Here is a 72,089-nt window from a genome sequence, read left to right on the forward strand (position 1 = left end):
AATAAAGAAAAATTTTGTGTGTTTCTAGGTAAAGCAAATTAAAATAAATTGTAGTTTGGAAGGATTTTTAAAGAATGAATATTAAAACGAAATACTTTTGGTTTCTGTAAGAAATAAAACTCAGTTATCTGAAAAATTCAACTAATAGATCATTTTCATCTGGGTAGTTAAAAATTTATCATTTTTAACTATGTCACTCTTCTTTACAAATTGCCACCCTACTGTTTTCTAAATTCACTGTTAGTTATGCCATGTTTTTTAGACATTACAGCCAAGGTGTATATTTATTTTGTATTTGCTAATATTATTTAACATAATGAGCTCTTCACAGAAATAGTAATAAATAGCCGATTAAATCTCATTGGACTTTGACATTTTCTTTTCTACATGAAGAGATTTTTGCAGGTTAAAACTTGGCTTTTCTTTTGTTCTTCCATGTGCTTCTTTGGTGACTCATTTTGCTCTCTATTCTTAAGTAATTTCTTTAACCTCCTGATCTTTCTTTTAAGCTCCTCCTTTAGGGTCTCCTAGAGGACAATTTCTGGGGATCCAGAAACCTTATAGGTCAGGTACAGGATTCCTTTATGTCTAATGTAATCTAGGAAGGACAGAGGCTGCAATGCAGTTGCCAGGAAATTCCATATTGATGATTGTCTCTATACCTAAACAAGCCCCATGACTAACTTTAGTTATCTCCAATATTATCACCAACAGTACCATAATGGTGGCCTCTATTGGGTGGTTTAAGATGCTTTTAATCTACTAAGGCAAAGGATGTTAACTACAGGAATGGATGAATCCAGGACAAGAACACTTACTTCATGGGATGAGGGAAGTCCTCTATTTGGCTCATCTCTATTAGAATATCTGCCTTCTTCCAGTATGGCTGTGAGAAAACTGGCTCATTACTTTTCCTGCTAGAGAACTGCTCCATCCTGAGCTAGCTTGACGTGGGTGGAGTAGAAGAGCCTCTACTTTGCTTGCTGCTCCTTGAATTAAATTTCCTATGATGAGACAGAGATATGACCTTGGCAATGGCAGAAAAGCACATGGACAGCTGGAACACAGATTCTAGGCTACAGCTTGACATGCAGCTCCATGTAGTCCAGTTCAACCCCCCAGCTAAGCAAGGGTTCCATGTTGGTATTGGAGGCCAAATAAATAGCAATAATAAACCATTCCTTTAACTGGTGGTCTTACTTTTGCACTTCACTTGAATTTAGTTTTTTCAGAAAAGAATTGAGGACTTCAGGGTCCATTTCTCAATCTTACAACATCTCAGGGTAAGGGAAGACTTTTATAGGTTATATAGTACCTAATATTTTTTTTACCAATGTAGCAGTCAAAACGAATTCCAAGAAGCACTTGAGTTTGATAATAGAAGATACTCAGTAGTTATCTGAACCAGAGAAAATTGACCAACACCTGATTTCTGTGATTGAACTTATAGAATCCTATTATTTGTAGTTACACCTAGGAACATCTTAGAAAGTTTAATAGTATGAGTTATGAGGATCAAATTCAATAGCAATATAATTGCAGCACAGGCAATAATGGGTCAATATTTAAAGATTTTTTAAATCTTTTGTTTGTTTGTTTACATTTGTCCACAGCCTGCTCCATAGTACAGTTGCTTACCTGGAGCCACCAGGGTCCTATAGGCTATGGCTTGAGGAAGGACTCTCACCTAAAGTGTGGTAGACACTAAAATCAGAGAAGTAAGCAAAGCCAAGTGCTGAATTGGTGGTGCTAGTATACCACCAGCTAATGAGATTATTCTGAATGGGCCACCAAAATTAAAGTTCTAATGGGTTTGAGGCCAGAATATAAGAATAAGGTTTGTGAGGGTAAGAGCAATGGGTTCAATTCCAGAAGACTGGGCATTTATTTGAAACAGAAATTGTTAGCAGCTGGGTTTGAATGCCTGCCGAAGCCTGATACACAAGGCAAGTGGGCCCTCTATGTTTATAGGGCCATGGAAAGATGGGGCACCATGATTCTTTAATATCTAGATCAGTTCTTCCAATTACACGGACGTGTGTGTGTGTGTGTGTGTGTGTGTGTGTGTGTGTGTGTGTGTGTGTGTGGGAGAGAGAGAGAGAATGGTGTTTTGGTGCACAAGACAAAAAGTCAAGTTCTCCCTGAGGGCAGGCGGAATACACTTGATATTTGTACTCATTCTTTTAGTTTACTTAAGCCGTTTTTAGTAAATTCATTTTTATTGTATTTAACAATGTTCTGCCGTTTCCAAAAATGCTTACTCCCAAGACCACTGGAAAAACATTCCTAAAAAAAAATTAGGGAAAAGTCTCAAATCTTTGGATATTCACCTGTAACAGGCATTTTATTATACTGAAATTATTCTATCCAAAACAGACTATTTATTTTTAATGTATAGATTTATTCACTTTTCCCCTTCTAGCAAGAGAATAAGATCATAGATTAGTATGAGTAATAAAAATGGCTGTTCGCATATTGTCTTCTTAACTGAAAAAAAAGTATATGCCACACTTCTTTGTCCCTGCTGTGTGAGTGGCATAGGATGGTATGGGGCCTGCTCGAAGCCACCACTGACAGCTGGTTATCATTCAGTTGCTAGTGCTGGTGCCTAGTTATTTTCAGTTTGGCTTGACACTGGCAGTGGTTAACATCTGCTGAGTGATGACTCGATTTGCAGGCCCACATCTTGAGAGTTGAAATGCCCCTGAATTCATTTTAAGGGAAGGGATCTAGGCCTGTGTGGGAGATTCTTCAAAGCCGACCTGAATGCTTGCAAAAGGCTGCAAGCAGTAATGGTTTTCTAGTTTTAGCACAGCCTGAACATCCTATGGGATGGTTGCTGCTCATCCAGGACTCAAGGGACTTGGCTGCTCCTTGCCTAAGTAGCAACAGGAGGGCTATTATTTACAATTTGGGGAAACAAGATAACTGCTTTCAATGGTCTATAGTTTTTGCCAAGCGAGGCTGTCTTTGGTGAGAATTATATTTACATAAGTTGCATGCATTTGGAGGTGTGATGCACAGACATTTGCTGTGCACTTAGCTCTTGCTTCTACAAGGAACCAGCTAGACATTAGAAGTTAACTTTTAGAATTTGTTATATCTACTGCCAGGTCACAACGTGGTGTTTGAAAGTCCAGGAAGTAAAAGGCACAAATGGTAGTGAAAGCAAGAAAAACTTCATCTACTCTGGTTGAGGAAATGGCTGAGCTCAAGTAATTACAACTTCTTTTTTGATCATATTTATTTTTTCCCCATTTATAGTTCCTAGAAGTTAGGAAATACTTGTATTCCACTGTCCCCCCCCCCTTTTTTTCAACACATAGAAGCAATTTATTTTGGAATCTCAGTGGTCTTTGTATCATTTTAATGTGTATTTGAGTAAATTATAGTGTAGGAAGAACAAATGAAATGTAGTATTTACATTTTGCTAATTTTCTTCTCTTGTTAGAAAGCTGCTATTTTGCAGAGAGAAATATGTAAAAAATGTACATATCTTAACTATAAAAATCAATTGTCATAAATTGTATATATAGCAAATCACATGGGAAGTCCTTATTTCCTAATTTAAAAAAGCTGCCTCAAAGAAATGTTTCAGCACACAGAGGCACATGGGCCACTTGGCAGACGGCCTAATTGAAACCAAGGGCCCGGGAGAAGAGCTGAACTCTGCATCTGCCATCCAGAACTGGCTGTGCTACACTTTGAACCAGTGCTGATGGCTTTGTACACAAAGATCAAAATGAGTTTGTTTTATTCAGCTGGGTTGTGGAGGTGCACGTATTTTGGCTTCTGGATGCAATAAAGCATTGAGCTCTCAGATAAACAAACTATAAATCTAATCAAGTCTGGGCACAATGATAAGTAGATTGCTTATATGGGGTGGGGAAGGAGAGAGAGACAGAGACTCTCCCAAGATAAAGTGGCCCATCCCCATTTTATGTAGTGGAGTACTGGTCATGAATCTTGGTATATTGCCAGTTTTAACAACTGTTTCTTCTCCTTCTCCTCCTCCTTATCCTATTCCTTCTTCCTTTTCCTCTTTCCCTTTCCCTTTTCCTCCTTACCCTCCTCTCCTTTCTTCTCTTCAGGTTGTAGAGTGACTACAGATATATTCTCTATTAAAGAACTATCTTGAGAGCTACATATGGCTCCTTGAATGGAAATAGGTGAATTACAGTCATGCATCCCTAGGTATCCACAGAGGATTGGTCCCAGGACTCCTGCTGATGCCAAAATCTACAGATGCTCAAGTCCCTTACACTGGTATAAAATGGCACAGTATTTGCATATAACCTATGTACATCTCCTATATACTCTAAAACATCTCTAGATTACTTGTAATACCTAATACAATGTAAGTGCTATGTAAACAGTTGTTAGACTTACTGTTTTTTATTTGTATTTTTTTTCCCAAATATTTTTGATCTGCCAGTTGGCTGAATCTGCAGATGCAGAATCCATGGATATGGAGTCCTGACTGTACTGTAAAATGTTTCTTCTTGAGTTTCAGTTTGAAGACTTTGAAATATTTTTCTCTCTGTTTCTTAAACAGGTAATGCATTACAGGCAGGTAATATGTAGTGGTGTGCTGCTTACATGCTGTGAATATTTGGAGCCGTCAATATCACCATCACGTAACCTTTACTTGTCCCCATTTATATACAGGAAGTAGAACAAAAGAACGATGAATGCTCCATTTTAAACATGTTTAGATGCGACCACTCCTAAGCATAGTTGAGTGTTTCAGCTGTGACAAAGAAGTGGAAAGGTGTCATTGATTTATTCATGCGCTTTGGGTGATTTGGCCTACTGCACAACTTCAAATATTGTTGGAATCAGTCCATCTCCTTACTTTACTAAGTAGCTGCCAGATAAACCTTCAGATATGATCAAATATGTGTCCATTAGGAATGACTGGATTCCACAACTAGATTTTACCTGAAATATGAATGATGAAATTTTTATTTAAGGTAAATACATAAGTTGACAGGTTTAGAAACTCCCCTAGAAATAAATAACAGTGATTTCAAAATTTCCTCCAGAAATAGAGGGATCCTAGCTGTGCTATAAATAATTAATTTCTAAAAAACAGACACCCATACTCTGAATCTCCAATTAGATATTTACAGCATGGTTAATTGCTTTCTAAAAATTTCTTCTTATTGAGATATAATCCACTTACCATAACATTCATGCTTTTAAAGTGTACAATTCATGTAGTTTATCATATGTAAACAAAGCTGTGCAACCATCACCTCTGTCTAATTCCAGAACATTTTCATCATCCCCAAAAGAGATGCCATATCCATTAGTGTGGAATTTATTGATGGAAATATCAGGGAACTAGTACCTTCTTTCTAACTTCTAATTTGAATAAAAGTTTATTTGTAGTTCTAAAAAATTAACTTAGATTTTTTTTATCTCCAATTTCCATGCTATTAAGATTCTTTTCTGTAGATAACCGAAATATTTCAAGTATGTATTGTGATGTAGAATAGTTTAAAGAGTTCAACATTAAACTGGATAGCTTATTGTGTAAACTACCTAAGTCCATTAGAGTCTCAAAATTTTGGTCTTACTGTGTATGAGCCAAGTAGGCTACTCCTGGGTACCATATTGTCCTGAATATTATGCCAGGAGTCATGTTTCTTATTCAAAATGTATATGGAAAATTTAATAATAATACTTACAGTAATATCAATAATGATTAGAAAGAATAAGAAGATGAAAAGGATAAAGATAAAGAAAAACTTTTATATGATATACTGATCACACTACTATGTTAGACATTGTTCAATATGCTTTTCATTTATTGACTTGTTTATTCTCAGTACAACTCATGTACGTAATTAGCATAATATATTACCAAGCATAACTTGGTTCCAAGCAGCAGAAACCAACCTTCCTTATCTCTAGAAAAAACAGTTAGTTTACTGAAGTTTATGTAGAGGCTTCAGACTCAGTGGGATGCCAGAGGACCAGGTTTATCAACTAGAAGAAACCAAAGAAGCTACAGAGGACCAGGCAGCAGAAACTAGCAGTAGTCATGCCTCAGGACTAATCTGGATGCCACATCACTGCTGCTACTGCTGCTGTGCTGAGTGTCACCTCCTGCTTTCCTGATACCACTGCATTAACTGATTAAGATTCAGCAACTAAGAAATGGACCTCTGATAAGATGTCAGCTTTGTGGCTGAGCAAGAGAGGTACAAGTCTTTTTGTGATGGTTAATTTTCTGTATAAATTTGGCTGGGCCACAGTGCCCAGATATTTGGTCAAACATTATTCTGAGTATTTCTGTAAAGGTGTGTTTTAGATGAGATTAACATTGAAATCAGTGGACTTTGAGTAAAGAAGACTACTCTCCATGATGTGAGTGGGTCTCATCCCATCAGCTGAAGGCCTTGATAGAACAAAGACTGACTTCCCCTGAACACAAAGGATTTCTACCCACAGACTGCCTTTGGACTTGAAACACAACCCTTCCCTGAATCTCTAGCCTGCTGGCCTATCCCAACAGATGTTAAATTCACCAAGCCTCCACAATCATGTGAGCCAATTACTTAAAATAAATTTCTCTTTCTTTATATATACACATTCTGTTGGTCCTGAGTCTCTGAAGAACCCTGAATTATATAGCTTCTTCTGTAAGAGATGGCCAATATCTCCAAAGATTTCTGCAAAATAATTGATTTCTCAAATAAATTTGGATTGCTAATAGTCAGGGAGTGGCTCAATGATGAACAGTCAAAAAGCAAGAGATGTCCATTACACATAAAAGTATATGAAGATAGTGTCTAAGTTCTGAGGTAGAAGGACTAAGAGATATGAAATTAATTTGGAAATAAGAGACAGAAGAATGTTTTCCAAAGGAAGAGAGAGACGTGAATTGAAATAGTGAAAGAAAGAAGATATTTTAAGTCAGCTTAGTAAAAATGGGCCCCTGATCTCTTGTTGAGGCAGCAATACAGTAGCATTTGGAAGAAGTGATGTTCCAGAAGCTCGAATAGCCTGGAAACCTCTGCTTTCTCCCTCTTACAAAACAACTGCCATGTAAGAACTGCAACTACCCTGAAACTACAATGCTAGCAGAAATTCAAACCACAAGGAGAGGCCCTGGAGAGAGAGAGGAAGAGAGAGAGAGAATGCATACAGGAGCACCTAGGTGCAAAACATGTGAGTAAAGAAGCCCCCCGGGAAGTATATTCTCTAGCTACCCCTAGTAATCCGAGTTGATGTTGAGAAGGTCAAAGATGAATCACCAAGCTGAGCCCTTCCTGGACACCTTAGCTCCAAATCATAAGTCAAATAGTGTGGTTGCTTTATGCTATTAAGTAGTTTTAGAGTAGTTAATGCAGTGGTAAACCTGGGCTCATATACCATCCATTTCGTGCATTAATGGTCAAGGGAGAAATATCCTAGATGTTAGCAAAGGGAACAGATGATCAGAGAGTTAAGAATTACTAGGAAACATATCGCCATTGATATTGAAGCATGTGCTGGGGAACAATATATGTAGCAGAGAGAATAGAAGCTCAATGAAGTTGATTAGTTTTGTTAAGGTCTGTATTGATCTCATACAGAGCAATTTTATTAGAGTGAATAGTAGAACTAAAATGGAGCAAGAATGAGGTTTGGTTTTGGTAAGGTTTAATATTATGGTAGTTTAGACTAACTATTAACAAGTACAAGCAAGTTATTTTTTAAAGTAAGAAAACCCACAAAAAAAACCTAACGCATGTTTTACCAGCATAAATTTATTTTGTGAGTGGTGAAATTTGTAAGTAAAATATGCATATACATCTATTTTATAAGTGATAAAATATGTGTGTAAACTTATTTTATAAGTTTAAACTTATAGAACTTATAAAGAAAACACAAAAACAATGAGGCTGCTCTAATGAAAATAAAAATTTTAAATTTGAACTCACAAATAATGGTTACCATCTTATATCAAGCCTCGGTGACCATTAATTTGAATCATTAGTTTTGGTTGCAGAATATTAAGACACTTTGGTGCTCCCTTTACTCATCCAATGCTGCAGAAGTGGACAAACATAACTCTGAACACTTAAAAAGACCAGTTTAAAGTTATAGATTTCCTAGTGAATACCACATTTATAAGAATTTCAAAGTATGCATAGAGATGGCAGAAAAAGCTTTATTCCAATATCTGCATAAAAACAAGTTAACCTAGAAGTCAAGATTAGATTAGATCACAGGTTCTCCAGTGTTAAAAATATATTGTATTATGCATTTTTGTAGATTTAAAATACTTAAAAATATGCTTAGAAATTATATTCTATTGAACATTTGTGTGACTGAAAGCTTCTCTTTAGAACACTGCTGGTTTAGATTAAACAAAGGGAAATCTTCAAGGCATTTAGCTTATAGCAAAACTATTTTGGGTATAAAGCAATTTCATCTGAGTATAAAAGTTATATTCTGCATGCTCTAATCTGTGATTATTTTATCTTTAATTCCTTGTGGTTTCATTAAATTTCAAATAAAAGTGTTCTTTAATTTTTAGAAATAAACTTCCTGTGAAAATCAGGTAATTTTTTTTTGTATTATCTGCTTTCTAGAACTTTTTGCCCTCTTTTGGAAAAAGACCTTGATGGCCAGCTGTATGGCTCACTAAATTCTGCTCAATACCATGCAAGGACAATAGGATAGTCTTTCAGTTTGCTTATATTATTAGCTATTATGTCAGTATTAAAGATATCAGAAAGCATTTTAGCCTCATAGATGAAGCAGAGAGCAACTAAATAAGTACTGTGACACCTGTTAGTCTCAATCAAGACTTTGGGTATCATCAGCAAAGAAGCATGTTGGGACATGAGTAGAGGCTCAGTCGTCTCTACTTCAAGGTTGGAATTGCCCTAACCCAGCAAATAGCTGTGTAATATGGACACCTCTGTTTTGGATACAAGAGGAAGAGAACTGTTCCGATGCTACAGTTCATGAAATGTAACACCATTGTCTGGTTCTGTTATTAAGTGCAGTTGTTCACACCTAACCACATATTTATCATCTTGCATTGTTATCTCAAGGTATTTATTCCCTAATGGGTCCCTAATAGCTTTATGCAGTAGGCTTTGTCTCCCCTATTTAGCTGTAAGCTCTTTGAAGACAATGGGCAATGTCTCAAAATTTTAGTTGCCATTGTGAAGAGTAGTTTCTGTCACACACTAAGAACGCAATAGAGGTTCATTAATTAATGTAGCATGTCAGTGGCTATGCTAGGTGCTATGTACACAATAGTCAATATGGCACAGGTTCTGCCTCTTTAATGAACTGGAAAAGTAAAAAGGCATGTGTATTTACACACACTCACTCACACACTCACTCGTATATATTGCTACTGTGATTCACTTTTTAAAAAAATTTCTGGATAAAAATGGTAAGCATTAGGACTTAGTTGAATCTCAAACTTGGAGTATAATTTATTTTATTATAGATAAACCATTTTTTTTGTTAATTTGCCAAAGAACATTCAATACTAATAATGTTATAAAAATATGGGGGATTTCTTTTTCTTAACGAAGATTTTTATTTATTTTTATTATTATGTTTTAATCATGGAGTAATAACTTAGCAGGGAATAATAACCCAGCAAGAAATAATTTAGCAGGTAATAACTTACTGTAAAACTTCTTTATATTTTAGTTCTTAATTATATACTTAGTATATTGAAGTCTGTTAAAATTTTGTGTTTTGTAAGAAAACCAGTTAGGAGATGATTCACATTGGGGATTTCCCTTCATTACCCTTTATAAATGGAAAATAACTGAGGGATCCCACTGAGGGATGCTGTTCCAAGTTGAAACTTACCTTAAAATCTGCATAGTTTTGAATCTCTTAGGCTCTTATCCTTTCCTCAAAGCTCTACATCAGGAGTATCCCTTCTTAGCCCAAGCTCTGGCCTAGGATTTCTTATTAGTCAGTATGGAACAAAGCTCATTAGGAAAAGCTGGATGGAAAACAAAGGAAGAGAGAATTAAAACCTGAGAAGTATGGTCAAATAAAGGGGAAGTTTCATGGTAAACCCAACATTTCATCTTTCCTTTTATTTCCCAGAACCTCTCAGCTTTAGGAATGAAACGGAAGTTCTTTGCTATAGGCTAAATTATGTTCCCGCCAACCTGCCAATTCATATGTTGAAATTCTAACCCCCAGTGTGACTATATTTGGAGAAAGGGGCCATAAAGAACTAGTTAATGTTAAATTAGTTCATAAGATTGAGACCACAATCCGATAGGCTTAGTGTCCCTACAAGAAGAGGCATTGGAGTGCTTGGTTTCTCTGTGCGCACACAAAGACGAGGTCATATGAACACACAGTGACGTGGTGGCAGCCTGCAAGCCATGAGAAGAAGCCTCAGGATGAAACCTACCTTACTGGCACCTTGATCTTGGACATCTGGCCTCCAGAATTGTGAGAAATAAATTTCTGTTGTTTAGGCTACCCACTCCACAGTATTTTGTTGTGGCAGCCCCAGTAGACTAATACAGTCTTTCAAGGTTTAAACGTCTAATAAATAGTAAATCTCCATCAGGATGACACCAAATTGTAGAATTCTTGATGATAATCTCAAAATATCTGAAATGTAGACTCTTTGGAAAGAGAGACCATTTAATCTCTCATAGTGATAAATTTGAGTATGAGTATGCTATATGGTCAAACATGTAGATAGATGCCTTGCTATTGGCAAATGCTACTTCTCAGGAGAACTTAAGACTGCCCTAGCTGTTTTCTGATTACTCGGGGGGTGCTATAAACCTCAGAGGGCTGTGGGTGGATTACTGTGAATTCCAATTGCTGGCATCTGAATTACTGTAGCTATTGGTTCTTTGATCTAAAACCCTGAAATGAATTCAGAATCTGAAGATAATGCTACAGTTAGGATAAAGAAAAGAAGGAAAGGGGCTAATTATTGAACCCATTTTCACTACTGAATATTAACTTACTGGAGAATATTAAACTTTATGGGTAATTTTTCATAATAGTGAAATATGTATGAATTAGCTGTGATTTAGGTATGTAGGGAGTTGTGTGGACTTTCCAGAAATTTAAATTTCTCTGTGAAAAAGAGACAGCTTTTTATAAAACTGATAAAAATAATAATTAGTTTTATAAGAGAGATTGAATAAGGAAATAACAATGTGAGAAATTCCTTTTAAACAAGAATCAGAAATAACTGGAGAATGTCAATTTAGCAAAATATTTCATATTCTCAAAGTCATAAATAACAGTAAATCCAATTCTTAGCTTGGGTTACATCGTGCTATGATATTTTAGTGAAAAGTGATTCAACATTTTGGCATCTATATTTTTTGTGATCATTACTGATTGCTTTTTTTCTTCTGGATTGTTTACAATTTCATATTTACTATCATTGTATCTATAAGAAAGAAATATTGTAGATTAAACTTAACCCTTCCACAATTCAAACTTGCAAGCTGCCTTGGGTTGAATGTCCCCCCAAAAACTTAATCCCCACTGTAACTGTTGAGGGTGGAAAGTCCTATTATGGTAATTGAAAGGTGGGGCCTTGAAGGGGTGATTAGATTGTAGGACCGTGCCATGTTGAATGGATTAAAAATGGTGGCTATGAGTATGGTTTGTAGGGCTTTAAAAAGAGAGTGAATGAGGAAGTTAGTTTCTGCTCTCTCTGCTTCCTCATTTTTTGCAATGTGAGACCACTGGGTCACTATTGCTACCGCCAAGACCCTCATCAGATGTATTCCCTGCACTGGGGACTTCCCAGCCTCTGAAACAGTAAGCAATAAATTTATTTTTTTAAATAAATACCCAGTTCTTTGTATTTTGTTATAAGCAACAGAAATGGACTAATACACCAGCAAAGAGCAGGAATGATAAAAATATTCCTTCCTCTGTAAGGAATGCCAAGATTAAGTTTACAAACAGGCAAGCAATCCATTGGTTTGGCATTGTCTTTCCTTGCTCAAAAGATCTTTTTCATGCTTAGAAATGCTGGTTGTGTTTTTAAAATGACCATTTAATGCCTCACACAAGTCGATATAGTCTCCCATGGGTCAGAATCTTTGTATGAAAACTGAAAAGAAGTTGGTGATTATGCCATCAATATTAGTAATATCTATTTAGTCTTGAGAAAAGATGACTTATATTTTCAAAATTTGATAACCATGTGGAAATACAAAAAAATTTGGTTACTTTCATACCATCTCTGAAATGTCTATATTTTAAGAAAAATTTCCATCTAAATCAAAGATCAACAAAACTTGGAGGCATGGTCTCAGAAAAGACAATTTGGTAAAGAAAAATGTACATTTCCAGAATGTTTTAATCATTCTTCCTTATGTCCTTTATTCTTTTTGTTTTATGTTGAGCAGAAGCAGTTGAGTTTCTCCTTGAGACACTATGGCACAGATAGTGGCCATCAATTTCATTTACCCTTTGCCTCTGCCCTATTGCTGTAGCAGCTCACACTTAAGTATGCCACTGACACTTGATACAAAAAAAAAAATCTCAGAATTCTGCATGGTAGTTCGCAAGGATTAATTCAAATACTCAACACTCAATACACTCAGTCGAGCTCCCAGAAAGCTTGGTATTTGCTATTCTGAGTGTCTAAGAGGGCATGTCCATCCTGTTCTCTATTATAATAAGTTTTAGTCTTTGTTGCCAAGGAATTGGTCCTGATCTCAGTTCGACAGAAAAATAATAAAAATCTCTTCCTAACATAGAAATAATCTTGTCACTGCCCACTCTTAATAAACCTCAAATACATAATGGATAAATTGAGTAGACCACTGGGGACAGGAGGGTGAGCCACCCCAACCCCAACTCAAGGAGCATGCTTAAGTAGCAGTTAATACTCCTTGAACTCCCTTCTCTTTGTGTAGCTTCTGTTTGTTCAGTGGGATATTCAAATTGAGGTGATTCTTTTCCTTAGGAGTTAAAGGGAGAAAGGAGTAACGTAGTGGATTGAGTTATGTCCTCTCCAAACTCACTGAAGCTTGAATTGTGTCCCCCAAGTTGTATGTATTAGAAACTTGGCTCCCACTGTGACTGTTAAGAGGGTGGGAAATCCTATTATGGTAATTAAAAGGTGGAGCCTTGAAGAGGTGATTGGATTGTAGGACCGTGCAGTAGTGAATGGATTAATAATGGTGGTCAGGGGTGTGGTTCTGAGGGCTTTAAAAGAACAGAGTGGAGAGTCTCTCCTCTCTTTGCTTCCACCAACTTACAGTGTGAGACCCCTGGGTCACTGTAGCCACAACCAGATGGACTTTGGACTTCACAGGTTCAGAAACTATAAGCAATAAATTGCATTTTTTTAAAATAAATCACCCAGTTTCAAGTATGTCATTATAAGCAACAGAAACAGACTAATACAGGTAGGGAGATGAAACACCTGGTTTGGGGGAAGAGATTTTTCAGGGAAAAAAAAAAAAAAAAGCCTGAGGAGGATTTTATGCAATTTTGCCAAATATTCTTCTGTATCATACCATAAATTCTTCAGTAAAATCTCCCTTTCATGCTAATGCATTATGAGTGAGGTATGTTTCTGGGGTGGGCAGAAGTGTTGGCACTGACTCATGTTGAAGTGAGGATGGAGGCTGCTCCATGGGAAGTCACCATAGCTGGACAGAGATAAGGCCCATAGTGGGGCATGGTCACATCTCTCTTTTTGCTCTTCGTATAAAGACTGCTGCCCTTCCTGAAAATGTGTTGCTTTTGAGATATTAACAACTTTTGGGGAAGAATCATATTGAAAACCTGACCTCTCCAAACCCTTATTTTCCTCATCTGTGAAATGGGGATAGTAAAAGCACCTGTCTCATAAGATCATAGTGTATATTAAATGAGATCAGGCAAATAACCTCCTTAGCACAGTACATTACACAGAGTAAACAATATTAGTGTCTGTTAGTTTTTATCCTTATTATCATCATTTAATTAAAGATGAATTTTGCCTCAATAAAAGAATAGAGTCTGCGAATCTGCATGACTTATTGTCGTTTAATAAAGCAATTGGACCAAGTCAATCCAGGGACACTGGTTATTATAAAACCCCATAAAAGATCAGAATGTTCCTGCAAAGGGAAAACAAAATAGGCTAGAGCATTTTGTATCTTTATACACATATATGAATGGCATTGAACATTATAGGAAACAAAAGACAAAGATTAATACAAAAGTAAATTTTCAGGCACCTTGAAAAGAAAGGGGTTTTATATTTCTTAAGACTATATCCTTACAGATTACTCCAATCCAAGTCACTGAAACACTGAAAGAGTAACTTATAGTTGAGTTGAAAGAGCTCTACATCATTATTCTATAAAATCATTTTAATTTGTCCAGTTTTATATTCAAATTTCAGATTTTTTGAGCTCTTTTGTGGTACTGGTACAGCTAATGCCTTTAACATTTTTAATTTTACTTAATTTGTATAGCCTCTTTGTGGGAGTAGGTAATTATTAGCTCCATTTTGCAGGTTAGAAAACTAATCAAAAGAAAACCAATATCCTTTTGTTATTATATGTTTTAAATCTTTTCTTCACTATTAGGTCCACATGTAAACAGGATTTTGAACCTCCATAAATCTTTCTCACTTTACATCAGAACAAAATTTAAAAAATACTTCTTAAACTATAGAACTTAATTTAGATATCATATTTCTCACCCCTTTTCACTTGGATTTTGCTGAAGTAAAACAATAGATGTTGAATATTGAAGGGGATACTAGACTATATGTAAAATTTCATGGTAGATAACAAAAGCAAATTACTTGATTTTTGAACTTATCACATATTAAGAATATAAATTTATCCAGGATAGGTATTAAATAAGGAGAATAACTTTTCAGGAAAGATGTTTGAGAACTGTTGGAATGCTATGAGCCTACCTTCTCCCTCTCCCCCTGCACATGTGAATGAGGGGTGCAACTTTTTAACTCTGTCTTGTAAGAGCAACTTCAAGGGGACCAACTAAAGAGCATGATACAGGGATGCCCTGCAGTAACAGGCTGTGAGTTGTATCACTGGAGACAATAGCGGGGGATGAGGGGGGTTTTAACAAGCAGCCAAAGATTAAGGGAGTTGTAGTCATCAAGGAAGTTGTAGTCAGAGAATCAACCAGGAGTCTCCAGAAAGTTCCCAGTGAAAGAGTCAGTGTGAAAGAAAGAATAGAGCCACAGTGTGAGAGTGCCAGTCAAATACTGCCCTCAAGGGATTAGAGGAAAAGCTGCTATCTGATGGGGAGAAAGAGAGATGTAGCCAACTGTCTTTGTCTGGGATCCCTGAAAAAGAAAGCCCCATTGAAAGCTTGTGGACTATCTTAAGATGGCAAGATCAAGGAAAAGGGGTAGTGAGGCAGGGAAAGCACATAGCAGGCAGTGCATTGCTGAGCACGCCACAGCTTCACAAGGACATGCAGCTGGTTGCTTGTTTCCAGAGCACATCTTTCAGACAGGCCTGTGGAACAACTGTGCCTTGGAATCTTCCCTCAGTGGAAGTAATGGAGAGGAATTCACCTGCTGCTTCCCCCCCCCCCATCTCTTGTGTCTCTTTGCTCCAAGTTTAACTCAAAAGACACTGAGTTCCCTACGCTTGACCCTTCTAGATTGTGTGCCCAGCCCCTCTCCCTCACCAGGCAACCACTAGGAAAGCCAGACTCTATGTGTTGCAGTGCATGGCTTTCTCATGAATGTGGAAGTGGCAGGAGAACCAGAATCTCCATAGGAGGTCCAGTTAGATAGGATTAAAAGCAGAGCTGCTATGATTCCATGATGCCCAACATGGGAGGCTAAAAGGACATACGGTGTCGGGAACTGAGGCAACAGTGATGGTGGCTGGGGCTTGCCCTTGGGTGTGTGGCTGAGGTTTGGAAGGCAGATGGGGCAAGATGAGGTGCCTCCTGAAAATGCCCCTCCTCGCCAGGGGAAGAGGAACCAATTTTTGTCTTCACTGAACATTGAAAACTTGATTATTATATTGTTCTGTACAATTTTAATTACTGAAATGAAACTGGAGTTGTGATTTCAAGGGTCCACAAGAATTTTTATTAACTAAAAGAAGACTCATGGAATCTGCCCTAGTTTTTAATCCAAATGCAAGGAAGGACTATTCCTATTGAAAAGATTTAAAGAGGTAGTAAAATTACTTTCATGAATGTATCTTAAGATTTCTGCATATTCAATTCATTGATGATGCTCCATGCTCTTAAAATAGTCTTTAGTTCATTATCTCCACTGCCTCACTACTCATTAATTCTCCAATATACTAAGTCTTTATTCTTTAGCCCAAATCACTTTTCTTGAGTTTGTCTGGCCAATATTACCACTATTGTTGCAATTGTTCAAACTGAGACTATTGTTAAGTCCCAATATCAATTGCCTTGCCTACAGCATTTGTCTATGCACAATGTTATTTATTCTTTAATACCCTCCGGTTTCAAATTCCGAGATATCACACCTCCTGGTTCACTTTCCACTTCTTGGATCAGTTCTTTGAATCTTCTCCTTCTCTACCCACTCTCTATTTTTAAAAAGTTGATGGCCCTGGTGGTTCCCTCCTTAGCCCACGCTTTCTTGGCCCAGTGTCATTCCCCAGTATGATTTATCTCTTCTCTGCCAACTCTCAGCTATCCTGAACTCCAATCCCAGAGAACTCCTTACCTGTGAGACATCTCTGTTTCCAACTTATCATGTCCAAAATCCCAGTTCTTTATCTGTAACTTTCAAACTGGCTGCATCTTGTGGCTTTTACTACTTTGATTTATAATATCACTGTTAACCACCACTCCATCCTCTGTTAAGTCAATAACCTGGGAGTAATCCCAGATTCCTCAAGAACCTTGATTCCTACATCAAAGCAGTCACCAAGCCCTGGAGATAAAACCTGTGAAAGAGCCTAGGACTCTCTGTTCTATGTCATCCTCGCTGTTACTGACTTAGGTTAGGTCTTCATTGGATCTGACCTGGACTATTACCTTAGCTTCCTTCAGCATGTTCCTGAAACCATTTCTACTATTTTAAATTTCTGACTCCCATTATCACAAGAGCTGTTTTTAAATTAAAAAAAAAAAGAAAAGATTCTTCCAACCGTCTTTGGTCTATAAAATAGAGGTCGGATTCCTTAACAGCACAATCAAAGCCCTCGTGATTTGCCCACTGTTTATCTACCTCTTTTGGAATGAGAGCGTTATATGATGAACACAGAACATGTGATTTACCAGCAGCCAGTCTTGGGGTCTCACCCTGGCTTTGCTACTGTCTGACTGTGAGCCAAGTATTAACTCCTCTGAACCTTGGGTTCTTCGTGGGTAAAATGTGGGTCAGCATATACAACCATGATGAAAACTAAATGAAGCCATGTATATGATGCATCCAGCATATACACCTCTCTCAATACATTTTACCTTACATTTACATTTCCTTTCTTCATTTTATCCCCTTTACCCTATGCTAATGCATGCTGACTTACATGAATTACTATGAATCTCTTTTTAAATTCCACGTATCTATGCCTTGTTATGTATTCCCTCTAAAAGTAACTCGCTCTTTCCTACTAGAAAACTCTCTCTCTCATTCGTAAAGATGAAGCTGAAGGTCAGGTCTTCTGTAAAGCACCTCCTAATGCCCAGGACAAAGGTAACCAACCTTTTCTTTTTTTAAACCTCTTTCCATGTCTTGTGCATCTGCCAAGTCAGCTCTAATGCCATTGTGCCATAATAAAGAGGCACTTGCCATGAAGAGCACACAGTCAGTCACATGATGCTGTCATTAAAACCTGGCATGATGTTAATACAAGTAAAGAAAAATGCATTAAAGGACCTCTGAGATGGTCTTCCCATCTATAAAATCTGGCACGGGCCAGAGTCTTACTGCAGGATTTTCTCTATCATTAAAAATGCATACAGAAAATGTGTGTGGGATTTACTGAAAATTATTGTGTTGTACAATAAGACCTGTGAGGAAAGACCAAATGTAAGGATATGACTCAGTCTAAAGAGAAGGTAGAAATCACTGAACAGTAACTCCCAGTCATGGCACATCGTGACCTAGAGGAGACAACCAGTTATTATCTAGCATCACTGAACCCCAGATGATCGAGAATAGTTTAAATTGCTGCAGGAAATGTAGATAGTAAAAGACAAATTTCCTGAGAGTGAAATATTAAACAATGAAGCATTTCTTCAAATGGCTGTAGCATTTCTTTGACAACATCTTTCAGTGTTTGTTTAAAAGTTCTTCCTCTTGGGCCGGCCCGGTGGCACACTGGAGAGTGCGCCACTTGGGAGCGTGGCCACGCTCCCGCCGAGGGTTCGGATCCCATGTGGAGACCAGTTCCTGCTCACTGGCTGAGCGCGGTGCAGGCGCAACACCGAGGGTTGTGATCCCGTTACCGGTCAGTAAAAAAGACAAAAAGGAAAAAAAAAAAAAGTTCTTCCTCTTGAATACCAGGGAATAGAACAGTTGCCCTTCATGGCCCCCTCCACTCATATGAGCCCATAAATGCCATTAAATAATGAAGTGCTTACTCTCATGCAATTGTAAGCATAAGACATTTTTCTTAAAGCTATTAGTCCCTTTTTATTATAGGCAGTGCTTGCACCGGAGGAGACTTAGTTTCACAGATGGATAGCATAAACCCATATAATTATACTACATATCTGCAAATAATTAATTTTATTTGTGCATGTAATTTGTGTGTCATTGCCCAAACATCCTCTTTCAAAAATATAACTCAAAATGTGTTGAATGGGTCATCAATCTTTTCAGTCTTCATAGTGACATAGTGACATATTTCAAGAATAAGTTACAACAGACATGAAAGTAGGCAGTTGGCCTGTCTTCTGTGGGGCCTGAGAGTAGTTACTAGGTGACTGAGGAGTGATTGTAAACGCTGAAGGGATTGTTGGGTTCCGGACAGAGAACTGCCATATCACGAATAAACTGCATGCAGGAAGCTGGCAGCCAGCTAAATGGAGACTGAACTGGCCTTTACTACTGCTCCTTTCTTCCAATGAACTGGAGATATGTACCTCCTACTGTGTTTTCCCTTGCCTTTCCTTCCCAATGATGACTGTGACTCAGTATAAAGAATGATCATCTTTCCACTTCCATACATTCTGATCTGACTCCCTAACCCTTCTCCCTTGATCTAAGTTAGCTTTTGCCCCATAGCAATGGATTAGTCTAAATCTGCCTACAGCAGCATGTTATTCGCTCTAACATTCTTGGGCTAGGACCAAAATGATGTAACACTACACAGAAAGTCCAGGACTACTTTTTGCGGCTATATAGCAGCTGCTTGATGACTATAGAACATTGTAAGACTGAGCTCAGTGGTTCTTAATTGGGGGCAGTGTCACTCAGGGTGGGTGTTTGTATTTGTGTGGGGGACCTTTTGGCACCATTGCTATTTTGTGGGTGGTTGCCAGGTATGCAATCATCCTGCAATGGTTGGGACAGTCCAGCACTACAAAGATATGTTTCATCTCACATGCTTAGTGTCTCTGCTGAGAACCAGGTTTAGATTTAGAATTGTCCCAGTGTTGGCCTGAACAGCCAGGCAGCAACCAAAAGTCACCTTGACTCTTTGCCAAGGAGATTTTATGTGGAAGAAATGCTAGTTCTATATTATTTGCTTGAGGTACAAGACTTCTCATAAAAGGTGACAATTTATTTGATCAAGGAACTTGAAATTCTAACAAAGGATGTAGAACCAAAGTCTATTTAGGGCTTTGAGAATTTCTACTATTCCAGTTAAATGGGGGGGGTGGAAGAAATGCTAGTTCTATATTATTTGCTTGAGGTACAAGACTTCTCATAAAAGGTGACAATTTATTTGATCAAGGAACTTGAAATTCTAACAAAGGATGTAGAACCAAAGTCTATTTAGGGCTTTGAGAATTTCTACTATTCCAGTTAAAGGGGGGGGGGGGGTATATTTGAGAGGTAACAACCATCTAGTGAAAATCTCCTGCATCATAGACTCAGAAAGCCCTCTCTTTCAAAACGTCCTCAGCACTTAGCTATGCAACCTTGGCCAAAGTACTTGTTCCATTTCCCTATCTGTAGAAAGAACATTATAGTACAACATGAATTGTTGAGAAAATCAGTTTAATGCTAATGTTATACAGCAATGCCTTGGTGCTTGAAAAATGGTAGTTAATAATGATTAAAAAATAGTAATTATCATTAGTAATAGTGTAATTATTCAGAGTAAGAAAAAAACAATGAGCTCTATCATCTTGAGTTCAGTTGTTATTCCATTCAGTGTGGCATAAAATATTCTCATGTAAAGTTAATATAATGTGTAAGTCTTAATGGGATGGTAAATAAGATAAATACTCTTTGGTAATAAATGTACAGATCTTTTGTGAAAAATGAAATGTGATAAAAATGAAATTATTTTGTTTTCTGATACTATTTCTTCTACTAGTTAGTTGTATGGCCCCTTTCCATCCCAGGTTAGGTTGCCTTTAACTTTAAAAGCTGAAGACCCCTTCAAGAGCTAAAGATCCAATTATTTCATATTACAATACTATCCATTAAGACCCCCTACTGTGAGTTTTGTTGCTGCGAGCTTTCATTTAAAGACCTATTGTGTAATTAGCAGCATCTTGGTATAATTCCATTTTGGAGGGTGAGAACATTGAAACCATAGACCCCTGCTCTATTCATCCATCATGTACATCTGTGTACAAGAAAGAGCTATACTATGTTGAAGTACAAATATCCTCAGGAAAAAATAAAAATAAAGTGCTCAACAAGATGACTTTTTGAATTCACATGACAAATAATTGTCCTATGTCATTTCTTCCTATCAATTCCAGATGCACGTAAAGATTTACCAGACGTTCCAGTAGTTGCTTTGTTGCTCATGTCTCTAGTGTCTCTACAAGAAAATCTATTGTTCTCTTAAAACAATACTTTGTTGCCCAATCTCCCCTGCACAGATGAAATTTTCAGGTGCAGTGGTTGGTGTGTTGGCATGGGGCTATAGTGGGGAGTTATATTAGCCCCCTTAAATGGTATTATAGTTTTAAGTTCTCTAGTGAAAACTCAGCAGGTGCAGAATTAGTTTTCAGTTGTATCTAAAGTGATTAGCTAAAAACTTCCTTAAATGAAGAAGGAGAATGCCTCAGAAAGAGCAACATTCAATCTTCTCCAAGAGCCTTTTCTCACTGGGTCCTGAACTTGAGAGTTTGGCCCCTTTTATCACTGCCTCTTCCATAGCTTTTGTTCTTGGTTCATCAGAATAGAGCATATGCTCTTCATAAACTGGGAGCCCAGTTGGTTTAATAAAGAATGAAGTGCTAAAAAATTTCAAAGTCTTTGGAGAATATTAGCTGATTAAATAAAATATTCAAAAGGATAAAATACAATAGAAAATATAGCATAAAGAAATATAATATTTATAATATAAATTATCAGTATTTGATAAAAGTAATTATGCATAATGTTAATTTTTCATTATTATAAGTATTAATTTATAATAATCTGTTATATTTTAAGTATATATTTATAATTTCATTATTAATTAATTTTGTGTAATTAATCATTTTCATAATTTTGTGTAAAGGGGAAAAGCTATCATTCAATGAATTCAGGCGATCAGAAAGTAAACTTTGTTTTCTACATGATCTTTATTCTTCTCGGGGCAGAAACATCTACTGAGTCAATATCTCCTCCACTCCTGTGCACAGACTTGTGTTTGCATTCTGAAACAGTGGGGCAGGTAGAGCCCCTAGGCATGGGGGAAGAGGGGTCCACAATCTGGCCCTCACTGTTGTCTGTTCATGCAAGAATCAATCCCTTCTCTCATCAGTGCTTGCAGACATCTCTGAGCTATCCTCATTTCTGTCTGCCAGGACTCTTCAGGTCTTGTACAACTAAGATCTGAGCGGGGTTTATTAAAGTGCTGGAATTCTTAGCCAGTTTAAGGTAAGTGACTTTGTGATCATAGCGGTATAGCCACCACTTTTGACATCATAAGTTACTAAAGAAATTGTGACTGTGAGCAAGAATGAAAGGGCCAGACGGTATTAGGTGCCAAAGCACAAGATCCCACCTAGGAAAACTCAGAACCATTTGGGAAAATCTTTCTGAAGGCTAGATTGGGCAGAAATAGAGCCAGAACATATTGATGGTTATGTTGTTATTAACTTGTACTACCCAAAGGCTGGTGTAGTCTGGGAAGTATGAATCACACTTGTCTTTCTAAAAATGTATACGATAATAAAAATGATACATACACAATGGATAAAAGGAGGTTTTCATCAAACTTCCAAATGTCAACTCAATTCCCTGTTTTTTAAACCCTGAAAGCAATTTTCTCCAATCCTTGTGTTTTCAATCTCCATGGACAGCTCTTCAGAAACTCATAAAATGCTTCAAAAGAGGAGAGCATTTGGAATAGGAGCAGGGAAATTATCACCTGATAGGTGGGAAGCGTTGTAAGAAACAACAGTTTGCCTTTCTTCATTCCCTTCCTGGCTATCTTTCCTGTCACATGAGGAAGAAATGAAACACCAGATAGAATCGGGTTATCATCATCCACACCAGTCACTGTCACTGGGTAGGTATGGGTTCAGCGGTCCGTCCTCCACATGGACAGTATCTGACCCCTGACCACTGCATCTGCATTCTGAGTTGTTTGCACGCATGCCACATTGCAGGAGATGTTTCCTGGGCACTGTAGGGTCTGCTTCTTTAAAGCAGGAGTTTTCAATCTTCATTGTTCTTGTTGCAGAACCCTTTCTTTAAAAGTCCAAGATGTAAAACACATGAAAACAGAGCTGCTCAGTTGGAAACAGGCTCATCACACTGTTCTTTAGTTTCTTAGAGGACTTTGAAGGCCTCTGCTCTATGGTAATTCTAACTTCTTTATTGAAACAAAATTGAGAAATACCGTGGTTTTGCCCTGGAAGGAGCATCTCCGAGTGGAGAGGCGTAGCTGATCAAGTTACTCTTTCTCTGCTTCCTTCAGTTTCACATTTGTCCTAGGTCTTGTGTGCTTTAGACCCACACTCCTCTCCATGATGTGCTTCTACTAAGTCATTGGCCCTGGTTTCCTCATCACAGAGATGGTAGGTTGTGAGTTCCTACTACAGTTTCCCAAACTGCAAACTCAAGGGGGATGGAGACTATGCCTGTTTTGCTCAGGGTCGCATTCCCACAGCATAATGCTGTGCCTGGCACACACTGGTCATTCAGTAAATGTATATATATGAACTGAGTGAATGAGAAGATCAATAAACAACCAAGTGAGGGAAACACAAAGAGTTCAAGAAATGTGAAAAGAGTGTACTCGCTGAAGTGTGTCATTTTCTAAGCTGTGCTCGCAGTCTTGCCACTTGGCTCATGAGCTTGTTTCGTCTCATTCCCCATTTTGAGTCAGCCTCATTGGGTAAGGGCCCTTCCCAACTTTCCCTGGGCTCTTATGTCTTATCTCTTGTTCTGTTTTTACTTAGTACCATCTTAAAACTGTCCTACTGAAGGTATTTTGTATTCCCTTCTCTATGATGCACCTTGGCATACCCGATGATTAAGGGAGGCTGATACTTTCCCTCGGCTAATAGAGAACTATTCTTCAGTTTCTGAGTATTTTTTCTTGTTTATTTTGTCTAAGAATTACCAAAAATGACCTCATCTATCACATTAGCCCTTCCTTCTACATACACAGTGAATGAGCTTTACTCTTTCAGCCCTTAATATGCAACCATATTCAAATACAATTTATATAATAAGAGTTACTTATAGAATAATAGGATCATAGTGATCCCCTGATATGATTTAATTAAAGATTTCAAGATAGGGAGATTATCCTGGATCGTCAGAGTGGACCCTAAATATTACATGTGTCTTTATAAGAGAGAGGCAGAGGGAGATTTGACAGAGAAAAACACACACACAGACAAGATGATGTAAAGATAGAGACAGATTGGGGAGATAAGCCACAAGCCAAGGAATGCAAGCAGCCACCACAAATGGAGAGGCAAGGGACCGATTCTTCCCTAGAGCCTGGGAAGGAGTATGGTCCTGCTGACCCCTTGATTTTGTCCAGTGATACGAATGTTGAACCTTTGGCCCTCAGAACTGTGAGAGAATAAATGTCTATTGTTTAAAGTCACCATGTTTGTGGTTATGTGTTACAGCAGCCACAAATACAGAGGAAAATTCACCCTTTCAAGATTTAGTTGTATACGTATTGAGGCTTCTCACCGACAAGTGTTGCAAGGTTTAGGAACATTTATTTTGTGTGTGTGTACATATATGTACACATATATGTGTATCTACATACACATGTAGATATGTAGGCAGAGTATCAATAATGTCAGTTATTTTCTTGTAGTTGAAATATGTAGGGTTTTTCTAAACCTTAGAAGATGAAAGAGTAGATTTTCAGAGGCCAGACCACCATAAAAAGAAATTCTAATCTGTAACATTGAGAGAAGAAAGGAAGACAGTGAATCTGAGGTCACTTTGAGGGCAAGCAATGTTATCAGACATTGGGATTATCAACTGGACATATGAGACAGACTTCTCAGTGGATCAGCAGAGTAGGGGATTTAGCTGTTAAATAACACATGATGTTTGTAAGTTACTGTTAGAGTCTGTGTTACCTTGCTGTGCAAGGTCTCTAACTTTCATATGCAATGAACCCTGAGTGCTCTCCTGCAGGTAAATACCTGCTGAATACCTACAAGGATCAAGACCCAGTGCAGGAAGCACTTGCTGAATAAAGAATAGTAATGAACAGACCCTGAAGGTTGACACCCCTGGTTGGACGTCCCCTCTGTTGGTGAACCTTGAGACAGCAGCCCTTAAAGACCTCAGCTGGACTTTGACCAAGCTTTATCCTCTGATGGAAGCATAAGCAATTTCTACTGCTTGCTAAATGTGCCTAGTTAGTTTGTGGGCAGGAGCAAATAACCCCTCCTCACCAAATGCACCCCGTTACTTGCCCACAGACCTTTGTGGCTTCTTTATCTTGAGCTATTCTAATAGTGTGTTTATATATACAAGTGGTCTTCAAAAAGTTCTTGGAAGGATTTGTATTATCTTTTATTTTTCCATGAAGTTTTTGAAGTAGCATTATACATCTACATTCTATGAGTCTTTTCATGACTGGGAACCTTCTTTTCTGGAAGCCAGGCTGGAATAAAGCATCTAGCCTTGGCCTTAAAGCACAATAAAGACACTATGTTTTCTTTAGAATTGTGTTGTTCTAGTCAAGTCTTCTGCATAAATTATGGATGTCAAAGCTCCTCTAAAAGTTCTGAGTAGTGGGAAGTACAGAATAGCTATGTTGACATTTTAAAGTCATCTATGCATGAGCTTTAAATTCTTATTATGTCATGTAAAAAGGAGATTGTTCACACATAAGCACTTGTGATTTTTAACTACTCCATGGTTCTGGAATTCTGAAAAAATGTGTACAAGTATTTGAGACCAAAACTCATTGTTCTGATAAACTTGTCATAAAGACTTTATACTCATAACTTCTAGGACCCCTCTGCTTTGTGGTAAGGTAGGACTCTCTAACTTGCTGTGTAACTTGCTAATTTTCTCATTTGGTTGATTATAAGCTTTTCATACATCCCAGAAAAAGGGTTGTGTTGTCATCACTGTGGTGCTGATGAAGGGGCTTAGTCTTACCATGATCCTGTTGGATGTTTGATTTCCTCTAGCTTTTGGAATTCATAAAATTGCAACTTCCAGCAATGTTTTAGTATTTCTCAAAAAAAAAAAAAAAAAAAAGAGAAAGAAAAATAAAAACAAGCAAAGACATAAAACTCCTGTTTGTTTGATTCTGTTCTGTATTACAGGCCTTCAAAGTTCGGCATCCCTGAAACTCCAGAACTCTCCTCTCTGGAAGATTAATGGCTAATTGGATCCTAGTATGTAAGGAAACACTGGTAAAATAGCAGTGCATACCAAATTTTTTTTTTATGATTATAAAAGCAGTCAAACATAGATGTACTTCTGAAACAACAATGAAAAATTATGAAGTAAATTAAAAAGCAGTCTTCCATTTGTAAGTAATTTTGTTATGTGTTTTGAAGAGATTGTTTAGTTAAAGCTATATTTCTGGAAGAGGGTCAGAGACAGCGTAAGTACACTAGTAAAACACACTAAAGCTTTTTCACTTCCTTATTCATTTATTCATTCAAGAAAAATTGTATTAGTGACTACTTTGTGTTTGGCAATATGACACATTTTTACAGAAGAATGCAATGAGACGGTATGTCTGTGTTCACCTCTGCTTTTAAGCAACTTGTAGGATTTAAAATGCGGAGTAAGATATTAGTAAAGTATCGCAAAGATAATAATTATTAACATTTATTGGGTTCTGTGTCAGGTACAAGATATGAACACAAATTAACGCATCTATTCCTTATAATAATCATATGCAGGAGGTAGTGGTTTTCCAGTTTTATAGGTAAGAAATTTGAAGTCCAAGGCTCTATAGTGAGTTAATTGTGTAGTTGGAATTAAAATTGAAGTGCTTTGTCTCCAGGCCTACTCTATGCTGTCTCACTATGCTATAATACCTCTTGTTACAATGTACAATTAAGTACAAGTAAAAAGCATTAAATTAATTAAATCTTCATTTCAAGAAAGGGATACATGCAGTTAGTCATCAAAAGTTTTTTGGAAGATGTCAGCCTATAGCTGGAAGAAGGTTAAGTTTGAATATGAAAGAAAATGAGGGGGATGTTTATAGGTTAAATGTAGAGAGGTGACAAAGAATGAGGATGTTCAAATAGAAGTAGACCACATTGGCCAGAGCAGAAGTTATACATGGGTATTTTCAAGGAAAAAAATGGAATTAAAAGACAATATGAATTTTTCCATAAACTTTTTAAAGACCCCTTGTACATGAAGAAGTAATGGGAAATCAAATCTTCTCTTCCAGCATTTTATTATAAATCTCTCAAAAACTCATGAAAATTGCAAGAATTGTACAGTGAACATTCACATACCACTACCTAAATTCTACCTTTAACATTTTAGGATATTTGTTTTATTACAGATCTGTCCATCTATATATCCCTCTTTCTGTAAGTCAATCCATCTTATTTATTAATTCATTTCAGCGTAAGCTGCAGATATCAGTATCCGTCACCCTTAAACACTTAATTATATATGTCGGTAAGTGGGTTTAATATCTGTTTAGTTATTTTTTTGACAGGAAAAGTTATATGCTCGTATAATGAACACACAAATCTTAAGTGTACCATTCAATGAGTTTGACAACTGCATATACATTTATGAAACAAACCTTTATCAAAATACAGAACATTACCATCACTCCCAAAATCTCTCCTTTCCCTTGTCAGTTAGTTTTTGTACCTGCTGTCTCAGAGACAACCGATGTTCTGATACTTTTCAACCATAGATTAATTTGCCTTTTCCAGGGCTTCCTGTAAAGAGAATCCTCTTTTGTGTAAAATTTCTTTCACTTAGCATAGTGTTTTGGAAATCCATTCATTCATTTTATTGTAGTAGTAGTTCATTCCTTTTTATGACTGAGTAGAATTTGTGAATGAATATACCACAGTTTGTCCATCTGTCTGTTGATGAACACCTGGGCTTGAGTTTGGGTTGTCTTTAATAAACGCACTATGAATACTCCCACATACATTTTCTTTTTCTTAGAAAATACCTAGTAGTAGAGTAGATGGGTCATAGGTATATGCATGTTTAGTTTTATGAGAAATTTCCATATCTTTTCTCAATTTCCATTAAAAAGAGTTCTTGTTACTCCATATTCTTGCCACCATTTATTGTGTCAGTCAGAAGTTAAGTGGTAAAAAGTAAACACTGACTAGATTGGGAAGGAACCAGGCTTTATTGCTAAAGCCCCCATCTTAAGTAGTGGCGGTCATTGAGGAGTTTGAACTAGAAGATTGCCTGGGAATGTGGTGTTTGGTAAAATTAATCTGGCACTGGGGTACAAGGTAGTTTCGAAAAGTAAGGAACTATAGACAGAGTCTAAGAAGGTGATTGTAATAATTTGGGCAGGATCTAGTGATGACTTAAAACCAAGGCAATGAACATAGAAATTAAGAAAAAGTGGAAAACATTGTGAGAAAGTGATCTTAAGTATTTGGTGCCAATAAACAGAGGGGTATGTGAAGAGACAAAACATTCTGAAGCGGTTGTAGGGAAAATGGTGTTACCATAAAGGCAAATACATGGTGTTACCATATAGACAAGTGATAGAAATAGGCAAATAAAAAGAAATGGTTTGGTGGTTATCTGGTTATTGGTTATATGAATCTACAGCCTAGTAAAATGACCATCTTCATTGGGAGGTTGAAAGAATAACATTGTGATTAGGTTAAAGGTGCACTATGGAGATGATCTCCACTGCTTACACAAATTGACAGGGAAGAAAATGAATCCCAGTCAGTTGCTAAGAAGGCAGCAATCAAGAATTTATCTACGAAGAACCATCTGATATGAGCTGCTGTACTCACGATGCTGCGGTGTTTGTGCATGCTGTCTCTTCTGCCTGAGATGCCTTTTCTTTTTTTTTTTTTTTTTTTTTTTTTTTGTCCGTGTCCGGCAACGGATCGCAAGCCTCGGTGTTGCTCCCGCGCCTCGCTCAGCCAGTGAGCGGGAGCCGGTCTGTATGTGGGATCCGAACCCTTGGGCGGGAGCGCCGCCGCGCTTCCCAAGCGGCGCACTATCCAGTGCGCCACCGGGCCGGCCCCTGAGATGCCTTTTCTTGGCACTCCACCTGGTTACATTCTCCCCGACTACCATGGCACTTTACACTCACCTTTATCACAGAATTTACTGTGCTGTCCTGGCACTCCATGCCTCACGCTTCTGATTTTGCTGTTCTTCTTAGTCCAGTGGCCGACAGATGCATAAAAAATTTGCTAAACGAGTGAAGTGCTTCAACTTCTATCCTCTCTGTTTCAAGATTTCTCTTTCTTTAATTACTCTCTCATCTTTCCTTCTTTCTTAGAGGAAAAAAAATCATTCTTCCTTCAAAATTGATCATCTCTCCTCTCCCCTCTTGGCATCTACCCACCATGTGTTATTTGATTCCATACCCTCTAAATATTCTTTCTTTTGCTTCTTTATTATCATTGAAAAATCCTATACCTATGTATATGTTTGAATCTTGTCCCATCCTAAAATAACATTAATTTTGCTACCCTTCTGAGTTATTCTCCTAGGTCTTTTCTTCCTTGTACAACCAAAATTATAGAAAGAATTGTTTCCATTGCTTTTTTCAGTTTCCTACTACATACGCCTTAAGGAACCATGCCTTTGTCTATAGTTCCAACTACTCTATGAAAACAGTCCTCTCAAAAAGTCACCTACAATAGACTAGTTGATAGATCCAGAGGCTTTGATTCCCTCTTCAAATTTCTCAACACCTCTGCAATATTAGATGGTATTGAAAAGCCCTCACTTCATTGGAATTCTCTCCTTTGTAGACTTCCTTAACATTCTGTCATCCTTCACTTCTCCTGTGGGGCAGACACAGTACTAGACACATTACAAACGTCATCACATTTGACAAAAACACAAATTCTTCTACAATCTCTTCCTTAAAATCAGAATATTGTTCAAAGTCTTGAGCTTGCATTCAAATGTTCTGGGCATTGTTCTCACCAAATGTTATCAATCCCTTCTCTTACTGTCTTTTCAGTCTTTTAAAATCCACGCTGCCATAGCAGTATCCACTTCTGTCTTCACTCACTGTCTTTCTTCTGCCTGGATGTTCTTACCTTAGATAAAGATATCATATTACCCAAGTCCTACCCATCTGTCAAAGTGTATTTGGAATGTCATCTCTTCCAAGTAGTTTTATTTTCTGTGATTTTTCTGACTGGAAGCAATTTTTTTCTCTGAACTCCCATAGCATTTAAAAAAATTATTAATAGACTTTATATTTAGAGCAGTTTTAGGTTCACAGAAAATTTGAGCAGGAAGTACAGAGTTCCCATTTGCTGCCTCTTTCACCATGCAGTTTTCTCTGTTATTAACATCTTGCATTAGTGTGGTACATTTTTTAAAATTGATGAACTAATATCGATACATTGTTATTAATTAAAGTGCACAGTTTACATTTGGGTTCATTCTTTGTATTGTACAGTTCTATGGGTTTGACCAATGTGTAGTGTCATATGCGCATCATTATAGGATCAGACAGAATACTTTTTTACCACCCTAAAAATCCTTGTGCTCCACCTATTCATTCCTTCAACAGATCCCTGGAAACCCCTGATCTTTTTACTATCTGCAGTTTTCTCTTTCCCAGAATGTCATGTAGTTGGAATGATACAGAATGGAATTTTTTTCACACTAACTGGCTTCTTTTGCAGAGCTAGCAATATGCATTTAATTTTCCTTTATAGGTTTTCATGGCTTGATAGCTCATATTTCTTTTATTGCTGAATAGTATTCCATTGTGTGGATATACCACAGTGGTTTATCCCTTAACTTGTTGAAGGAACTCCTGATTGCTTTCAGTTTGGGGCAATTATAAGTAACATTGCTATAAACATTTGTATGAGGTTTCTGTGTGGACATAAGTTTTAAATTCATTTAGGTAAATATCTAGGACTTCATTTGACGGATCATATGTAAAGAATACGTTTAGTTTTGTAAGAAATTCACAAAATGTCTTCTAAGTGGCTGCACTATTTTACACTGCCACCAGCAATGACTGAGAGTCCCTTTTGCTCCTCATCCTACCCAACATTTGTTTAAATATTTGTATCCAAACCATTCTCATAGATGTATGGTAGTAGCTCATGTTTTAACTTGCATTTTACTAGTGATATATGACATCTAGCATATTTTTCATAAGCTCACTTCCCATTTGTTTTTCTCTTTTTTGAGGCGTCTGTTATATCTTTTACCTATTTTCAAATTGGGTTGCTTGTTTTATTGTTTAGTTTTAATAGTTCTTTATGTATTTTGTACACGAGTTCTGTATCAGATAGATGTTTTGTGAATATTTTCTCCCAGTCAGTGCCTTGTCTTTTCATTCTTTTAACATGGTCTTTCATAGAGCAGATCTTTTTAATTTTAGAGAAGTCCAACTTATGAATTTTTTCTTTCATTGGTTATGCTTTTGGTGTTGTATTTAAGAGTTATTGCCAAATCCAAGGTTAGCTAGTCTCCTGTGTTATATTCTAGAATATTTTTTATGGTTTTGAGTTTTAAATTTAGGTCTATGATCCATTTTGAGTTAATTTTTGTGAAACTTGTAATCTGTGTCTAGATTCATTTTTTAAAAAAATGTGACCTTCCAGTTATTTTAGCACTATTGTTGAAAAGACTCTCTCCTCCACCGAATTACCTTTGCTCCTCTGCCAGAGATCAGTTGACTAGATTTGTATGTATTTATTTCTGGGCTCTCTATACTGTTCCATGGATCTATTCGTTAATTTTTCATTAGTAACACACTGTCTTGATTCCCATAGAATTTAAATATGTTACTTAGCAGTTTCGCCATATATTGTACTATTTTTGTACTTGACTTATCTGACCAAATAGACTGAATGCTCTTTGAGGACAGGGTGTCTGATTTAATCTTTTTTCCCCTATTTCTTCTAGTTCAGTGCTTTGCACATAATACATCAAAGGAAGTATTGTATAAAGTGATATTCCTCTACTTTGAGCATCATAAACGTTTGCAGAATTTTAAACAAATGTACACTTACTGTTGAAGTTTTCAGAGGAGGAGCTCGTGTATGTATATTTTTAAAAGCCCAGTGGACAATTCTGAACCTTAGCCAGGACTGGAACAGTAAACACAGCAAAAGTTTAATTTTGGTGTAGACAAATTGGTTCACTGTTTTGAGTCCCCATTACCTCCTCTGAAGAATGAAAGCCTCTCTACTTCACTGTAAACTTTAAACAGGTTGATACATAAAAGTGCCTACTATAAGTTCTAGGACATGGAAAGTATTTAGTAGATGTTAATTTCTTTCACATTTTTTAACTCTTCAAAATGTAATTATTCAATAAATGTTTCTAGGGTTGAAATGTTAAATTTCATAATCAGGGACCTGCACACTTTCCACCTGTCTTGTTTCTCCTTTTCATAGGAAAACATCCAAAGCTTTCCTGAGTCCTAGTCTCTATTTCTGTTTCATTCTGCCAGCCCCTCTGCTGTGCAGTATCTGACACCCCAACACAATAACACAATGGGGACTTGCACCATTGTCACCCCTTCTCCTTGTCAATCCTACCTTCTTTATCCCACTTTGTAGCTCTGTGTCTTTCCAAAGAGCCTGCCTGAGTGTATTTCCTCCTCTGCACAAGCCCCCTGAGGTTAGATAGCAGCATACTAATGCTATCAGAGCCATCCATTTCAGCAGTTCTTCAGCTTCCACCATAAATGCTATTTACCAAAAAAAGAAGCAGCAACCCCAATTAAGATATATCCAAGTTATCTGTACCATATTTTGAAAAAAAAATTCACATTTTATTGAGACAGTTTTACAATGCATTTAATCATATATAAAGCAGAAATAAAATAACCTACTTCCAACCTAACATCCTCTGAGACATCAAAAAATACAAAGTACATCTTATTTATGTACAAGTGTTGGTCAAGTACTGGTTTACATATGCTATTAACCAGATGTAAATGTGAAACAGTTAAGCACCAGGTTTTGTGTCACATGCTGGGAACAATTTTAGACTTCGCCCTTTAGGAGCTTATAGTTCAGTAGGAAATAGCCAGATACGAATAATGTAGACCTTTTGTGTTCTGTTATGCACTTTAATAGATTTAATTTTGATATCAGATTAATGCAGTATATAGCAGTGCTTTTCAAACATTTTTGTGCTTACGAATCTCCAAGGGATCTTATTTTAAATGCCCATCAGATTGAGGGTGGGGTTTGAGATTCTGTGTCTACCAAGTGCCCAGGTAGTGCTAATGCTGCTTTTCTGTAGACCACGGCCTAGCAAGGGTCTCCATACAGTCTATCAGGCTGGTATTTGAATGCAAGCTCTGCCTCTCATCAATTGCATCATCTCAGACAAGTTACTCAACTTCTCTGAAACTATCCCTCTTAAAGAGAGAAAATACTACCTAACCCACAAGAATTGGCAAATATTAATTTAAATAATTTCCACAAATCATTTACTATAGAGCTTATACAGAGACTCTGCAATTGTGACCTACTTTTCCCCTCAGTATTTGATAGCTTTTTCAGATTCTTAAAAAGTGTTTTTAAAAAGTATTAGATTTGTAACTGGAAGACCTGGATTTAAAGATTAGGTCTGCCATGTATCAGTTATGTAAATGGAGGCAAGTTAAATCACTCTTTAGAACTTCAATTTTTGATGAAAATAGATGCAAAAATTCTCAATGAAATACTAGCTAACAGAATACAGCAACACATACACAAAATTATACACCATGATCGAGTGTGATTCATCCAAGGGATGCAAAATTGGTTTAACATATGCAAATTAATAAATGTGATACACCACATCAATAAAAGCAAAGACAAAAAACATATGATCATCTCTATAGATGCTGAAAAAGTATTTGACAAAATTCAACATTCATTCATGATAAACACTCTTTACAAGTTAGGTATAGATGGAAAGTATCTCAACACAATTAAGGCTATATATGATAAGCCCACTGCCAATATCATCCTGAATGGGATCCTTAAGAATAGGAACTAGACAAGGATGCCCACTCTCACCACTTCTATTCAACATAGTGTTGAAAGTACTAGCCAGAGCAATCAGAGAAGAGAAGGAAATAAAGGGCATCCAAATTGGAAAAGATGAAGTCAAACTGTCCCTGTTTGTGAATGATGTGATCCTATATATTGAACAACCTAAAACCTCTACAAAAAAGTTCTTAGAGTTGATAAATGATGTCAGCAAAGTTGCAAGATACAAAATCAACACACAAAAATCAGTAGCATTTCTATACTCCAATAGTGAACATGCAGAAAAAGAAATCAAGAAATCTAGCCCACTTACAGTAACCACCCCCAAAATAAAATCTTAGGAATAAAGTTAACCGAGGATGTGAAAAATCTCTATGAAGAGAACTATAAACCACTGTTGAGAGAAATTAAAAAGGACACAAGAAGATGGAAAGATATCCCATGCTCTTGGATTGGAAGAATTAACATTGTGAAAATGTCCATATTACCCAAAGTATTCTACAGATTCAATGCAATCCCCATCAAAATTCCAATGACATTTTTCTCAGAAATGGAAAAAACTATCCAGATATTTATATGGAATAACTTAAGACCACACATAGCCAAAGCAATCCTGAGAAAAAAAAATAAAGCTGGAGTTATAACACTACCTGACTTTAAACTATACTACAAAGCTTGAATAACCAAAACAACATGGTACTGGCATAAAAACAGACACATGGATCAATGGAATAGAATAGAGAACCCAGAAATCAACCCATACACCTTCAGCCATCTGATCTTTGACAAAGGCACTAAGTCTACACACTGGGGAAGAGACTGCCTCTTCAGCAAATGGTGCTGGGGAAACAGGATATTCATATGTAGGAGAATGAAACTAGACCCATATCTCTCACCATATACCAAAATCAACTCAAAATGGATTAAAGAATTAAATATACACCCTGAAACAATAAAACTTCTTAAAGAAAACATAAGGGAAACACCCCAGGAAGTAGGAGTGGGTACAGATTTCATGAATATGACCCCCAAAGCACAGGCAACCAAAGGAATAATAAACAAATGGGTTATATATAAAAATAAACAAATGGGTTATATAAAAAGCTTCTGTACAGCAAAAGAAGCAATCAACAGAGTGAAAAGACAACCAACAGAGTGGGAGAAAATATTTGCAAAATATACATCTGACAAAGGATTAATATCCAGAATACACAAAGAACTCAAACAACTTTATGGCAAAAAACCAAATAACCCAATTAAAAAATGGGCAAAGGAGCTGAACAGGCATATCTCAAAGGAAGATATATAAATGGTCAATAGACAGATGAAAAAATGCTCAACATCACTCAGCATTCAGGAAATGCAAATCAAAACCACTTTGAGATACCATCTCACTCCAGTTAAGATAGCTAATATCCAAAAGACTGAGAATGATAAATGCTGGCAAGGATGTGGAGAAAAAGGAACTCTCATACACTGTTGGTGGGACTGTGAAATGGTGCAGCCTTTATGGAAAATGGAATGGAGGTTCCTCAAATAATTACAGATAGATCTGCCATATGACCCAACTATACCCAGAGGAATGGAAATCATCATGCCGAAGGGATACTCATACTCCCATGTTTATTGTAGCACTATTTATAATAGCCAAGAGTTGGCACCAGCCCAAATGTCCATCATCAGATGAGTGGATAAGGAAACTGTGGTATATCTACACAATGGAATACTATTCTGCTGTAAAAACAGAATGAAATACTACCATCCACAGCAACATGGATGGACTTAGAAAAAATTATATTAAGTGAAACAAGTCAGGCACAGAAAGAGAAATACCACATGTTCTCACTTATTTATGGGAGCTAAAAATAAATAAATAAATAAATATACAAACAAATAAAGTGGGGGGGAGAAGACACAATAATCACAATTCCTTGAACTTGGTAAGACAAGTGAACAGATATTATGTAGTGGGAGGGAGGAAAAAGAGGAAGGTGGGAAAGAGGAACGGGTAAAGGGACACGAAAATGAACTACAATGTATATTGAGAAGTTATAAACAAAGTTCATAAAAAAATAAAAAAGAACTTCAGTTTTGACACCAATAAAATGAATACCTTAATACAGGGATGAAATAATTCAATAAGCCAAAGTATAAAATTAATTTGTAAATTATTTGTGTAAGATATTCAATTTTGAGAATATATTGATAGTTAAGAATAATCTTTTGTATTTTTAAATTCTGGCAACATGGACTGAAAAAAATAAAAAGGATTGAGCAATTTTCTAGTAAAATGATTCAATGGGGGAAAGCCAAGTAGTTGATTCTGACAAAATTCCCTGATTGTTTTTTTTCAGCAGAAAACATTTTTGGGTCTGAAATATCTACATGATTTCCTCTGCACTTTGTTGTGTAAACACAGCATCAAGATGCAATGTAAGCATTAGACAACTCCAGCCTAATGTAAAGTGACAACTTGTTAATTAACACCAATATTGGGAACACCATGTTTACAGGCCAAACTCCCTAGGTAACAAAAACATCGGGTGTACTTTTAATCTAGTTCCACAGTGGCATAGTGTTTAAAATTGTAGGTGAAAATGAAGACTCTGTCTAACTTTATATTTTAATTGAAGAGACAGATTAGTTTATCAAAAAATGATAGAACCTCCATATTAAGAATGTGGAAAATAATTTAGTAAATTTGTATTTCGAAGAGCATACAACTGAATATTCACCTGCATATTTATTTTTAAAAATTAGTATGACGGTACTGACTCAAATATAACAAAACGAAAGCTTCTTTTAAGAAAATTGCTGAATTTGTGTTAGTTCTGATGAAAAATAATACTTTCAAACTACTTTTAATTAAAAACATGTACATAAGTTGAGTAGGAAAACCATGTTTAAGGTGTTTGGAGTTATAATCCATGTTATGAGCTCCTCTAATGCATGATTTAAAAATAATTAATTAGGTGTTAGAACTTCACGGTGAACACTTGAAATGTGGATTCTGTTCTTTAATGACATTTGGAGATCTCTTTGAGTAATTACTTAACATAGTGTCTGCCTTTGCCCTGCTATGCCTGCAGCAGGTGCTGCTAATCTAAATACTTTGGGAGGGATAATTGTTCTTATTGATTACATGTGGTTAAAAATGGGATCTGGGATGCTTAGTCATTCAAGGGGTGCCTTTTGCCACCCTAATCTTTGTCTTGATTATGTGGTTCTCTTCCCAACAGCTCCCTTCTTCAGCTGGTCTGCTGCACATCCCACAGATGTTTCTCCTATTGCTGCTACACGGTGATTTTTCAAGTATCTTCATAGACAGATATTTCCAGATGTGTTCCTCCATTTCCCTGGATAGACCTTTACTCCTTACAAAGAGCAGATCACACTGCTGCTCAGGCTTTTGATCTATTGACTACAGAAAAAACAAACAACACTCCATTGATGTTGCGTTTGGGGGGGTCTTTGGCAATAGCACTCACAATAAGTGTCCTCTACACTCTTTGAAATGCTACTGGCAGATGTTTTCCATGGACTTCTCCACTCAACAGTCTTTATTCTCGCCCCAGCCTCTCCTTCCCAGGGGAGGATGAATTAATGTGATTCAATCTCTGTTTTCCATTTATATTTATTTTAAGGCTATCTCTACCTGTATTTTGAGGTTAACAGCAAAATTTAGTTCTTACCAAATTAAGATCTAGTTAGTATTTTGTATCTGTAATGAGGTAGTAATTTTAATTAATATATACTTATTGAAAAAAGAGAAATTTTAATTCCAGTTGTTTACTTAACAATTTTATTTACCCATATTTAGAGGGAAAATTATGAGCCCAGCTTGTCTTAGTTCTTGAATATTTTTTTCTTCATCCACCCCTCTTCTCATCCATTCATGTGTTATTCAGTACCTAATAACCGAAGACCTGTCAGTTAACTGACACTTGGGGATACACAGGTGATGAAGTTTGGATGTGTTGTCCCCTCCAAAACTCATGTGGAAATTTGATCTCCAATGTAGCAGTGTTGGAAACTGATTGAGTCATGGGGGCGGATCCCTCATGAATGGATTAATGCTCTCCCTGGGGGAGGGGGGATTAATGAGTGAGTTCTCACTCTATTAGTTCCTGCTAGAGTTGCTTAAAAAGACCCTGGCCCCTCCCATTTCTCTCTTTTGCTTCCTCTCTCTGGCTTCCTCTCACCATGTGATCTGCTTATACCCACCACCGGCTGCCTGCCGCTTTCCGCCATGAGTAGAAGGAGCTCGAGGCCGTGCCAGATGCAGCTGTCCCAGAATTATAAGCCAAATAAGCCTCTTTTCCTTATAAATTACCTAGTCTCAGATATTTCTGTTATAGCAACACAAAACAGACTAATACAACAGGCAAAAGAAATAGAATCCCTTGACCTCAGGAAGCTCATGACCTAGGTATGGAGGCCAATATAGGTGTGGAGGCCAACATAAGTTCTATATTGCATCCTACATAGAGTTCAGAAAGGATGAAAGGAAGGAGCAATTGAATGAGGCTCATAAAGATGCTTTAAGCAACTTTAAAACTTCAACAAATTTATGACAGATAATAAATCTGTTGGGGATTTAGAAGAGCTCTTTTGTGTCATATGAACAATAGATACTTTGTAATACAATACTGGCCAAGGGCATGTTTTCATTAGCACTTTGAAATAGACAAGGAACATTTGGGATTATTATACTTTACAGAGAAAAAAATAAAATAAAATAGGCTATTATCCACAGAGATTCTCTGATTCTAAATACTAAATAAACAGAAACACTACTTTCTTGTTGCAATTTCCATTACCCCCATCAGATAGGAAAATAAATGGAACAACTAATACAAAGTAAAATCTTCTTGGGAAAATGACCTTCTACTTCCTCAAGGAAATTATACCTGCTTTTTAAATTTTATATTTGCGATGCTTGATAAAGTAAAGCTATGCCAACAGAATTCTGGCAGATCATTCCCTTTGATGAGGATTAATAGTATAACATTTAAGTGAAGAGAAAACATTAACTCAGCAAAATTGGGAGATCCAGTAACTTAAGCAAGGAAAAATTTGAATTTTGAGTTTGGTGTTTTAATCTGCTCTGCAAATTAATTTAGAACTAGAGCCTATTCTCAGACTGGAAACAGGCAATTTATGAGAAGCCCTAGAGTGGAAAGTTCTGTTTGGTGATTGGAAAGAACTGGAAGGGCCCTAACATTATAACAGTCATCTCTGAGCTTCCCCTTCATCCCAGAAGTGAACCTGGGTTCAGATAAAACTTTGGAATGGTGAGTAAAGATGCTGAGCTTTTGCTAAGGATAGAACAAAATGATGACTAAGTATTACTTAGAACACAGGAAAAGCTGCTATAATAAAAACACACCAACAACATAAGCCTAAATAAGTACAGTTGCCCCTTTGAGCAACATGGGTTTGAACTGTGTGGGTCCACTTATATGTGAATTTTTTCAATAAACACAGCACAGTACTGCAAGTGTATTCTCTCTTCCTTATGATTTTCTTTCAATAGCATTTTCTCTTCTCTAGTTCACTTTATTGTGAGAATACAGCACATAATATATATAACATAAAATATATGTTACTTGACTGTTTATGTTATCGGTGAGGCTTCCAGTGACTAATAGGCTGTAGTAGTTAAGTTCTTGGGGAATCAAAAATTATACATGGATTTTCAACTGCCCCAGGGGTCAGTGCCCCTTGTTCATGCATTGTTCATGCAATTAATTTCTCTCATACATAAAAGATCAAATATAGATGGGGGATTGAGCTAGTGGGTGAAGTCTAAATATTCCATTTGTATGCTCATGTCTTTCAACATATGCCGTAGGCAGCTCCTCAAATTGTCCCTATCTAGGAAAAGTGATTTTATCTTTAAAGAGATTACTCCAAATTTACATACATTATTTCCATTCTCAACCTATTGGCACATAATTGGCTATAGGACCACATCTAGCTGCAAAGGAGACTAGAAATTAAGTGTGTAGCAGAGCATAAACATTCCCAGCTTCTATGAGAATTCCACCACAAAATGGATGACAGAGAGAAAGGATGCTGAAAGACAGTTTTGCTATAAAACAGTCAACAAGTTCCTTATTAGAACTGAAGGAAACGGCTCAGAATAAGATATAGTTTTTAGTGGTCAGAGACTGTATAAAGTACGAAGAATATTTTTTAAGATTTCTTTTAACCTTATGATTCTTTTAGTATTATTTCCTTCCTTGGTTCCATACAGATAGTGAAAATAACATGAAATAAAACATAAGGAGGTACAAAAACAAGAGTGAACCCAAATAATATAAACTATGGACTTTGGGTGATTATGATGTGTCAATGTAGCTTTATCAACTGTAACAAATGTACTGCTCTAGTGGGAGATGTTGATACTAGGGAATGCTATGCATGTGTGGGGGCATAAGGTATATGATAAATCTCTGTACCTTCCTTTTAATTTTGCTGTATATCTAAAACTGCTCTTAAACGATGAAGTCTTTAAAGAAAACTGCAAGATAGGTTATATACTCATCTGAGTTTCATCTGAGTGGGTATTAAGTCAGGGAGAGGGAAATTCCATTGAGTGTCTTTTGTGTTAGGCTGTGTTATTGTTCGTTAATATTTGTAAAATTGAAGTCAGGCTTTACAAAGTGATTTGCATTGGCTAATAAAAACAAATTGTAATATTCTCTGTCACTTCCAGACTGAAGCTTTAAGGGACTGTGCCTCCTTTACTGTGTTCTATCTTTTCCCTCTGCCACTGTGACTGGGAGTGCCTCTATCTGAGAGCTACTTCTTCAGCCTGAGTTTTATAGTGAGGACAATGCCAATGCAAGCTGCAATGAACAGGTAATATGAACAAGAAATAAACAATTGCTGTTTTAACCTGCTGAGATTGTGATTGCTATTATAGTATTACTTAGCTTGTCCTGATTGATAACAGCAGCATGAAAGACAGGCAGAGTACTCAAACTTTTGGCATTGAGGAGGGGACAAATGGGTAAACAGGGTTTTGATTCAAGAGAAGATATACTTCCCCATAGTTCAATCATCAGAAAAAAAAATTAAATTTTATTCTGGCTCTTCTTCTCCAATCAGAGCTCTTTTCATCTATAAAACATCAAATTTTGAATGACCCAATCTTTATTATCTGAAGCCACCCCCTCAAACATGAATTCTATACTTTGCCTCTGTAATATCTAAAATCATCCCCTTTAACAAAAAATGTATGTACTTCTTTCTACTTTTGTTTATGTCATTTCTCCTGCCTGAAATTCTTTTCTATTTCTTTGCTTTCTGCTCTCCATTTTCAAACAGTAGAAATTGTACCCATTGTCTTACAGGTCCAGTTCAAATGCTGTTCCCATCAGACATATTTCACAAATCTTATCAACCAGATATGATATCTTACTTGTCTAAATTCAATTTCATTTAGTCCTTTTGTCTTTGTTGGTGTCTAAATAACAAATGTTTTATTGGAAGTTACAATTCTAGGTCAGCAAAGTGAGAGAAAAGGGACTCAAGATAAGCAAGGGTGGAAAGTGATTCTAAGGTAATATGTAATTGTGCTATCTACTGCTTTGTGAAAATAAAGAGATACCTGGTTGCTTGGTAAGAGAGGCATTTCCAGAAAGTCCTTACAGAAAACCGTGCCTTGTACAGGGAAGAAGGAAGAGTGATTTAGCTTTTAACTCTCCTTTTACCCCACCTTCAGTCTTTCATCGGTTAAAGTTCGTCCCATTGAAAGTTGACTTCCTATATTTATAAATTGTGTCACCTGGCTCCTTTGGGTGGATGAGAATGACAATTGCATGTCCTGTGATGTAGTTATTCATCTTAGTCCAATAAACATATGTGAAACATTTGTAAATATGACATGTATTATAGTTTTATGTTATTTTCATATTTCATACAAGTGATTTTTGATGAATATCACTGTACATCTCAATTATCTTACAATTTTCAACTTACTTGTATTGCCAAAATAGAAGACTATTAAGACTAGACTAATGCTTATATATAATATTTTATTATACAGTATAATAATATTCATATAGTATATATAACATATAATGTTGATAGTATTACGTTACATATTATAATGAAATTTCTGTGGGTGTTTGTATTTATTATAATATAGCATAATGTATGAACAGTCATACGTTGCTTAATGACAGAAATATGTTCTGAGAAATGCATCGTTAGGTGATTTCATCATCATGCAAACATCATAGAATGTACTTAAACAAACCTAGATGATATAGCCTACTACACACATAGGCTATACAATGTATCTATCGCTCTGACCTCCATCTACCATCATATACATGGTCTGTCATTGACTGAAACATTGTTGTCCAGTGCATGACTGTATGTATTATCTGGATGTAGTATAGATAGCATGTATATACTATAAACGTTATAGATATACATATATATGCTATGTAAAACAAATTATTTTATATTCAGCTGAGAGTTCTGCGGTTGTGTCATGAACTAGCCTATCCTAGTTGACAGAGGTAGTATTTCCACTTTTTTAAAAATTTTATTTTATTTTGTCAAAATACAATGTGGTTGATTATTGTGGCCAATTACCAAAACATCCTTCCCTCCCTCATCCTTCTCCCTCCCAACAATGTCCTTTCTGTTTGCTTGTTGTTATCAACTTCAAGGAATTGTAATTGTTGTGTCTTCTTCCCTCCCCCCCAGTTTATTTGTGTATTTATTTATTTATTTTTAGCTCCCACAAATAAGTGAGAACATGTGATATTTCTTTTTCTGTGCCTGACTTGTTTTACTTAATATAATTCTCTCTAGGTCCATCCATGTCATTGCCAATGGCAGTATTTCATTCTTTTTTATAGCAGGGTAGTATTCCATTGTGTAGATATACCACATTTTCTGTATTCACCCATCTAATGATGGACATTTGGGCTGGTTCCAACTCTTAGCTATTGTAGAGTGCTGCAGTGAACATTGGATAACGGGTATACCTTTGGCTTGATGATTTCCATGTCTCAGAGAAGACCTTTTTGGGTTGAATACATTTGGGGATCTGTGAGCTTCCTGAATCTGAAGATCTGTGTCTTTTCTTATACCTGGGGAGTTTTCTGCCACTATTTTGTTGAATATGTTTTCAGTGCAATCTCTTTTTCCCTCCCCTTCTGGAATACCCATGACTTGGATATTTGAGCACTTAAGGTTGTCTGATATCTCTCTTAGATTTTCTTCAATGTTTTTAATTCTTTTTTCTTTCTTTTTTTTTTTTTGTCTGCCTGTGTTTTTTAAAACAGCCCATCTTCAAGGTCAGAAGTTCTCTCTTCTGCTTCTGCAAGCCTGCTGGTTAAACTCTCTGTTGTATTTTTTATTTCATTGAATGAATTCTTCAGTTTGGCAAGGTCTGCTACATTCTTTTTCAGGGCATTTATTTCTGTACATTTCTTCTTTCAGGTCCTGTATACTTTTCCTCATTTCATCGTGCTGTCTAGCTGAGTTTTCTTGTATCTCATTTAGTTTCCTTAGAATTATCACTCGAAATTCCTTGTCAGACATTTCAAGGGCTTCTTGTTCTATAGAATCTACAGCTTGAGAGTTATTACCCTTTGGCAGTGTACTTTCTTGATTTTTCATATTTCTCGTGTCTTTCCTTTGATGTTTAGTGGTTGTGGCAAGGGATTTCACGGTCCACTGGTTTGACACTATTGTCTGGCTAGGATGCTGCTGGGGCTGCCAATTTGGTATGGCTTCCTCAGTGTCTGCTCGGTGCCCACTAGTGCCTTGGGTGTGTGGTCGCCTCGGTTCTTGGGCCTCTCTGGGGAGGCACCTCTCTGGTTAGCATGCACTCAGCCAGACTGGGGATGGAGTAGGGCTGTGGTGGCAAGGCCTACCTGCTGGGTCGCACGCTGGCCCTGCAGGGCATGTGGTCTCCATGGAACTTCTGCTTCTCTAGCTGGTTGCCTCTCTGATCCATGCACACTTGGCCAGGCTGGGGATGGAGTCGGGCTGCGGTGGCGAGGCCTACCTGCTGGGTCGTGCGCTGGCACCGCAGGGTGTGTGGTCTCCGCAGAGCTTCCACCTCTCCAGCTGGGCACCTCTCTCCACTTTTGTTAATCCCTATAAGAATTTGTGTAATGTTAACATTAATTATTCTTTGGCAGAATTTTGCAAATAAAGCCATTTAGGCCCAGAGTTCTCTTTGGGAGAAGTTTTAAATTTAAATTTAAAACATTATCTTGTCTAGAAGTATAGTTCTATGATTTCTCCAAATGTATGCAGTCCTGTAAGCACCACTACAGTAAACATTTAGAATATTTCTATCATTTCAAAAAGTTTTCTAAGTCCTCTTCTCAGTCGCAATCTCTGCACTGAACCATATTTTGTTCTGATATTCAGATGCTTTTAACAATCTTGGTCCTTCTATTATGTCACAGTTTGAGAATAAATCAATTAGATGTGTCTTTCTGTTATTTCTTATATTATTTATTAAAAATGATACATCTTGCTACAAGACAATGAACTATTTCATTCATTTATTTTTTGATAGATTTTTCTTTGTCAATGTTAAGAACAGAACAAATAATATTGTCTTTTAAAAATAACTAGGAAACTTTCTTTCCTAAAATCAATATAATGGTAAATTGTATTATTGTGGTCTCATATCTCCTTTAGACCAACATTAGCTCCTGTGAATATTTCGAAGTACACTAGGGAACCGTGATGTAAACTACAGATTTTATTTGAAAGGCCAAATTCTGGAAAATAGAGTAATATTTTTGGAAAGAAGTAAACATTTTCCACCTTTGTCAATTTTTTTTCCATAGACAATTTGATTCCATGAGAGATGCAGCCCTTTGGGATTTCTGTTGTCCTTTTTAAAAGTTGTCATTAAAAGTATTTATAAGCTGCTATCACCAGAACTGAGTATAATAAATTATAATTAAGCTAATATTGTAAGCAACTGTTATTCTTGACTTGTTCTTTCTAACGAAAGTACCCTATTGATTTTAAAACTCTATATTTAAGTCCCTTTACCTTAAGTTAATGAGATTTTAATCTTAGATTTTTGCAGTCCTTGAAATGTTCTCAATCAATTTTCATGAGAAACTGTGTCTCTAGAGTCATATTTAATTGATCTGATCTTCTCAAGAAACAGACATAGACAAAACATATCTTTAAATTTATTGCTATTTATATTTATTTGGCAGGAGATAGGCATGTTTGATGTCCTGCAATGAATGGGGCAGTCACATTCATTAGAGAATTGTCTCATATCTTGTGTGGCTTTTGAACATTCTGTCAAAAACATAAGGGAAAAATCTATTTGTAAATATCTGAATGAAGGCAATCATTTAATTTGGAACATTTTTGTATACACTGAATTTTCCAGGAATCAGAAGACTAAGTTGAGTAAGATTCTACTTAGAAATATTATCATTTCAGAAATCATATTACCAGTAGTAATGCTACTTAGATGTCTGAGATGCCAGTACAACTTATCCCTTACCAGTCTGTTTTTGTTTGCTTTTCTTCCTCTCACATTCATAATAATTATACACACACACACACACACACACACACACACACACACACACACACACACACACACATGCTTAGTTGTATTTTTCTTAAACAACAAACAAAGAAAAATGGTGACAACATTGAAAGTCTGCTTTTTAAAGTCTGCTCATATATGAAAAGTTAAAATGTCCTGTGACAATGTATTTTTTAAAAACAATGAAGCAAGTAGTGAAACCAACAAAACCGAGTAAACATTTTACAAAGAAACACAGTAATAAGCTAACAAAAGTATATAATACTCTTTGTCTCCATTTTGACATAATATAATTTGGTCTTATTTAATATTTCCTCCTTTCTCTATTGTAAATAAATAAATTAGGTTTGTTAATACTTTTCCTAACTCCAATTTTTAATTTGGTTTGTTAATACTTTCCTAACTCTAATTTTTATTCTAATGTCACCATTATCATTAGTATTTTATTTTCCTTTATTTCTTTTTAAAAAAAAAAATTATTGAATCGAAATCGATTATACATATTTTGTGGGTTCGACATTGAGATATGTTGATCAAATCAATATTACTAGCATATATATTGTTACAAATTGTAATTATTCTTTATGGCCCTTGTCCAATCTCTCCCCATTCCCCTCCGCCTCCCCCTCTCCCCTCTAATTACCCTGGATTTCTTCTCTCCTTCTGAAAGAATAATGGTTACTCTGTTGATTTGTTTCCTAGATGATCTGTCCAATGCTGAGAGATGTGATCAGGTCCCCCAGTATTATCATAGAGCAGATGCTTCTTATGTCACTCTGAAATGGACTTTGTGGAGAGAGACATCCTCTTCTTTTCTTTATCTCTGCTGGTGACTCTCCTTGTGTCAATGCACTCCAGTGGCTGGTGGACCATCTGCATGGTGGTTGTGGCATTTAGCTGCTTTTGTGGCAGTCATGGTTATTGTGGTGGCTGTGGTGGGCCACCCATGTGAAGGTGATGTTTTTGGCATGCTCCTTGGCACTGGTGGTATGCCTGGCTGTGGGAGGGAGGTCCGGTCCTCTTCTCCATGCTTTGGGTCCCTGGGTGGGCCCTGAGGCACGTATGCAGTGTGCCTGGTTGTGAGTGGGGGGTCTGGTCCCTGGCTGCATGCCCTGGGCCCCTGGGTGGGCCCCAAGGTGCTGACAGAATACCTAGATGTGGAAGTGGGTTCTGGTCCTAGGCTCCAAGCCTCAGGTTCCCGAGCAGGCCCTGAGGTGCTGGCAGTTGAGATGTTGTGGGCAGGTGTCCTGTCCCCGGCTCATGCCTCATGTCCCCTGGTGGGCCCCAAGGCACTGGTGGTGTGCCTAGGTTGGAACTAATTTTTTGTCCTTTGCTTACTTCTAACACGGGGGAACTTCCTGTGGGAACCAGTACTTGAGCTGTGTTGTTGAGCTAAATCGCTGCTTTGCTGCTGCTTCTCTTGGGAAGGCTTTTTGTGCAGCTCAGGGTTTAATGGTTGACCTTATAGGTACTTCCAGCTCTCCAGAGACCCAGTGTATGTGGGTTGTGTAGAAACTCTGATCTGGGCCTCAGTTTTTTCATCAAATTGCACCCCATGCAATTCTGCATTCCCAACCTGTCTCCTCTGAGAGGTCTTGTGCTGATTGGGCATCCTTGTGCTGATTGGCTATCCTTGCTGTGCCCCAGTGTTCTCCTGGTAGGCCTGTCTCCCCCACTGCCCATGCTCCAAACACTTGCCATGGGACGGGCTCTGCCCAGGTCCCTTGCATTGACTCAATGGCCTCTGAATGGCTCCCCTTTTTCAACTGTTCTGGCTCCTCACTCCTTTGTGGGTCCACAGGAACCCTATTAGTGGTCTTGCTGTCCTGAGGGCCACCAAAGCCCTCTTCTCCCCTGCCACCTCCAAGCAACTTCATCTGAAGGGCACAGCTATGGCTTCTGCTGGCTCCTGCTCCATGCACTTAGCAGTTTTAGCATTAAAGCAGCCGCGGCCTGAAATGCACAGAGAAGATTTTCTTTCATCATGATTTCTCCCACCTTCATAAACTCCACACATCTCTCCTCTTCCTCTGAGCTCCAGCAGCCCCAGCTTGGCTGATGTTACATTTTTATAGTTGTAAATTGGTTGATTTGTGGGAGAGAGTGATGCTGGGGACCGTCTATTCTGCCATCTTGACTGGAACTTCTTTATTTCTTTTATAGAGTGACTTCTGATCTTCCTATCTCTTTTAAATACAAACTTGTTCATTACAAGTAAATGAAACATCTGGTGATGTCATTATGTCTAGTAGTGTTGTCACCTCTGACCATTTGCATATTCAACTATATATGCTTTTGCTAAAATCCCTTTTATTTTATTTCTCTTTTACGTTGAATATTTATATTGCATATTTCTGAGAAGATATATTTAAATACATTACATTATCCATGAATTACTTTTCAGGATAGAAAAGGGTAGATTATTAAATATTTAATTTTAAAGGCGGTATTGGTCTGATATGTTTGAGAAACACTGCTCTATGCTCTCCAGTAAGAAGAGACCACAGTACACTACTAATTCTGTAAGCCAACCAAGCTACCTTTCCTTCTTTCTCTCTCCCTCTTTCCTTTCTTTTCCCTTCCCTCACCTTCCTTTCCTTCCCTCCTTTTTTCTTATATTTAATATGTTCTATGAGACTTCTGTGAATTAAATTCTATAATAGGTGATGCAATTGCAACAGGCATGAATAAAGCATATTCCTGGCAACTGAGAACCTCAAATCTTGTGAAAATAGTAAATACACTCAAATAGTTAAAACCTTAAACAGATTTTAAGGGGAGAGAGAAAGAGAGGATGTAAGATGTAGCTAATATTTGTCTAATAAATAATATTGAATTAATATACTATTTAATAACTATGGTATAGCTAGCCTTAAGTTTCTCAAATAGGGGCACTGTTTTGAGTCTTGTGGTGAAATCACTTTTATGTCTTACACGTAGTGAATTTTTTTAACTTGAGCAGAGACTTTAGCAGACTAGATTAATGAGCAAATTTTAAAACTAAACAGAATTCTGTGCCTGAAGTAATTTCTTATAATATATTTAGTAGTTCATTTATTGATTAAGCAACTGCTCCTTCAATATTCCTGTCATCACTTAATTATTTTTATAGAGAAAAATTGTAAGCATAGTCAGAAGGTAAAAACACAATCAGTGGACTGTATTTTTAGAATTATCTGCATTTCAGAAAAGACTGCTATTCATGTCTTACATTTTGCCATTACTCAAGTACAAACAAGTGAGTACCCTATCAGGTGTACTCTGTAAGTGGACACAACTTACTGGAAATTCAATGAACTTTATTTTTCTGTTGGCTTGATTGTGTTACCTCATAACTACCTGTGATCTTCTTTCTCTAAGAAAATATACTACTTCATGCATTTTAAAAAATTTTTCTATTTTCATATATTCTTCTACTTTTTACTTCCTCTTCTCAATTAGCCATGTCCTCCTAGCATGTTTGCCAATATCTTGTAGGCCCAAGTTTTAAAAATTGTAATATAATTTACATACCACAAAATTCACCACATTAAAATGTACAATTCAGTGGTTTTAAGAATATTTACAAAGTTCTGCAAACATCACCACTATCTAATTCCAGAACATTTTTATCACCCTCAAAAGAAACCCTGTAACCATGGTGATCACTGTTCATCTCCTCTCATCCCAGTCCCTGGCAACCACTAATATAATTTCTGACTGTATAGACTTGCCTATTTTGAACATTTCATATAAATCTAATTATACAATACGTAGCATTTCATGTCAGGCTTCTTTCACTTAGCATAATGTTTTCAAGGTTCATCCATATTGTGGCATGTGTCAGTACTTCATTCCTTTTTGTGGGTGAATAATACTCCGTTATGTAGATATTTTGTTTATCCATTTACAATTGATGACATTTGAATTGTTTCCACTTTTTGGCTATTATGAATAAATGCTACTATGAACATTCATGTACAAGTTTTTGTATGCGCATAAGTTTACAGTTTTACTTACCTAGAAGAATTGCTGGGTTACATGGTAATTCTAAACACATAACTTTTTAACTTTTTGAATAAATACCAAATTGTTTCCACAGCAACTGTAACATCTCACATTTCCCCTAGCAGTATATGAGGGTTTCAGTTTCTTCACCTTCTAACCAAGACTTGTTTTATTTATTGTTTTTTAATTATTGACATCTTAGTGGGTGTAAAGTTGTGTCTTATTGTGGTTTTACTTACATTTTCCTAACCATTGATGATGTTGAGCATCTTTTCATGTGGTTATTGGCCATTTGTATATCTTCTTTGAAAAAAATTCTGTTCAAATCCTTTGCCTACTTTTTAATTACCTTATTTGACTTAGTGTTGAGTTCTAATAGTTCATTTTATATTCTTAATATTAGGTCCTTATCATATATGTGACTGGTAACCATATTCTCCCAACTTGTGGGTTGTACTTTTACTTTATGTATAGTATCCTTTAGCACACAAAGTTTTTAATTTTAATGAAGTCCGATTTAGCTTTTTTTCTTTAGTTGCTTGACCTAAGTATGTGTGTGTGTGTGTGTGTGTGTGTGTGTGTGTGAAATCTAAGAAACTATTGTCTAATCCAAGCTCACAAAGATTTATAGTTATGTTTTTGTCTGTTTTATAGTTTTAAGTCTTACATTTTATAGTTTAAGTCTTTGATCCATTTTTAGTTAATTTTTGCATATGGTGTGAGGAAAAAGTCAAAATTTATTATTTTGCATGGGGACATACAGCTGTCACAACACCATGTGTTGAAGGGATTATTCACTCCCCATTGAATGATCTTAGCATCCCTATTGAAAATCACTTGGCATAGACACAGGAGTTTATTTCTAGACTCTCAAGTCTATTCCATTGATCTTTTGTCCAGCCTTATGCCATCACTACACTTTCTTGATTGCTGTAGATTTGTAGGAGGTTTCAAAATTAGGAATTGTGAATCCTTTGACTTTGTTCCTCTTTTTCAAGATATTTTGGCTATTCTAGGTCCTTGCATTTATGAATTTTGAGATCAATTAGCCCATTTCTATAAAAAAAAAGCAATTGGAATGTTATAAGAGATTGCAGTGAATCTGAAGATCAATTTAGGGAGTATTACAATCTTAATTATACTAAGTTTTCCAATGTAAGAACATATAATGTCTCATTTATTTAGGTCTTCAATTTTTTTCCACAATGTTTTGTAGTTTTCAGTGTATAATTTTTGAAATTCTTTTGTTAAATTTATTTCCAAGTATTTTAATCTTTTGACGCTATTGTGAATGAAATTAGTTTCTTAATTTCACTCCTGGAATGTTTATTGATAATGCATAGAAACACAACTGATTTTTGTATATTGATATATCCCACAACCAACTTTGATGAACACTTTTATTAGCACTAACATTTTTGTGTATGTGTCTATGTGTGGATTCTTTAAGATTTTCTCTTTATAAGATCATGTCATTAACAAATAGATGTAGTGATAGTTTTACATCTTTTTTTTCCCAGTCTGGATGCCTTTATTATTAATTTTTCTTGCCTAAATGTCCTGGTTAGAACCTCCCATATAATGTTAAATAGAAGTGGGGAGAGTGGAAATCCTTGTCTTATTCCTGATCTTGGGGGAAAAGTTTTTGATCTTTCCTGGGGAAATCTTTTGGTCTTTCATCATTAAGTATAAAGTAAGCTGATGGTTTTCCATGGATGCCCTGTAGCTTGTTGAGTGTTTTTATTGTGAAAGTATTTTGGATATTACCAAATGCTTTTTATGCACCATCTATATGAATGATCATGTATTTTTTCTCTTTATTCTATGAATATGGCATATTATATTGATTAGTTTTCATTTTATAAAACAGCATTGCATTCCTAGGCTAAATGCAGGTTGGCACATAATCCTTTTTAGATGTTGCTGCGTTCGGTTTGCTATTATTTTGTTAACAATTGTTGCATGTAGGGCCGACCCAGTGGCGCACTGGATAAGTGCGCCGCTTGGGAAGCGCCGCGGCGCTCCCGCCCGAGGGTTCGGATCCCACATACAGACCAGTTCCCGCTCACTGGCTGAGCGAGGCGCGGGAGCAACACCGAGGGTTGCGATCCCGTTGCCAGTCCCCGGTCCGGTACGGGGGCAACACTGAGGGTTGCGATCCGTTGCCGGACATGGAAAAAGACAAAAAAAAAAAAAAAAACAATTGTTGCATGTATATTTATATGGGATATTTTTAATTTTCTTTCCTTCTGATATCTTTGTCTGAATGTTATGTCAGGGCAATACTGACTTCATTGTATGAGTTAGTAAGTATTTCCTCCTCCTCTTTTGTTTTGGGAAGACTTTTTGAAGGATTGGTATTAATCCTTTATATGTTGATCCAGTAAAGTCATCTGGTCCTAGACTTTTCTTTGTGGGAAGTTTTTTTTATAACTGATTCAATATCCTTACTAACTATAGGTCTGCTTAAATTTTCCATTTCTTATTCAGTTGGTTTTGGTAGTTTGTGTCTTTTTAGGAATTTGCCTGTTTCATCTAGGTATTCTAATTTGTTGCATACAAGTTTTCATAATATTTTCTCATGATTCTTTTTATCTCTGTAAGGTTAGTAAGAATATCTGCTCTTTTATTCATGTGTTTGTAATTTGAGTCTTCCTGTTTTTTCTTGGTTAATTTAGATAAAGGTTTATCAATTTCATCAATCTTTTCAAAGTACTAACTTCTGGTTTTATTAATATTCTCTACTTTTAAAATTTTCTGTTTTGTTTATTTGTACTCTTCTCTTTTTTATTTTCTTCAACCTGCTTGCTTTGGGTTTAGTTTTGCCTTCTTTTTCTAATTTATTAAGATGAGAAGTTAGGTTACTGATTTGGATTTTTCTTCTGTTTTAATATAGGCATTTATAGGTACAGATTTCATAGTGAACATTGTTTTTCTCTGTCTTTTATGTTTAGCTAAGTTTTGTTTCCATTTGCATTCATTCTGTAGTATTTTCTACTTACCCTTATGATTTCTTTATTGACCCATCGGTTACATAGGAGTGTGTTTAATTTTTACATATATTTGTGACTTTCTCAAGTTTCCTTCTATATTTTATTTTCAATTTTATTCCATTATGGTCAGAGAACATACTTAGTAAAATTTCAGTCCTTATAAATTTATTGATACTTATTTTATGGCCTAGCATATGTTCTATCCTGGAAAGTATGTACATTTGAGAAGAATGTGTATTATGCTGCTTTGGGTGACTTATTCTATAGATGTCTGTTAAATCTAGGTGGTTTATAGTGTTGTCCAAGTTTTCTGTTTCTATGCTGATCTTCTGTCTCATTGTTCTGTCTATTATTGAACGCAGCATATTCAAGTTTTCAACTATTATTGTTGAATTGTCTATTTCTCTCTCTACTTTAGTCAGTTTTTGCTTAATATATGCTAGGGATCTATTGCTAGGTGCATATATGTTTATAATTGTTATATCTTCTTGATAGATTGATCCTTTTATCATTGCAAAATGTCCTTCATTATTTCTAGTAACAGTTCTTCCTTAAAATCTATTTTCTTTACTATTAGTATAGTCACTTCATCTTTATTTAGTTATTGTTTGCAATGTGAATCTTTTTCTATACTTTTACTTTCAATCTATTTATGACTTTGAATCTAGAATTAGTTTCTAGACAATTCTAGATCTTTGTTGAAAGCAAAGAGTTAGATAAGTTCAATATTTTGTTTATTACCATTTTGCCAATCTCTGTCTTTTGAATGGGGAGCTTAATCCATTTACATTTAATCCCTTATAATATAGGACGTACATTTGCCATTGTGTTATTCACTGTCTTTATTTGTTATGTCTTTCCCCCCACCTCAATTCTTCCATTATTGCCTTCCTTTGTGTTAAGTAGATATTTTCTTTTTTTTTTTTTTTTGTCTTTTTTGTGACCGGTAAGGGGATCGCAACCCTTGGTGTGGTGTCACCCGCACTGCACTCAGCCAGTGAGTGCACCAGCCATTCTCATATAGGATCTGAACCCACGGCTGGAGCGTCGCTGTGCTCCCAGCGCTGCACTCTCCTGAGTGCGCCATGGGGCTGGCCCTAAGTAGATATTTTCTAATGTACCATTTTAATACACTTGTTACTTTTGCAATATGTTTTTGAGTTATTTTCTTAGTGGCTGCTGTTGGGGTATAGAGAACAATACCCCAAAGTATGGTGCTTTGCTATGCTGAGCACTTTGAATTAAAAGAAATTGGGAGGACTTAGAAACTGCCTAACATTCTAACATTCTCCTGTTCTTTCTCCCCCAGCGCTCTCCCCAAAGCACTGAAGCACAAGGAGGGACTCTGACTGGAATTTCCTTATCTGTCTAAGAAAACTTTTTTCCAAAAGAAATGCAATTGTTCTAAGATCTCCTCCCTAGGAATCTCATTAAATAACCAGGAAATATTAACCATTGGAGAAGAGAAAAGACCAAAAGCCTTCACCACACCCTGATAGACTTTTAAAAATCCATTCTTCTAAGGAAAACTCTATGAAACTACCCAGGAAACTTTATCTGGATAATAAGACAACTTTTGTTTGCAGTGAAGTTCCACCCCTCCCTTCCCACTACCTCTTCCAGAGCTCAGAGAAATTTTGTCCCAGGCCATTGTTCTTTGGGTTCATTTATTTCCCCTGAAAATAATTTACTACCCCTCACAATGCCTACACCCCTCATTTTCCTCTCCCCTATCAGGAGGATATTTAATCCTTAACCATCTGGCCTTTCTTTAAGTCTCATATATGTAGAACTCCTATGTCCATATACATGTAAATGATTTCGTAAGCCTTTTTCTCTTATTAATCTGTTGATTGTCAGTCATTTCAGTGAAACTTCAGAGAAGGTGGAAGGGAAGCTTTCCCTCTGCCCTGACACTGCCCTAAAGTTTACCATAACATTTGAATTTATAACAATTTATTTCACATTAATACCAATTTTGTTTTGATTGTATACAAAACCTTTGCTCCTGTGTAGCTCTGTTTCCCTGCTCTTTTATGTTATTGTAGTTATAGTTACATATTTATACATCGTGTGCCCATTGACTTAGATTTATAATTATTCCATTTTGCAGTTTTTTTTAAATCAAGGAAAAAGGAGTTACAAACCAAAAATACATTTACACTGCATTTTATATTTATCTTTTAACTAACTTTTCTTCTGCTCTTTATTTCTTCATGTGAATGTGAGTTGTGGGCTTGTGTCCTTACACAACTTGAAGAAGAATAAAAAACAAAAATCCTGGGGTCATTGTGTAAGACATCATAACATTGAAAGCATAAATTTAATCACATGAAAGAATATTTGTAACATATTGACAAATTTAAAAAGTCGGGTATAAATCAGTATGTGTATCATTATCTTATGTAAAATTGAATATATTTTATACAGAAAGAGAAAAATTTAAAACAGATGAAAAACCTGTATGTCAAATTATTAACAGTGTTTATCTCTGTGTGGTAGAAATTATGGTGATTTTTAGATTTTAAATTATGATTTTTTTTCCTAAGTTTTTTTCTATGAATATATATAACATATAAAAAGGAAAATACTGGTGTTGACTATTCCTTAATTTTTTATTCCTCAAAAAGATCTTCATAGGGAGATTAAGAGAATACAATGTTGAAAAAATGTGTTCTGGCAATTCAGATAGGATCTTAAACAATTGATTTTCAAACCAGAACCCAACTAGAGTGTAAGCTCTTTAACACTTGTTTACATAGCCTGAACTCTACACAGTGTTAAACACACATGCACCTGCAATACGTATTTGTTCAGGATATGAATCAATGACTCCATAACTCAGTGAGTGGATGTGTGAATCAACAAATGAAAATGATTATAGTCTGTATATATCTTGGTTCTTCTAGAGCTACCTGGGCGAAATTGCTCATTAGAACTGTACTTGAGACTCCTTAGCTACAATTCTGAAATGAATGATTTATTGCTTATAAAAGAGTATGAGATACTAGGTGAAAAGCTCATGTAAATGTGAAATATTATTTTGTTCATTGTGACTTTTAGAATGATCTGAAAGACTCATAACATATAGTGATTGCCAAAAGCAGCTGACAAACCTTGTTAGCTTGGTGTATTTGCTTTTAACAAATAAAAGTAAAATTGGGAGAAAAATCATATTCAAAGTTATTCCATATAAACTGAGACTTACCAGACTTACCAAGCCAAATGAATAATATTTACTTTCATTTAAAAATTATATAATCCAACCATAGAATGTTTACATAGGAGTATTAAAGATAGCTATTATTAATTTATACTATGGGGCCATGATTAATGTTTTTTCTACCTCGAGACTTTATTTTTTTTCCTTTTTCTTCTAAATGTTTGGCATTTAGAAGTTTTAAAGTAATTTCCCCCTTTGGCTTCACCTGGGGTCTCTGCTGTCTCAGAACCTCCTCCTGACCTCAGTGTTGTGTTTTCATTTAAAATAGGGCATGTATATAAATGTCAGCAATACAGGGCAATTAGAAGTTTGAAAAGGGCTGTAACATAAACCAGCATTATAGTGAAATGGATATTGCCTAAAGCTGCCTGCAATTCACTTGCTGTTGGAAAGACAATATCCTGCCATTCTCCCATGGTGGCCTTCGATTGAACACATTTGGCTGAGGATTGACCCATTATTAAGATAAGTCTCTGCCTGGTTTGAAACAATGAAGAAACACAGAGCAAGTAAAGTCAGCAAATTGGGCTGGTAGTTAGCCAGCACTGGGCAGAAATGTGACACTGGATTAGACTTTAATAGCTGTCTGTGGTGCTATCTGTGAAATCCGACACTGTCCTGATTCCTTTGAATTGGACAGTAGGTACATGTTGTTTTGAGCTTGCCCAAAGTTTTCAGGTTTTTGAAGAAACTGCTATCTATTTATTTAGGCATGTGTTTTTTATTTTTACTTTTAATACCACCACTACCACCACCACCACCACCAACAACAAAGGAGTTCAGCACTTCTGACATCAGCTTACCCTTATTATTCATTTTCATTTTCTCTACTGCTAGAAATCCAGGCTACAAACAGCTTTTGCAAAATTAGAAAAATGGAATATATTTTCAGACAAGGCATATCATATTGTTCCAATTTACCGACTTCCAAAGATGCTCAACCTTTGTGCACTCAACAGTGCTTTCTTTCGCTAGCTCTAGGCCTTTTGACACCCTGTCAGCTGGACTCTGGCTTGCCCCATATGATCTTGGAGTAAATTTTCAAACAAGGTAAGGTTGCTGTTGAAAATCTCTCCTGAGCTTGCAAACTGTTCTGCCTGTTCTGATGTTTAGAGGGATAACAAAATGTAAAAGGGTATCAAGCAAACATGTATGCCTTTCTAGATTCTATGTACTCTGGGTCAAGACTTTTTTTTTAAACACTATGTGTGGCTTGGTGGTAAGGAAGTTAGAAAGTTTGGGGAAAACCTACAAAATTACCTGTTCTTTTGCTATTAGAGTGAGTCATTTTAATTAAGTATATCTATGGTGAGGTGTTTCCATGATCCTGACTTTTAGTTCCTAACAACATTTCATCTCGTCAAACTCAGCTTTGTAAAACTCATATGCAAAGCTGAATTGAAATGAGGGAATGTAATTGAGTGTAGGAAGAAAACCTATATCACTGGTCTGCTTGTAAAAATCAAGGTTTCTGTGCAGGCCATGAGCTATAGTTTTGGCTGTCTTAAGAAAGTCTTTTAAAAATCCTTGCTGTCAACAGGCTTTTGAGGCTTTCCAGACTTCAGGGAAAGTTAAATAGACCATGAAACATATAAGAAAGTATGCCCAGGCCATAAGAATTGAGAGAAACTAGAATGGTGTACAAAGGAAGTTGGCTGGATCACTCTTGCTGGAAAAGTTTAGTGACATCTGAGGTCCCGCACCATCTTGCTTGACATGGCTTAAGTGTCACAGATGTCAGAGTGCCTAAGATGGTTTAAATGCCTGTCTCTAGACAAGTATGTAGATTAAGCATGTTTCCATAGTCAAGCTCATCACTCTATTTCAGATTCAATGTAATGCTCTGTCTTCACTTTCTTTGTATGCTTTTTTATATAGCCAGGTATAAATGTTTCAGAACATTTTACAGTGACTACAGTCTAGTAACATTTCTCACTAAATGAAGGAATTTGGTCTCAAAGCCAACTAGAATGATACCTTTGATAAACTTCTTGAACCATGATGGTTACTGCATCATTGAGACCAGAGAAATCACTGGAATGTAAGATTGGAGTCACTCAAATTTCATTGTTTTTATATCAGCCTGCTTCTCAGTATTCTCATCCACCTTCCTACACATGCCTAGTCAACTCTCACTTCTGTTCTTCATAACAGCTGTTCCAAACATTTCCTCAGCATTTGCAAATTCCCTACCCACCTTGCTCTTCTTCCCTTCATCAGTGGCCTCACTCTTTTTGACAGAGAACACAGAGCCCATTGTGAACTTTCTCAGATTAAACTTCCTCAACATTTTGGCCCTAAACCAATCCATATCTCCATTCACCATTCCTTCCTCTCAAAGAAAAGGTAGGTTTCACCTCTCCAAAGTCAAACTTCCACTTGTGTAATTACATCTTTTCCACTCCGAGGTCTTGCCCATTAATGGCTTCCTCTTTTCTTTATGTGGCTAGGTGTGTATATGAATTGCTGTCTCTTCACATCCTTGAGAAAACTGAGCATATTAGTCTTTCTGAATTGTAGTCGCCTTGGCAAGTATGCAGTAGTATCTTGTGTTTGCAATCTGCATTTCCTTGATGCAAAGTGAAGTGAAGTGAAACACATTTTTTAATGTCTATTGGCCACTTGGATATCATCTTTTGGAAGTACCTGTTCAAGTGTCTTTCCCTATTTTTTCTATCTAATATTCCAAAATCTTATAAATAGTCCCTTTTATTATGTCCTCTATACTCTTTTGTATTTTACATGCCTTATCCTCTGTGATTTATGCAGACCATTTTTTTTCATGATCTTTCTTTTAGGTTACTAATTGTTTCTTTGTGTTAACCTGTTGTTAAACCAACCCATTGAATTCTTAATTTTGTTTACATTATTTTGTTTTGGAATTTCCATCTGGATTTTTTTATATTTTACAATTTTTGATCAGTTTCTCAATCTTCTCTTTTATCTTCTTGGACAGTATTTGCAGTTGTTTTAAAAATGTCTATCAGTGAACAATATCTGAAGCCCAGTGGGTCTTTTTTATTGCTTGATGTTTCTTTTTTTTGCATTTGTTTATATTGCTTTGTCTTCTAGTGTGCCTGGTTATTTTTGATTATGTGCAGGACCTCATGTTTACATATTTAAGAAATAATTTGAAGCCTAGAATGATGCTATTATCTCACAAAAAGGACTTAAGCAGACATGTGTTTCCACCTGGAGCTTGGGCACTGTGAGATGCCTGGTGATATCACTACCCTTAATAAATTTCCCTAGTTTAATTCAAGAGATAGTTGATTCAAAGAGAAACTGCAGTGCTCTGGGAAGCCGTCTATTTTTGATTTACTCTTTTACCTACAATGTGACTTAGCAAAGTCTCTAACCAAAGTGAAAGGGATTTACTAGAGCCATCCTCCTTGGTAGACCCTAGCTCAACTATAGTGCTCCTGCATCCATGAGGTTGCCAAAAGCACAACTCAATCTCTCAGAAGCTCCCTCTGTAACTGTCAGACTCTTTTAGGATAAAGTAACTCTAAATGCTGTACTTACTTTCTTGGGCCTCTGTCTGTATTTTAGATCCTAGGGTGGTAACTGTACTATCTTGTTGATTCTCTGATTCATTGAAGAGTATGTTTTGTTTTTTTAAAAAATATTTTACCTAACTTTTTCAGTAGTCTTCAGATGGAGACAAATTACCTTGTCTTCTATTAGGAGCAGGAGATACCACCTAACTTTTTTCAATATTGCTATTTACTGATTTTAATCATCTGAAAGTTTCTGGAAAAGCTCTTTTTCCTCTGCACTGCCTCTATATTTCTCTGGACTTTGTCCTTAGCTTTCTTCTTTAAACTCTGTCTGTGTCCTTTTATCTAGTTTCATGCTCTCAATCACCAGAGCCCAAATCTGTATCTTTATCCAGTATCTCTTCTGAGTAAAATTCTACCTTCAGCAGCCCAATGGATGTATCCAGCTGAATAACCTGAAGACAGTTCAATCTTGAATAATAAACTCTGCATTTTTTATTAGGCCCATTCCTATCCCTGGCCAGGACCTAATCATGCTCCTATGTTTCTTTATTTGTGGATAGTGACATCAATAAATGTTGTCGCTTCTTAACAGTGTCACTAGTTTTCCAAATTTGAGTCCTCTCATTTCTTCTCTGACTCTCTGCTCCCAATCTAATCAATCATTAAATCATATTGTTATTTTGGTGATACCTCTCTAACCATTCTCCCTTTTTAAAACCTTAGAAACATATAGGTAAATTTCTTAACAGATACCGAAGCTGGACTGTTTGGTGAATTCTTCGTTGAGTGACCTAAGGTAAATTATTTAACAACTCTGTGATTTTGTTTTTTCATCTGCAAAATAGCCATGATAATAATATGCCTGCCAGAAGTAGACTGCAAACGTCCTCACAATCTTTTCCTCCTCTCTCTACCCTTCACCTTTGCAATGTGACTTTGCAGCTCCTCTTATCAAGAGATGAAGTTGATTTCCCGACCTTAGAGTCTGGGCTGGACTGTGACCTATTTTGGTCAACAGAATGAGGAAGATATGACAGTGTATTTGTTCTGAACCTGGGTCTTCAGAGGCCTTGAATGCTTCTGCTGTCTCAAAACTTGCCCAATTATCATGTGAATAAACCTGGGTCAGCCTTCTGTGGAATGAGAGACCATATGGGGCAGAGACAAGCCTTCCCAGCCAAGGTCATCATAGACCAGCCAGCCCCCAGCTAACCTGGCAATGGAACTAAGGTTATGTGAGATCTCAGCCAAGACCAGAAGAATTGCCAACCTACAGAATTATTCGCTAAATAAATGTTTAGTGCTGAAGTTGTTTGCATTATGGCGCTATGTTTGGGGTTATTACCCAGAAAAAGCCAACTGATAACATTACTTCATAGGGTTGTAGTAAAGATTAAATGAGTTAATATGTGTACATTGCTTAGAACATAGCCTGGCACACAGGAAGCATTATTAAAAGGTTAGTTGTTACTATTCTTTGCCTCTGCTGCCATAGCTTTTGGCTCTCATTGTCTATTACTTTTTCACTGTTACCTTTACTGCTAATCTCTTCCCCCTCAAGTCTACCCTCCAGAACTACCTCTTAAATGAAGTGATCTTCTAAAACACAAGTTCGATCATGTCGGTTCCCTGTTTAAAATATTGCAATGATAGTAAGTCTACACTTCTTACCTTAGTTATTTAAGGCCTATTCAATTTTATCTCTTTATATATTACCTTAATTCATCTATGTTTTTTTATGCATGCCTGCTACCTTATATTGATTATCATTAAAATAACTAAAAGTGAGACAGAAAGTATTTTTTTACAGCATAGACAATTGCTTTGCAGCTGATTCAATATGGTGTTTATGGTTAATTCTGTTAATATTGAATGGCAGGTCAGGAATGTAACAATAATGTCAGTATTTGACATATAAAATAAGATTTGATTTACAGTACCCTTTTCATAAACTAATCCACCGTAAAATGCTATCTATAAACTGTTCATATCAGATTTATTTGCTATAAATATAACACTTAGCGTTTCAGCATGGCCAGATAATGAACCACTTCAGGAGTTCCCAGATGCAGGTCCCCTCTTTGATGCTGGATTGTTGCACAAGAAAAAAATCTGGGAAGCTTTCTAAAAATATAAATACTCCCTGCCACTTCAAAACTACTGATTGAGAGTTTTTAGTGGTATAATGAGGGAATTTGTGTTTCAATAAGAACTTTTGGCTCTGTTATAGCTAAGGAAATTTTTAGTTGTTTTTTAGTTCATTGAAAACTCTTCAGGGCAGGAAAATCTTCTGTTTAGACTATATGTAATCTGGGACTAGAATTCTCTTTAGGTGTGAACAATTGTATGTTGTTTGTTTTCTTATTTTATCAACTGTAGGTCTGATAATTAATTAGCCATAGCATACTTGTTAAAAATGTAGTAAAAGCACATTGTTTTCCATGATGAATTTAAATTTTGATTGAACTAAGCAGAATTTTGAATATGGAATCTGACTTTTAAAAAACACTTCAAATTATTTTGGAAATTCAGAGTTGAAGGAATCAGAAAGTGTTCTTCAATTAACATAAAATTATTTGAAATCTGGAGCTTTATTTCATTTTTTCTTACTAGAGGTCAATATAGTTTTGCTTTACCTAACCTGGAGATTAAAAAACATCTGTGAATTCCATGCATAAATAAAATTTTTATTTTCTAAAGTTTTCCAATATTTTATATGAGCATGATTTGTTTTGTCCTGAGGTTAAATGGTAGAGTGATTACAGGCTAACTTCAGATCTATGTATGATAAACCATCAAGTTATGCAACATAATGATAGGTACAGGTTCAAAAGTTAATCTATCTATAGCTGTCAAAGAGTAATTTTTTGCTATGAAGAGTCTCTGCTTATTAATATAAGCCAACATGCCCGGAAAGTGCACAGGTGATCACGGGGGAAGCCTCTCAGCCCTGTATAGGCCAGGGTTGGAATTTTGATTCTAATTCAGTTTTTCTGTATTTTAAATGGGGTATTAAAAATTCTCAACAGAAAACTACTGTAAGGATTTAATGAGGTAGTATATGTAAATATTCTTAGCTTTAACTTAGTAACTTATAGATGTTTGCTTTTATAATTCAGAAATTATATGGTCACCTCTTAACTATCATCAAGCTTAAAATGTCATTGAGTGTTATATAAGGTAAACTTATGATAATTTTTGTAATTCTGTAGTGGAATTGACATTCTAGTAGAAATCAACAGATAAGGGGTTAGGAAGAACAAATGTAAATTTAGGCAGTCCCTTCAACTTCTCCTAAATTTAGCCTTTATCCCTCAAATAAGGATAAACGACAGATGCTTGGTGCTTTACAGAAATAAAATCTAATAAAGTAGGCAAAAATTATTCTGTAAATTTCATTGTTTTTTAAGGTTAAGGTATTACTACTCTCAACAACATCTCTGTTGATGCAAGTTCTCATTACCTATGTGAATATTTGTAGAGTCATTATGGAATAGTTTAGGCATTTTTCACATCAACTATATTGATCAATTCAAATAACAACTTGAATAGTTTTATGTAAGTAGTAAAATCAGCAGTATCTTCTATAGAAACTCAGCCCGCTGCAGTTTTCAGTGATCTGCGCTTTCAACAATTATTGTCTAAACTTTTGGGGGGATATTTGTACATTATTGGTTATTACATCTAAGACACATTGTTATTTAGCTTATCAAGTATTTCTGCTTGGTGTCTCCCAACTTGAAAAAGCAAAAAGCAATGTGTCCCAAGTTGACAGAAAACAACTTGAGGGTGGGCATTATGACATAGATTTGTTTCTTATTTTTTTCTAGGTCAGTTTTTGGTAAATAAAGCACAATAAGAGTGAGGGTAAATGTATTTTAAATCAAAATACTTGATTATCTCCCTCTTTCACCAAAAGAAAACATAATCTTGAATAAAATAAGATAAATGGGAGCAGAGGAGAACTAAGTTCTTCTTAGCCTATTGTTTTGATATTTATATTAGTCCTCTGAAATAAATGTTAAAGGGTAGGGAATAGTTTATTGAAGATTGATTGGACTTTCTCATTTTTTCTCAGAGATATAAATTTTCAGATTATCAGATATACTATTATCATCTGTAAGAGAATACATTCCAAGATGGAATATGTATAATTCTTTGTTTAGGTGCTAAACTAATTTATGCCTTGAATCACTCCTGTTAGGAGCAACAATTGAGTTGGTTTAACTTGGTTTTCCCTGATGCTATAATGATTATTATGGAACTCTCTTAGCAAGCACCTGCTTATATACAATTTCCTCTTTAACTGAATGCTTTTATAAAACACATGGAGTATTTTCAAGCTAAAGACTGGAAGGTTTGTTTCCATACAGTGACTTCTATACAAGAAATTGATCTTGAGAATACCAATAATGAGATAGTTACACATATTTGCTTTTCTTAACTATTGATATGTAAAATAAAAATGAGATGAAAGCAGTTTTTATCATAATCTTTCTCTTTTATAGGTAGAATTTTAAAGTGTATAAAGCTCTTCTTACATTATCAATGATGAAATAAAAATGATGTACAAATAGCATAGCATGTCAAACTGTAATCATGGAGCTTAATTCTACATTAAGTGCAAGAGAAGACAGTCATAATAATAAAGAAAAAATAACCTAGCATACAGTTGCCTGTTGGAATAGTAATCTGAGAATTTGTGCTTTGAATATTTTTCTTTCTTTGGATACGTAAAGTAGCAGAGCATGACTCTGTGTGGTTGGTTCTACTTTGTGTTTTGGCTTTTGTATTCCAAAATGGAATAGTTTTCCTTGGCAGACTCAGCAGTTGAGTAAGTCTAGAGTAGGGGTGGAGTGCATGTATTTTATTTTTTTAAAGGAGAGTGGGGATTTGCACAGTGACCCAGATGTGTACTCTCTGAACTCCAACTGTCTGTGTTCACATATGCAATGTGAAGTGAACGGGGTTTAAAAAGACCCTGTTGGATACCTTGGGGGTATTTCTTGCACAGTGTTTTGGCAGCATGCTCTTCTGGCTGAATTAGATTTATTGCTGAAGCACTAAATCTTCATTATATGTGACAACCTTACTCCTCTGTCATTCTGGTCCCTTTCCATTCACAGTCCATATTTTTTTTTATTCCAATGTCTTTTTTCTTCCCCTCCCCTAACCCCAGGATCCCAAAATATTCTACATTCCAGTCTATCTCGGAATTGAAATTGCATTAAATTTGTGAATGTGTCATTCACAGATGTCAGAAAGTAGAAAGTACAGTAAAGGTTAAAGATGTCTCATCCAATCCATCAATATTTAGCCAAGAGTGCACTGGAGCTTTTAAAGTGATCTATATGGCTGGATGCCTGACATAACTCTATCAAAGAGCAGCCGTCACACACATTCTGGCTAGGTGTAGTCACAGGTGAGTACTGAAAAAGAACACCAGCTCAGGTGTGTGGTCCCGAAGCTGTAACTTTTCTACTATCCAGCACAAATGCTCAATGGACTTAATCTCCTGTTGAATTGCTCTGGAATTTTTAATAACTTAAGAAAGATTAGACTAGATGGACTCTAGAATAATTGTGTAAATTCACAAATTTTTAGAAAAATTTTAATTTTCTTAATCCTAGCTGTACAGGAAATTCCATCTATGCCCAAATTGCTTAGATCTGCTATCTAGCTTGTTTTAAAGTTGTAATATTGTTATGTATTCTTTTTCTGTATGCTTACTGCAATAACAATAGATTGGAGAAATAATGTCAATCATTACATATAACGTCAACAAATACTAGGGTGGCATACCTAATATGGGTACTGCATAAAAGTCATTCATTCATTCTCTCATTTACTCATTTAATAAATATTTATTGCATGCTTACCATGTGCCAGACACTGAGATGTAAAATTGTGAACAAGACCAACAAAGTATGCTCCTGTCAGAGAGCAGACCGTAAGGGGTGAAATTCAGACCAGTAGGAAGGCATTATAATGTCAGTGCTTACTAAGGATAGTGTGTGAGCCATAGGAACGCAAAGACTCCTAACTGAGCCTGTGTGTGTGTGTGTGTGTGTAGAGAGAGAGGAGTAAGAAAAAAGGAGGAGGATGTGACAAATGATGGATAGACTGAAATCTGAATGGTTAGTAGAGCTAGGCATTTGAAATTGGTGATGTCCGAGTCAATGTACATAAAAAGGCTTACAGATGAGAATGGCATGACTGATAGGAACTGAAAGAAATTCTGTCTGTTTGGAGCATTGAGGATATGGAGGGAAGAGCAAAAGTGGAGACTCCGAAAGGAAGCGGGATGCTTTTGGATGTGAACTTGGCCAGGAACTTCTGTTACACGCCTACTATTCATAGACGCTGCTTATGGAAGCTTCTGATTCCTTTAGAAATGTACTTCACCTGCTCACTGTGCTTCAAAACATTAAATGCCACTTTCAGCGGCAATTACGTTCGGCCCCTCGTAAATGTGAGAGTGATCGAGATAGAAATACAGACAGAAATAACTAGTAAGTAAATGTGTTCCTAGTCCATTGAAAAAATGGACATTTTCTTTTGTGGTCAAGAAGGAGGCAGTGTTATTGTTACATCAATGAAAAAGCTATTTATAAAGACAAACAACATGTGAGGAACATAAGTGACAAAACAAACCAAAAAATATACCTATGCTGAGTAGAAAGTTAAAATATAATTTAGCCTAAAATGGAAGCAGGTAAGACACTATGACCAAAAAAAAAAAAAAAAAAAGTTGAATAGAAGAAATCATTCTTCAACAAGTAGAAGTATTTCAACCATAATATGGGCTTCTTTGGAAAGTACTGTGGCTCCTGTCATGAGAAGTGATCAAGCACATAGCTGTACCTCCACTTATTCATGTTACTGTGGAAGGTTTCCTACAGACGCAGAAAACTATTATTCATTCATTTGCATTCATCATTACATGGGATAAGTTAATTTTAAATGAATTTAATAGTAGATATGAGGAAACTGCTGCTCCAAATCACTCAGGGTCACCTTCCACTGAATTTTGATCCTTTTCCCTAGTAGCAGTTGTGCATAAGAATTTGGCCCACTGTCCTAAAGATCACTGGGTTTGTTGACGTCTTTTGAGTCCAATCTTAACTCCAGAACTTCAACACAGCTGAATTTTAAATTGCTGGAGCAATTTCCCAGGAACACTTGTGAACAAGTTATCCAGGTGTTAAATATATACACACTGTACTATATTCCTCAGAACGTTAATTGGCTCACCTTTATGCTAAATTCTTCTTTGTGTTCAGTTGGTTGAAACTGTTTTTGGTGTGTTCATTTATAAACGAGAGCAGATTTATTATTTTAAGTTTGCCTAAGATACAAATATGATAACCTAGATTTTTAGTAAAAATTGTCTACAGAATTTTTCCAGGGCATGTTTTAAGTGTAGATTTAATAAATCTTACCTGCAATAATCTCTCATCTGCCAAAGAACTTAACTTGTTTCACAGAACACATGATGTAAAGTGCAATGCTTGCCTTGTATCTACAAAAAAGAAAGTAAGTAGCAATCTAATTCAGTACAATTTATAAGGTATGTTTAATGATGCAGGTTCTCTTTAAGAAATTCTTAAAATCTTTTTAAAACCATCTGAAATGCCATCTTCCTCATGAACTCTTTTCCCAATTTTATAAATTGAATTTAATATCTACTTTGTTTCAGTTTCCTACTACTGTCTTTAACCTCTCTTCATATTTTGTCTTGTGGACTCTAATCTGCTAACGTTTAAGATAGTGAGTGTTATAGGTTCTGCATTATCTGTTTTAAATGTCCTTCATTGCATAGTAGACTACTTCTTACATAATAGGCCCTCAGAGGAAATAGTGTGGTGTTCTAGAAAAGCAAACCTGAGTTTGAATCCTGTATTTGCAATTCTAAGGCTGAGTGACTTTAGGAAACATATTTAACCTTTCTGTTTCTCAGTTTTCTTACCAGTGAAATAAGAACACGAACACATACTTGATAGTGTTGCTGTGAAAATTCAAAAAGAGAGCATATCTAAGTGTATTTAGAAGACAGTAAATAATCGCTAGCTTCTTTCTGCCCTTTAGTAGAATTTGTCAATTTTTATTTCAGTGGAAGCATATTGTGCCTATTAAGGTATAGGCTTTTCTTGTACACATACTAATTTACAAAATACAATAGCTTTTCCAGTTATAGCCAATTAGTTTAATTTACCTCTGAAAGACATAGTGTTGTTCTAATCTAAAAGGACAGCCTTGCCTTACATGTAATGTGTAGTTTTGTGTGCTGTGAAAGATACCTATAGCCTTTTTCTTTATGCCTTTGGTGATCCCAGGTGTCATAAAATGGACTGTTGCTAGAAACAGTGAGGCGTTAATGAATCAACACCAGCCCGGTGGGCTGTTATTTACAGTAACATTACAGAGATGATTTATGTTCATGAGGTTCCTAGGTGACAGGGGAACTGAGATTGTAAATTAATGTAGATTTAGATTGTTGCACAGGAAGTGCGGGTGGCCTTTGTTTTCTATTTTGAGGCACAACAAAGGACAGAGGGATGACGTACTAGCCCAGACACCAGCTAAGCTCGTATTACATTTCTCACTCTGGGCCATCTTCTGTTTTCTTTCTTTCGTGTCAGAAATGATTGCTATTTATTTATTTATTTTTCATGTTGCAATATATGTAGCCTCTTCATGCGGCCTCATGATTAACTCTAAATGACTGAGGACCTTCTACTCTATTACTTTCCAGGTCCAAAGCCACCTGCCGTTGTTGCATAACAGACGCAGTGACGTGTTTTCATGATGGTGATCATCAGATGCCTTCTGTCACTGGTACTTAAAAGTTATCAGAAGTATTTGTGCAAATGATATGCACAGTCAGGGTGACCTCTGATTGGGTAAATGTCAAAATTGCTGCAGAGGGTTACCGATCTGATAAAACTCAGTGAGATTATACAATTTTCGTTTTTCTGAGTTTGTGTATGTGAGGATTTCCAAGTCAGATTCACTAGTAATGTCAAGATTAGGGTTCTAGCTTCTAATTTTATTGTTCTGGGTGATCATTAGAGAAATTAAAAAAATAGAAAGATAGCTGGTATTTCCAAAATTACTTTACATTTTAAAATCCTTTATCTTTTTAGAGAACTTTTACAGTGTTGATGTCTCTAAATTCTTACCATAAAAGAAACAGGTATGATCTTAATACTACAGAGAAGATTAATGGCCTGTTCCAAAGTATGCTAGATAGTACAAGTTGGAACCAGAACAAGAATCCAGGTATTTGAGTCTTATTCTGGTATTTTTTCTGTTATGAAATTGCCTCCTTAGCCATTTGTGATATGGGTAATATAAAATTATTAGTCTGACAGAGAAATTTTAAAAATGGGTACATGTATATTATTATGTATGTATTTTCTATGCATACATTTATGTACATAAGTATTTACCTCCATTCTTATCCCACAATATGTTTCAAGCAGTGTTTGAAAATGCATCTAAAAGAGTACAAATAAGTAAAATTTCAGAGCTAGGGAAAATACAGTTTGAACAGAATGATAAAGTATAAATGAAGGTTAAAGTATAAAACCAAAAATGCAATACAAAGTATGATGATACAATTAAGAATAAACACACGTGCCATATCAATAAATGCAAATGAACTAAAATCACCTTAATAATAAGAGAAAAGCATTCTCACATTGGATCATAAGCAAAACCAGCAGTCACAGGAGATTTATTTAACACAAAGTGACTCAGAAAAAATGAAAGGTAAAGGATAGATAACAATATACCATATAAATTTAAATATACCATCATATCAGAAATGGTTAAAAATAGCACACAAACATTAAATGTGACAGTCTTTAATGATGATAAATAGTGCACTCTGTAATGAAAATAGGATAACTGTAAATATGTATTCACCAAAAACATAGCATTGACATTCTTAAAGGAAAAAAAAAAGCAAACATACACAGTAATACTCAGAACATATTGGTGATTGATTTTCATTCAATTCTCTTAGCCCTTGATAGATTTAGTGGAGAAAAATTCATAAGAGTATTAAAGACCTAATAAGAAAAACAAAAGATAAGATGATATAGCAAACTCTGTATGTGCCTTAGAAACAAATAACATGCGTTTTTCACAAGGACAATAACCACAAGATTTAACTATATGTAGGACATAAAAAATATAGTAATATACTTAAAGCAGAAGAAATGATATAGAAAACATTCTCAGATCACAATGCAGTATGAGAAGAAATAATAGCCAAATTGGAAAGTAACAAATGGCAGCATTTAGAAATAAAAAAAAGCAAACAAAAACTTTTCTTAAACAACAACAGAAAATTAAAATGATACCTACAAAATGATATGAAAACACTCACATCAGAACCTATGAAATGTAGGTAAACAATTGCTTAGAAAAATTCTTAGCCTTAATATTTATATTAATAAAGAAGAAATAATTTTTTGAAAATGAATCGAGCACTTATCATAGGAAGGTAGGAAAGGAACAGCAAAATAACCCTAAGAAAAAGAGAAGGAATACAATAGCAAGAGAAAACCAGAAATTAATAAATTAGAAATTAGAAAAATTGTAGAACTACTGAATAAATCCAAGAACAATCTCTTTAAAAAGTAGATAAACAGAAAATCTAATCAAGGAAAAAAAGTGGAGAAAGCACAAACACACAAATAAGAATTGACAAGGGAGAAATAATTATAGGTTAAGAAGAAACTAAAGGATCACATGATGCTACTTAATCTTATTCAAATAACTGCATGCGCATCTTGATGAAGTGGGAGATTTTCTAGGAAAAGATAAATTTCAAAACAATTCTTAGAAGATAAAAAAGTGTAAACAGTTAGATTGTCAAAGAAGTAAGGAAAGAATTTCCATTGTGCTGACCTCCCCTTACTCCACCCAAAGTATCAGTCTAAGATTATTTCTTAGTGTATGGAGTAGAAAACTCTAATCTGTTTAACTGATCCAGAGCATAGCTAAAGAAAACACATTTCTGAATTATTTAATTTTTGCAATAAAATCGATGACAAATATCACTAAAGTTAAATTAAAAGATCATTTCTAAATTGGATATATTCTGATCATAAAAATATAAAAAAACCTTATTTCGACCAAGAAATGCTAAAAAGGGAAATTATAGACAACAAGTAGTTGAAGATTGATTCTGGACATAGGCTTGGAATCCAGGTATTCTGTGTTGCTAATCAATAGAAATTCTATTCAATTGCCAAAATGAAGTAAATGATAGAATTAATACAGTTGTAAAAATTGAGGATCCTAACTAGGATTCTTGTGTAAATGTATAGCCAAGCCTCTCTGCACAGAGATTGGCCATAGTCAGTACCAGGATTGCCGTAAGGCATAAATAAATAAAAATAGAAATCAGTCCATCTTCCTCTACAGTATATGAATAAATAATCAATAAATCCTCAAAGTCTGACAACTTAAAACACAGGTGAGTTGATTTCAACTTGCACAGTTTTCAAAGTAGAATCCATGATATGTCATCAATGGCCACTTAAAATCTAAAAAATGTGCTCACACCATATTTGGCCTGGTGAAATGAGTAGAATGGAGATTCCAGCAGAATGAATTGGTTGCTGTCAGTGTCCTAATGAATAGACCGACTGTATGGTTAATTGGAAGGAGAGAACATCATAGTATGTTCAGTTTGTCTGGATCTACCCAATGGAGCAGAATCAAACATAGTCACTACATCTGTTTTACTGTATGTGTTTAATAATTCTGAAATCTGAAGATTTTGGGGGACTAGGTATATAATGTTTATTGTTTCTACTGATTGTTATTTTTCATAACTATAAGTTCTAGTTTCACAATCCTGTTCTTTTTCCATAATTTTTTCTTTTATATTGATCTTATTTTTTATTTCTTTAATGGTCTTAAACTATTTTATAACAGTCCCTTTGAGATTGTTGTACTTTCCCCCCATTTTGTCTGGAGAGAGTTAACACCCTGAATTTTTAGGCACTCTTTTTTAGAATTATTTAGTTCTAATAGTTTGAAATTTAAGTTTTGATGCTCATCTGGACAGGCTTGTTTCTCTCTCTCTCTTGGTTTTCCCTTCCTAACTTACGTGGTTTCCTCCACATAGCCCCTTCTCCATCCTGGGACCTCTGCTATGGCACCATGTTTTATAATGTTGGCTCATACAATAACTAATTTGGGATTTTGCTGATGTTGTCCTGGAGTCAGCTTCCTTCAGTCTCTTCTATCCCCCCACTAAATAGGGAATACTTTTATTTGTGTAATATGTAGGACTTAAACTTCCTGTAGCTTTTGGACTCATAAAGCCATGCATCTATGGCTTTAGCTTTTATTCTCCACACCACCTCGACTACCTCATACCGTATCAGTCAGGGTACAGAAAAAGGATATCACAACAGTTATTTCAGAGAGGGCATTTAGTTTAGATAATTAGTTACACAAGTGAGTTGAGAAGACAAACAGGGACCATAATCATCCCGGACATTATCAACTGAGAAGATGATACCTTCCCTAAGACTGGAGAGACACAAGAACAAGCTGTTGTTATCAGTGGCTAGCCACCAGGACCACTGGACAGAAGCTGCTGGAACCATGGAAGGAATGGGTTTGGTGAAAGCTTGAGGCACTAGACAGACAGTCACTACCAGATGCCAGTGGGGCAGAGAGAGGGGGTAAACTACCCTAGCTTTTCCTTTCTCCTACTCTCCAGTGTATTGGCATTGCTTGTTACTGGCCGGTGCTAGCCAGAGCCAGCTGTCAAGGAACCCTGGGAAATGTGGTTACCTACAGTACAGACAAGAGAAAAGCAGGGGATGGATTTGAGTGCAAACAGGCAAATGACCATCATGTCCCCTCCCCCTAACATGCATACACACACACACACACGTACACACACTAACCCCTGGTTGTTTCTGTTTCATTTCAGGTTCACATAGATTTCTGTCTTAATTTTCCTTAATTTGGCTCCATCAGTTAATTGTTCTTTAAAAAAGAACAAAATTGTTCTTTAATTGTTCTTTTTTTTTTTTTTTTTAATAATCACAATGTTTGTAATTGGGTAGGGGTGGAGGAGCATGCTTTCAAAGCAT

The sequence above is a fragment of the Galeopterus variegatus genome, unplaced genomic scaffold, assembly GCF_000696425.1.
Source record: "Galeopterus variegatus unplaced genomic scaffold, G_variegatus-3.0.2 Scaffold193, whole genome shotgun sequence".
NCBI classification, from domain to species: domain Eukaryota; kingdom Metazoa; phylum Chordata; class Mammalia; order Dermoptera; family Cynocephalidae; genus Galeopterus; species Galeopterus variegatus.